Genomic DNA, 72089 nt, shown 5'->3' on the forward strand with positions numbered 1-72089 from the left:
AGCTGAGGCAGTGCATATGTTGGTGGTAAAGAGAGAATGGATGAAATTAAGATGAGATATAGGCACCACACCTACTAGTGCCCAGAAAGGGGCTAAAATTGCAGCCAAGGCACCTGTGGCTATGGCAAAATAATTGGCTATACCTATTGTTCCTACTCTTAAAGGTGATGCTGTGGATGAATTAATCAAAGGCATGGATGATTTGAGGATGAATTTAATAGAAATCTATGCAAATGTCAAAAAGTTGGATGTTTAGGTAGAAGAGAAGGGTTAGGAAACAACCCAAAGACCATACAAAGAAGGATACAAGAGGAGATGCATTTGATGTGATAGGTTACAGCATGAAAAGCAAGATTGTACAACCTACCATGAAGCATAAGCAAAAAGGTTAGTCTTTTAGAAAGATGGAAAAATACATGCAATAGAAAATGGTCTTCCGATAGAGCCAAAATTTGGAAAAAGTGGCATGCAAAAGAGGTTAGAAGAGATGGCAACAAGGATAGCATTTGTTGCCATAGATGCAACCACATATGGGTTGAGAATTGAAAGGACCGAAGAAGCTCGAAAAGGAGGCATGGCTAAAGCAAAATCTCGCATTTGGATGTAGGCATTAGATTGCATGGAAAAAGGCACAAAAACAAAGTTTGAATTGGTTGATACAAGCTAGAGTATACGAGGGAGAACAGTATGGAGTGCACTAGTGGATTCATTTTAAGCCTATACTTATTTGGTTGAGGTTCATAATCAAGAAGCTCTTGTGGAAGAAAAGAGCAGAAGAGATGAGGACACTACTAGTCCTTCCTCTTCAGGCCCATCTAAATGCATAACACGAAGTAAAATGGAGCAGTAGAAAGAGACTGAAAAAGCCATACTTGAGCATGTTATGGAGGATGCATCTCAAGAGAAGAAACAAGAAGGGAAGAAAAGGGGCTAGCATCCCAGATACAAGTTACAATCAGATCTTGAGACTGCTACAAACCTTAAAAAGGTCTTGGAAGATTGCATACTTAGCAGTAGAATGGAATTCACACTTGGCGAAGTTCTTGGAATCACAAAGCATGAATTTCATGATGGAATCATTGATATGTTGAAATGAAAAAGACAATTTGATGATGAAGTTTTGCAAGCATTGATACAGGTTGAAAAAGACGTAGAGAAACAACTTCAGAGGGAATATGATGATGCATGTAATGCTGATGTTGAAAATGGGTTAAATGGGAGTGTAGACAGCAAGATTGTGGCTGAAATTGGTCTTATGGGCTGCAGTAAGCATAGAGAGAAGGCTATGTATAATGGGCATATCCATCAACAAGTACATGAAGAAGAAGATGTGCATTTTATTCGAAGAAGTCATTATTACGAATGCATTGGGCTTGTGCTACAATAGAGACAATAGTTAAAGTGGGAGAAAGAGAGATGGCTTGCATAGCTCTCTTGGATCATGGTTTTGAAATCAATGTTATAACACGCAGCTTGTATGAGAATGGACATTGACTGATTGATATAGATTCGGGATGGCGCATATGGCCATCAAACAATTCATTAGGGGATCTTTATGCGGTTTGTCTGAATGTACCCGTGACTATTGGTGGAGATGTTAGGGATGAATATCATTTTTTTGTGCGAAATTCATGTAGTTATTTGGTGATTTTGGGGCAGCCCTATATTTTAGAATCAAGGCTGGAACAAAAGCCTTGGATGATAGTTCTTCCTATGCTCAGGTTCGGGGTAAAGACAATACAAAGGCAGTACATTTTCTCACTATTTGTGTGAATCATCCATGCAATCGAGACAGGTTACAGGATAATTCCATACCACCTAATGCACGAGAGTTTAACGGTTTTTAGATAGCAGTGCTGTAAGTGGAGGCTATGGTAGTGCCTCTAGGATGATAATTATGCCTCCAAGAAAGGGGGAAATTGTGTTTGTGTCTGGATTGCAAGAATGGACAGCATGTAGTCTTAGTAGTTTTAAGAATATTTCAATCATGTGCAAGGCTAAAAAGAAATATGTAGGATGGGCTAAAAAAGAGCTGAAGACATATGATTTGATGGTTGCAAATGAAGGTATTTCAGGGCTATTTTTAGGGTTGGTTGATGTTGATACAGTGGTTGACATTTCTACAGTAATTAATGCTAAAAACATGGTAGAAAAAGAGGTTATTTATGTTGACATTTTAGAGATGTATGAAGTCATTCAAGTGTTTTTTGAGCATGAATATAAGAAGGTTAAGCTTGTGGCTTTGCCTTTACCACGTGAAAGTGATGGGTTGGCTGAAAAAGTGTCTCAATAGCCTAGTTTGCGGGATGCACATGGAGTAGGATAAATTTACAGTTGAAACTTTACAAAAGCTGAAAATTGGTAATACAAGCTTTCTTTTTCCTGCAAACAGAGCTTGTTTCTTGCAGATTTTGGCAAGGCATGGGAAAGCCTTTGCGTTTCAGCTAGATGAAATTGGATGTGTTGATCCGGCCCTAGTTGCACCTATGGTGATCTTTACAGTACCTCATGTGCCATGGAATTTAAAGCCTATTCCAGTACCTTGGGCATATTTTCCTAAACTGCTAGAGCTTTTGAATGAGAAGATCAAGATGCGGATTTTTGAGCCCTCTTCAACTCCATATTTGAATCGATGGTTTAATGTTTCAAAGAATAATGGTTTTTTGAGGTTTACACATGATTTACAACTAGTTAATAAGGTCACCATAAGGAATGTTGGATCAAGGCCTGAATTTATAGAAGCATTTGTAGGCAAGGCAATTTACTCTATGCGAGATTTATATTCAGGATATGATCAGTTCCATCTTGCATTAGAAAGTCGGGATATCACTACCATGAAGACACCACTTGGATTGGATGTGTATGCTTCCACAGGGAGCAACCAATTTAGTGGCGCATATGATGAATGCTATGCATAAAGTCTTGAGGGAGTATATTCCTTAGTCGACCTTACCCTTTCTTGATGATGTGCCAATCAAAGGATGTGATATCTATGAGAAGAATGGAGAGTTGAATGAGCATGGATGTAGAAGTTTTGTGGTTGATCGTATTGTTGATTGTGATAGGATTTTGAGTCCCGTCTTGAAGAAGTGCATTTGACTCTGTCAGAAGAAATGTCCATTTTTAGAGTGGAGGAAGTATTAGTTATTGGGCACGTGTATGGACCATATGGAAGAAACACCCCATCAATAAATATTGATGGCATAAGTAGTATACACGAGACAGTAAGAAGATTTTTGGGTGCATGTGTCTTTTACTTGATATGGATTTTGTATTTTTCTCATGTGGCTGAAAGTTTATATCATCTCTTGAGAAAAACGGCAAAATTTTTAGTGGGGTAAATATCATACAAAGGCACTTTAAAAGTTAAAGAGCTTATTGATTTCATCCCCAACACTAAAGAGAGCAAATTACGAGAATGGACAGCCCATTATTTGTTAGAAATGCGGATCTAGAGCATGGCAAGAGCTATGGAGGATGGAAGATGAAGACAAGACTCATGTTGACAAAGACAAAGAGAGACCAACTGTTACACAAGTGAATTAGATTCCAAGATGGAAGCTTGGACTCATAAAGACAATCTTATGTAATGGACTGACAATGACAAAGACACTAAGAGAAAGTAAAAAGCATCAATGATAGTCAAGTACAATGCTTTATAGAAGTTGGGTTGTTCCACTCTCCTCACTGTGCATATGGGATTCAAGACATCTCTTCCTGGAGCATACATCATTTGTCTATTTCTCAACATTATTCTCACCGTGGGGAGACAAGCCCAATCGGCATTGGTTGGGCAGTGGGTCAGGATGATGCTAATGGGAATAGGTATGCCATTCTGTTTGGAGCAAAGGTCCCCAATGAACGGCAACAACAATATTCTCAAGTAAAAAGAGAGATTTGGGGTGTAGCGTCAGCCCTTAAGTGTGATAGGGAGTATTTTATGGGATCTTATGTAGTGGTATAGACTGTTTGTCTACCTCTATTGGGCATGATGGTAAATTTCTGAACTCCCGATATTGCCATCTTATGGTGGATTTCATATATGAAGTTACTTAACCCTAATTTTCAGCATATTGCACCAGGTAGAGAAAACCCCGTGGCTGACATGCTTTCACGAGCAAGGTTTGAAGATGAAGAGGAGCTGATGGAAGACTAAGAGGATGGTGTGATAGGTGCTAAAAATGACTTTATGACAGTAGGGAATGAGCATGCAGCTCTGGTGTTACTGCAGATACAACTATTGTAATAGGGATTTTAGTAGTAAGAAAAGAGCGTAGAACCATGGGAAAGAGATGGAAAGTAGAGAGAAAGCATCATCACTATTATGCTTCATTGAGAACACAATTTTTGGAAGTGTTGTATGAGGATGATTGGCTGAAAATAGGCCAATATCTCAGCCTCATGACAAATGCTACCTATGGTTTGTTTTTTACAATGCTACCTATGCATTAAATGAGATGTATGGGATGTTAGAAATGCGGGATCTAGAGCATGGCAAAACCGGAAGCTATGGAGGATGGAAAAAGAAGTGTAGACTCATGATGGAAAGGACACTGTTTGTTACACAAGTGAATTAGGTTCCAAGATTGAGACTTGGACTCATAAACACAATCTTGTGTATGTGGACAATGACATTGACATTTTTACTGAAATGAAAAGAGTACTATCATTGCATTAAGAAAGGAAGCAAGTACAATGCTTTATAGGAAAGTAGGAAACTTCAGTAGGCACCATTGTGCATATGGGATAAGTTAGCCTGCATATCCTTGACCCTGAGACTCCATACAAAGAGGCTGTTTGAGTGTGATTGCTGATTCTCAACACCCCTCCTCAATCACAACTAGAAAAGGCATAAAGAGTAGAGGCTGTAATGAGAACCACCTGCAAAGTGTGGGCATACCACAGACATCGCAAAACACCAGAGGCTGTCGCAGAAAAAGCTAAGTGTGGGTACCATAAACATGGTGGACATCCAGAGGCTGTAACAGGGGCCTCACAAAGTGTACAGGGACTGTAATGCCAAGTTATATAAGGAGTTTACAAAGCTTAGCAGGAAGCATTAGGGCAAGGAAAATACAAGGCTATTAAAACAGTCTATCAGAATTATGAGAGTACAAGGACTGATGAGTCTTGTCCTTCTGATCCTGGTGGTCTTCATCTTCATCTTCTTCCTTTGCTCCATTTTCTTCTTCTTCTTTGACTGTGACTAGATAGGCCTTTTGGGATCTCTTTCTTGCGTGGCAGAACTTCTCGGTGTGTCCGGTCCTTTTGCAGAAGTCACAAAAGAGCTGATCCTTCTTGCCTTTGTACCTGTTGCCAACATATAATGCATGCTCATCTCTAGAGGTACTTGGTTCTTCTTTGGTTTTTAGCTTCTTTTCTTCTTCTAACAGTGATGCCTGGATATCAACAAGTTCAGGATTTGGCATGTTGATTAAAGTTGTTGATACATTATTATATTCAGGAGGCAAGCTCTTAAGTAGAACACCGATGCAAACATCTTCATCCATTTTAATGTTGATTCCTGCAAGTTGAGTTAGGAGTCCTTCCATGTAATTAAGATGTGTGGCAAGTGATGTGCTGGACTTCATTTCAAGCCTGAAGAACTCAATCAGGAGACCATACTTTGATGATTTAGATTGTGCACCGAACAGGGTGTCAAGTCTTTTCCATGTATCCTGTGAGGTCTCACAGTTATCCACATGGTGGATATAACTGTCGTCTAGCTCCAGTTTGATAATGGCCTGAGCTCTGTCATCATTCTTTTGCCAAGTAGTTGCAAGGTCCGCGTCTCGAGGTTTCTTCTCTTTGCCATTTGTGATGGCCCAGAGACCCTTCTTCATCAGGATGAGCTTGATGCGGGTTTGCCAAGTGTGGAACCCGACTCCTTTGAATCGAGCATTTGGAGAGTCTTTTCCCATGTTAGATTTACGGGAACAGTAGCAAATCAACTTCAGACTTATTAGATTTGAGCAACAGAAGAATTGATTGAGAGACACAAGTGTTAAAAAACACTAACTGAGTGTCAATGAATACCAAATCTGCAAAAGTCTTTTACTCCAAGTGATCTTCCCCTTCTTGATTTGATGCTGATGCCTTCAGATTTGAGTGACAGTACTTTAATGAACTTCAAAGAGTATTGCTCAGTGATTAAAATCACTGTTGATAACTTCAGTGAGAGAAACAGTGAAAAATGTCAAGATTTTGAAGCTTTGGCTATGGTGGAATTTAGGGTTTCTGAGACATGGGCCTGGTTTTTTGTTGATTGCAGGAGCTACAGTGGATCATTTTTAAAAATTTTTATATGCCTAGGAAGCTGAATTCATGGGCTACCAAAGCCCTATCATAATCATCAAAATCGTGGACAGTATGCAGCGCGCAGTCACGTCGAACAGCAGCAGGCGCATTTCTAACATGATTCTGCGATTTTCGCAATGCTGAAGCCAGGGCGCAGTAATGTCATCGATTATCGTGCCAGGATGAAGCGCCTTGAGCAGAGGAACAACTTCCTAGAAGAAATCGTGGGCTGAAATGGCCTGGTTGAAGAGTTATGGAAGCTCCAAGCAAGGTAGGTCCTGTCTGGCTATGGCAGACACAGAGCAGAGATTGGGGATTTTCACAATGCTGAGCTCCAGATGGTCCAATGTCCTGGATTGATGTGATACAGGGAAGCTTTGTGAGTTGGGGAATACTTTTCCAGAAGGAAGCTCCAAGAGATTTGACCTGTGGAGTGAGATATAAGCAGCTCAATCTGACAGGGTGCTGCTGGCTATGGCTGCCATGGAAGCTTCAGTGAGACTAGAGTTGGGAGATGAAGTCATGAGCTGACATTGAGCTAGACTGAGGTTGAAAGGAATCAAGAGAGGCTAGACAAGCAATGCCATGCTCTGATACCATGTTAGAAATGCAGGATCTAGAGCATGGCAAAATCGGAAGCTATGGAGGATGGAAAAAGAAGTGTAGACTCATGATGGAAAGGACACTGTTTGTTACACAAGTGAATTAGGTTCCAAGATTGAGACTTGGACTCATAAACACAATCTTGTGTATGTGGACAATGACATTGACACTTTTACTGAAATGAAAAGAGTACTATCATTGCATTAAGAAAGGAAGCAAGTACAATGCTTTATAGGAAAGTAGGAAACTTCAGTAGGCACCATTGTGCATATGGGATAAGTTAGCCTGCATATCCTTGACCCTGAGAATCCATACAAAGAGGCTGTTTGAGTGTGATTGCTGATTCTCAACATGGGATAGCTCTAAGGATTCTAGTGGTTGGCAAACATATCAAGCTCTTTAAATGTAGGGAGTCTTCAGCATATGAGTTGAAGGATTTGGATACTGAGCATGAACATGAGAATATGGAAGAAGAAGAGGTAGAAGATGAAGACATTGACATGGCAGAGGATACTTCTTCTGACACTGCAGATCCATAAGACTTAAGCACATGCTGGAGGATGTGCAAGTTAAGAGGGGTGGATCATCATTCAACTTTCTTATTTATCTAGAGAGTCAATGCCATATTAGTCATTAGTGTCAGTATCCGTAGTATGGATGGTTTAAAAATACTAGATTTTTGAACAAGTTTAGCCTATTTTTTATATTTTAGATATTATTTCTTGTAAATATCCAAAAGCTATAGACAACTTCTAGAACAGGATGACATGTAAAAAAAACAAGTGCCTTTCAGCCATTTTTGGGAGATTTTATGTAAAAAGAAGGATTGGTGATCACAGTTTACAGGCAGCAAACAACACTTTGAACTGGGAAAAGAAGAAGGAGTGATTTGGGAGTATTCTTACTAGGTATCCTGATATTTTACCCCCCTTTTGGAGCCAACGGAAGCATCAGATTGGCAATTTGAGCAACAGAGAGGAAGCTATTGTTTTATTCATGTTTTTGGTCTACAAGAGATTTATCTTCTTAGAAACTAGAAATAAATTGACAAGCTTCACCTCTATGAGTATTCTTCTACATCTTCTATTTCTTTAAACCCCTTCTCTTCTGTCCACTCCTCTCCCTAAATCTCCCTTTACCCTACTATCTTTTACCCCTGTGGTAGACTTTTAACCTCAAACACTTCAGCATTGTTACCCTTCAAAAAATGGAGTATTGATTTTGTTGGACCAATATACCCTTCATTGACTACGTGAAAGTGTTATATTATTGTAGCAATGGAATACTTTATAAAGTGGTATGAAGCTCAAGCAATTATGAAGGATAACGCTAAGGAGATGGCCAGCTTTATTATGGAGCAAATTGTTCATCGTTGTGGTCCATCTAATGAGATAGTGGTTGATCGAGGGACACGCTTCTAAATAAGGTTATCATAGCCTTGACGGAAGCTCTAAAGATTAAACAAAAATAAAACTACCCCATATAATCCACAAGAAAATGGTCAAGTTGAGAGTACAAATAAATAGCTTGTAGGGATCTTATCCAAGATAGTGTTTGAAAGTAAGTGATATTGGGATAAGAAACTATATGTGGTGGTTTGGACTTACAATATGACATTCAAGAGAGCTAGAGGCCACACCCCGTTCAAGCTGGTATATCTGACCATTGGAAATAGAGCTTCCCATTGTGTGATTTTCTCTTAATCATTTGTTGGGTGAGGTAGAAGCATTGCATGAAAGATTTATTTCTCTTGCACATATTGATGAAATTCAATTACATGATTTATTACATCAAGAGGTAGGGAAAAAGAGAACGAAAGCACTTCATAACCTTTGGGCTAAGAAATATTAATTTGTAAAGGGTCAATTGGTGTTATACTATGATGCTCATCATGAGCTATTTCCCTGTAAACTAGAACCCAAATGGGATGGGCCATACAAAATTTTTTGTATAGAAAATAATGGCTCTACATCCCCTTTAGAAGATTTGCAGGGGGTAGAGTTTAAGATAAAGTTAACTTTAATAAGCTAAAGCCTTATTATGTGTACGGCTGACATCAAACTTGGTGCCTATGCAAGTCCTTCATGATTCAGCTTTAACTTGCAGTAGTAGGTATCAAGACAACTGGATATAGGAAGAATCATTCCTTGTCTTGAGCATCCGTGTTTAGAGCAGCATTACCACCAAGGTCGAGTGATTTGGTGAAGTAAAGGTTATCAGGTTGCTAAGTGGCAAGACAAATCTTTCATGTGGGATATTAAGATCTATTGCCACCATTGTCAAATAATTCTGATGAGTATGCCTATCGAGTGTAGCAAGGAAGGAGGGATTGTACCTATTATACATCCTCTCTCTTGGCTTGACTTTGATTATCATAAGTACGAGTGAGCTAATTAGTATGAGGTGGTCTATCACTGAAGACTAGGTCTATACTTTGTATTTTGACAGAGCTTCTAGAGGGCCCGCTAAACATGCGAGTATTGGTGTGGTCATTAAAGTTCCCCAATGTAGGGTTGTTACGAAAATGTGAGTATATTTAGGACACTCTTTTACTAATAATATGGCAAAACACAAGGCCTTCATTATGGGACTGAATGTAGCCCGATGTGGTAGTATCCATCGATTATTGGCGAAAGGTGACTCACAGTTAGTGATCAACCCCGATTGAATGGGACCTATATTGTGTGAGATCCCATCCTACGGATGTACCATCATGCAGCCTTGGATATGTTGCATATTTTTTAGATAGTGACTTGTTAGCTAGTTCCTCAATAGTGGAATCACTTTGCAGATTCATTGGCTAATTATTCTTTTGTTGAATATGTATTTTTCAATTGTGGTCCAAGGGAGCTCTTACAATTACCTTCTAACATTAACCCATGACTACTTTGGGGTCTTCTTGCTAACTAACATGTCCTATTTTGGCCACCAATGGCTAGTTTGGGTTATGAATCAGGTAGCAATTGAGCACCTTTCTATTTAGTCATGGATGCATAGGATCGTTTATCATCATATTCATCGGACACTCCTTGCTATTTATGTAGGGAGGTTAGCCAATAACCATGCATTTAGTGTAGGGCTTGAGGAGCCCTTATCCTTGGTCGATTTTATGCCTCAGTGGAGTTATGTCAGGACCAAATGTTTGTTTCAGCAGTACACTGCTGAATGGTTGTTTTGTGCATTATCGCGTTAGGCCAAAAGGGCCAATCATTCTGTGGTGCATTGTCACATTTTGTTAGGCCAAGAGGGCCATGTGTTTGTTTAGTGCGAGTGCGGTTAATGGTTTTGTTTTAGTGTTGTGCTATATAGATTTAGTAGGACCTGGAGGAGCCTCTTGCTCTGTGGAAGCTTCTTGTGGCCAACATGTCCAGGTGATGTTCTTCCTGTATGTGAGTACTGTTCTTTTATGCTATATGTATTTATGTACTTGGGGAGAATTTTTCTTTTATTGGGGACTAGCAATCAAGGCATGAAGTCCCAGGGTTAGGTTAGGTATATCTGGGGAAGGTTCAAGTAGTTGTTTATTACCTCTTGTCAAGACATTGTCAAGCATTGAAAGACCTATTTTTAGAAGGCAGTCCTAGTGACCGTGACTTGCTAGCCTGTTAGGCAACTGTTCTAGGAGTCCCTGCTAGTGTGAGGCAGTTAGAGAAGCATCCCGAAATTAAAAGAAGAGAAGATTTTGAATATATTTGGAATATAACAATACAGAGGTGTGTAAAAGGGGGTTCTAACCCCTAAAATAGAATAGACAAGAAAGAAAAATCCTGAGAGCAATTGATTATCGCATTTGCAAAGGCTTGGTAGATTATTGGGGACGAGTCAATAGACTTGAGGCTAATGCCTTGTCTTCCTAAGGGTAGCAGCTAGGCAAAATAAAGAAATAAGGAAGGCTAGAGCAAAAATAAAAGTGAGCGGACTTGAGGCAGATGCCCTATTCTCCTTGGGTTGCTACCCCTAGATCCCTTCTTTTTACATGCCCGAGTAGGGAAACTTTGAATAAAAATGTATTTAAAGGAAAATATATGCTAACTAGACTATAAGAGTCCTCGCCTAGTACGAGTTCCTGGTCTAGTTGTCCTAAATTAGGTAGGTAGTTCAGGCCACCACCTAGGATGGCTTCTTTGATGGTTCTTTTTAGCCAGTCTATGTTAGACCAGTTGGTTAATAACTCACTCTGGATTTCTATCAAACTATGCTAGCCTATCCCTTGAGGATTTTCATGCCTTGGTTTTGTTAGGGGGTAGGGTGGGAGTTGTTGTTGTGCTTTGATTGAGTATTTTGTTTTGTGGTAGCTTGATACTTTTTATGGTTGTTGTTTGTGCAGATCAATTCGTGGGATTCGATGGGCTAAGCCACCCTATCCCGTGGTCGCCAATGAGAGCTGGATTTTGTTTTGAAGTGGAAAAGTGCTCGGGAGGCGTAAAAGACCAATTTTTCATGCAAAATGAAACGATTGCAGATCGATGAGCTGGAGTTTTTCTAGATAGAGTTCAATCCCAAGAACAAAATGCAAGTCTCGATTCATTGATCGAGTCCATTTGACCCTCCATTTAATCCCTGTAAGGTTTTGCATTATAAAGTAGCTATGTGATTCGGGAGCTGAGAAGTGTGTGACGATGACAAAGGCTAGGTTTATGGATTTCGACGCTGCTACGAAGCCAGCCGTCCAATCCTTTTGTGAATTAGACTTTGTTAGCAAAAAACCACTTGTTGGCAGTGTGAAAACACAAAACTTGAACTAGACATTTTAAAGTTTTAAGCCTTAAGCTTGATTAAAGAAAGAAAACTCCAAAAAACTGAATCTTGGGTAGGGAGGGGGCGCAATTTTTTTTGTGCCAAAAAATTCATGGATTTTGTGCCTCTTGGATTCTAGCTCCTTCACTGCACAACATCGAGTCGTGCTTGGAAGTCTGTTGATAGTGCCAGTCCTCACCTGTGAACCATGATACTTTTTGTGCCTTTGGCTTGCTATGTACAAAGTGCCCCTTCATGAATTTGATCTTTGCCCTCAAGATGGGCCATTTTGCAAAATTTGGTTCCGTGTCCTATTGAGGTGTGCATGTTGAGAGCGGGACAGGTGTGTGCTGAGTTGGAAAACAGTGTTGAGACACAACACGTCGCGGTATTGTGAGTTGCCTTCAAGGGATTGCAAGCAAGCCTTGCGGCGGGGGATTCCAAGGGCTTTGGACCGTCACACTGTAAGGGATCAACAATGATTTATTGCAAATCTCTTATCTACTTCTCAAGGGATTCAATTTGACTGTCGACATAGATTTTCAACCAAGGAATCAAAATGCTGATTTTTCTTCTTTCTCTCTCCTCTCCTCTACTGAATGTTCCCATGCTTGATTCTATGAGAGAAGGGGGTGGGCTAAGATGAGAGATTTTGATCGTGCGATGATGCTTGAGTGTAAAGGAGCATAGATCAATGTTGGAAGGATCGTCAATAGCTATTGGAAAGTGTCAACGACAGGCGTGGGCCTCCAATCACGAGATATGTACCTCATAAGGCATGGTTTTATGAGTAAGTAGTAGACCTTATTGTTTTATGATAAATTTTAGTTGAAAATGGTTGGAAATTGTTGCATTTGGTTGTCAATGCTTCAATTTATCAAAAATGTTAAAGAAATCAGGAAAATCAATCATCTAATAATTTCTTTATAAATATGCAAAACCCGCAACATTGTGGTTTTAAGGGAAATTATGTGGTTTTAGGGTTTTGTTATGCATATGGTGTTCGTATGGAATGGAATGTGATATAATTCTCAATAAAATCAATTATTCTAAATTATTAAATTATAATATATTTGTATTTATTCATAAATAAATAGTAAAAATTTAGAAAAAATAGAAATTTTAACATCTAAAAATAGAGAAAAATAATATGTGTGTTTGTGAATGTATATAAGGTTGAGGCATGAGGTTTAGCCTTACTCCAGCCCTATCTCTATGTTAAAGTGGGTTTTTATTATTTTTATGAGAAAAAATACATTGAAAAATTCTTTCTAAACTTATCACAGAATGCACAAACTTAAGCAGTAAGGTGAATGAGGGTGTTAAGTGCTTATAATACACTAAATTTTAATATTTTCTCATGCATGGCATATAAGATACGTGTGGTTTAAAAATTAAGAGGGTCTACAGCAGAGCATGCTCAGTGTGCTGGCCCCAAGAAACATAGCAATCTCAATTAGAAGAAAGGCATGAAAAGAAATGCTTTTTCACATTCACAATGTTGGTTGCCAATAAGAAAATTTTTTGAGGACCATAAATCATACATGATTGCATTGCATGCAAAACATGGTATTATCTTGGATGCACAACAATTGTTTTCATGAACAATGACCTATGTTGAGGAGGTGAGATACCCTAAGTGGTAGGGCTAGTGGTTCATTCCTTTAGGGAATATTCAATGAGGACTATCTATTATCTCTTGGATTGATGGATTAAAAGAGAGAAGTATGTATTCGAATGTGCTTTATGTGTTCATTGTGCATCTTGGAGCCAATCCTCGAGGTGTAGGAGAGTTGTAGTGGGGATGTGGCAATCAACCAAGGGGCACTCCCTTTTTTTGTGCTTATGTGGTGTATTACACCAATATGTGTAGGAACTTCCTCTGAAGAGTGTGGGAAGGGTTATTTGATGGATTACAATCCCTCCATATAAATGAAAAGTTCTACGTTAGAAGTTAGGGTAGTATACCCCCCTTAGATGCCCCTAGCCGTGAGGCCGTTAGGGGGGGTGGTTTGGGTGTGTAGTAGAGGCCTTGCTAGTGTCTTAGAGCTAATGCCAGGCCCATTTAGGTCCTGGCACTATTAAATTTGGATCCATAAGGAACCTTGGCCATTTTAGTCTTCTGCTCATCTAACCTAGGGTTATCCTCTTGGGTAAGTTTCAAATATCAAGGAAATGGAACACTAGCTACATTTCCCCTTTCCATATTGAAATACTCCAATACCTTCTACATGCATTCATTTTTAGAAAAATAGAGTATATTTTTCTCCCAATTCTGCACACTACACATGCCAAGAATGTGATCAACATTCCCCAAATCCTTCATATTAGTTTCATGTGACCTTTTCTTCAGTTCTAATGCACCCCTTATTGAGAAACTAAGTCATTCAATACATTTTTTCTCCTGATGGGACCTAAAATGGGCCGGCACTTGCTCATGCACTAGCCGGACCTCTATCATGCGCTCAACAACCCCACGGCCTCGCGGCCAGGAGCGTTGATGACACATACATCATACATTTCCTTTCTAAACATCTTGCGTTTGTATCATGTCTCGTAGTCCAACTCTAACCCAATTAACACTCCTCAGAGGGAGTCCCTAGCACATTGCCTAAAGGCACGAAGCACAGACATGGGAGGTCCTCCCACGGCTGACTACCGCTACCTCACTGCGACTCTCCTACATCTTGGGGATTGGCCCCTCGATGCGTCCCTAAACATATATAACACAATATCGCACATATTTCCACTCAAGGTACCAATTGATCGTATCCAGGAATGTACCATTTTCCTCACTTTTTTTCCCCTAGGACCCACATCTACCTACAGCTTGGGGCAACCTTACTCACTCAACGTTGGTCACGATCTAGAGAATATAGGTGTTATGCATCCAGGAGGTATTGTCTGATACCTTTTATCATTTTATGCTTTATGCAAATTGTGAATGTCCATGTGCTCAAAAAAAGAAAAATCAGCATTGTGCTTAGTGCAAAAGCGTTCTTTCAATGAATCTCTCTGACGCGTAATTGCTACGTTGCACGAACCTAGCACCGAGGAGACCTCGTGCTACTAGATCCTTATTTTAAATTAACGACCGATCTATATGATATGCATAGATGAAAACAATCAGCCTTTTCTTTCTCACAGCACTTAAACACCACTCTCATTCTCTTTACCCCCTTGCCGTTTAGATTGTGCACGGTGCATAGGTTTAGGGTAATCTTTCCATGTTTTTTTGTATAAAAAACAATAAAAACTCACTAAAACATAAAGGTAGGGCTTAACTGAGGCTAAACCTCATACTTCAGACCCCCCATACATACACAAACATGAATCTTATTTTTTAGTATTTTTCGCACACTCAAAACCTATTTTTTCCTTATTTTTACCCATTTTTCTTGTATTTTTTCACAATATTAAATAACTGAAAATGCAAAATGAGTTGTGGGCTGTGGCCCTTAGGTTCATTTGCAGCAAAACCACAATTTTAGTTGGTGTGTCTTATTATATTTCCATTTATATATCAAAAACACCCAATTTTTCCCTATTTCGCGTGTTTTACGGGTTTTACACCATTAATTTCAGTCACAACTCTTATGATTTTCTGATTTTTTGAGCATAAACTGATCAAACTCATAGCAAAAAAACAAGATAATGCATAATCAGCCCATGGGAACAATATTTCATGAAGGAAATTGCATAAAACATCAATTTCCTTTGTAAAAATGAAATTACCGTTCTTTGCGGGTTGCAGGTTTTTATTTGCCATGTCTCGGGACTGATTTCCAGTAGCCATTAATGTCCATGACAGTCCACAATCAGCAATCTTCATTCCTCTTGAAACACGGAGCAATCCGGTCTTCATTAGACAAGCATCCGTCATCCATTCTTCTTCTTCTTCTTCACCACATGAATCTGCCCTTAGAAGAGAGAGAAAGACTGAAATCAGAGTTCTTCATAGAGATCACCATTGTGCGAGCGAAGCACGGTGATATGACTAGCAGGCAGAGGGAAATGAAGCCCCATAGCCATTATGTATGGTTGTTCACAGCCTGCATCTTCCCTCTCCATCTTCTTGGCGCAAATTTCGGTGCCTCCTGTCGCCATCTCTCCTCACGTTTTGATACTCCAAAGAATGCCACGATTTGTTGCGGCATAAAATGCCCCCCAAAGGCCCCAAAGATCACTTACATTTGGCCACTCTAATGTCCATCTTTTCGTATCTTGCCCGGTTTCTTGGCCATTTCCCCGTCTGGACTCCGAATTGAGCTCTGAAAAATCTTGGGCATCCGGCTCGGCATCCTGCATTGGCCAATAACTCGTGTCAACCCGCACGGTAGTCTGAAAAATTATGAAAAATCAACAAGTGTCGCTGGGGCGCCTTTAAAGCACTTTGCCGCTTAAAATTAGTCGTCGCCTTCGACGTTGAATATTTTTCCCTTGATATTTGTAATTTTTAGCTATTTTTAAGCACTTCTCAGCATCAAAATTCCGTCGCTCGGGCGCCTTTAAAGCACTTTGCCTTAAAATCATCCTAGATCGAGCCGCCGCCTTCGACGTTGAATATTTTTCCCTTGATATTCATAATTTTTAGCTATTTTTAAGCACTTCTCGGCATCAAAATTCCGCTCTCATTGGCGACCACGGGATAGGGCGACTCAGCCCGTCGAATCCCACGATAGATCTACACAAAACAACCAAAGGAAGCATCAAGCTGATACAAAATAGATACATATTAAACATAGCACAATGCTCACCCTACCCCCTGACAGAACCAAGTCATGAAATCCACAAGGAGTAGGCCTAGCATAATCTGATAAAAGGTTTGAAGCTAGTCACTAACCAACCGCTCCAACACGAACAAACTAAAAAGAACTATCAAAGAGGTTGCCCTAAGTGGTGGTCTGAACTACCTACCTAACTAAAGACAACACAACTAGGAGGTCCTACTAGGCGAGGACTCCTATAGCCTGATCAAGAAGTATTTTCTTGCAGCACATTTCTTCTTTTAGGGTTTTTATTTTCCCATACTTGGGCATGTAAAAAGGAGGGAGCTGAGCGTAGTGACCCAAGGAGAACAGGGCATCGGCCTCAGGACCTGTCTCAGTACCCAAGAACCTACCAAGCCCTCGCAAGGTGACACTTAATCCTTTTTTGACGCTCACTTTTATTTTCGCTCCAACCTTCCTTAATTTCTTCTTTTCCAGCAAGATGCCACCCCTAGGAAGACAAGGCATCGGCCCCAAGTCTGACTCGTCCCCAGGAACCTACCAGGCCTTCGCTAGGCAATGATCAACTGCTTATAAATTTTTGCCTTTTCTTTTCTGTTTATAGGGGTTAGTACCCCTTTTTACACACCTTTGTATTTATTTATTATCTTTTCAGATATTCAGGGTTTCTTTCCCTTTTTATCATAATCATTTTTCTCCTGGCAGGCTTCTCTAACTGCCTCACAACTAACAAGAAATCCTAGAACGGCTACCTAGTAGGCTAGCAGAACAGGGTCACTAGGAGTCCCTTCTAAAACAGGTCTTTTGATGCTTGACAAGGTCTTTACAGGAGGCAATGACTACTCAGACCTCCCTCACACATACTTACCCTAAACCTCGGGACTTCATGCCTTGGACGCCGGTCCCCAATAAGAAACGAAAAACCCCTTAAAAAGTACACAAACACATATAGCATTAAAAAAACACAGTACTCATAAAGGAGGGATATCACCTGGATAGGGCCACGAGAAGCTTCCACGCAACAAAAGGCTCCTTCCAAGCTCTTCTTCCAACCTGTCTAGCACAAAACTTAAACAAGAAACCATTAACCGTACCTGCACTAAACAGACGACTGGCCCTCTTGGCCTAATGAAATAAAGCATTTCACTACAAAACTTGATCGGTCCTCTTGGCCTAATGAAATAAAACAATAACACCTACACATCCCTCCCTGAAAGAGCACAGATATACAATAATAGGCTCCTTCCCAAGGAGGAAAAACAGGCTCGTAGCCCTAAACTAAATGCATAAGGCTATGACCCATCCCTCCTGCATATATAGCAAGAGGCATACACATAACATGTTGTCTAATTAACCTATGGGTCCAAGATAATAACAGTAGATTGGTCTCGGCTACTCTTTGCATCACCCATATCAACCATCATCTGCCATATATTGCATGCTCTGATAACATTCCCCACAAGCGACCGGGTCCTGTTTCATCATTGATAACAATATCCAGACTAGGACCACAATTAAAGAAGAGGTCTTCCTCATAAGCAAGATTTGCCAATGAATCCGCAAACTGATTCCAGTAACATGCAATCAGCTGAAAAGACACTCTCTCGAACTCCTCAAGTAGGGTCATAGCAGTTCGATGATACATACAAAGAATGGGATTCTGCACTGTATATGTCCCATCTAGCTGATTCAGGATCAACTGGGAATCCCCTTTTACTAACAACCGACGAATACCACCTTGCTTGGCCATATGCAGTCCCATAATCAAGGCTTTATACTCTGCCATATTGTTAGTGAATCCTACCCCGAAATAAGCAGCTGACTTCATCGTAACTCTACGTCGGGGATCTTGGATTACTACTCCAACACTCCCTTTTTTATTAGGGCCCCTGGACGCTCCGTCAAAATATAATGTATACGTCCACAATGGGTTTACACAGCTGGCCATCACGAACTCCTCTACTTGTAATTATGGTAATCAAAGTTTAGCATGTTAAGAGGATGAACTGACAGCTCCATCCCACCTTCTTCATTGAACTCAACAGGGATACTCGTCAACAGTCGTAAGCAGTGATGGCAGAAGACTTTGATCTCCCACACAAAGGTTCCATCTTCTTGCTCAATCACTTTGTATCCTTTGCTCCACCAGATGAGTTTCCCCTGATGCTATCTTTGCTCCAGATATGGGTGCTCCAAATAAGGGATTAACCGACCCATCCACCGACTTTTAAGCTCTTCCGCAGGTCTCAAATCATCCCTAGCATGGACCTGCAATGCATTTTCTTTGTATTAGCAGACTTAGAAATAATAAGGTTTAATCTTATTAAGATTAACCTTATTTTTAAACTCTACTCCCTGTAGATTAGCTAATAGGGCCGTAGACCTATTTTTCCCTAACCTGACAATCTTGTAGGGACCATCCCATTTAGGTTCCAGTTTCCTTGGAAACAGCTCCCTACGCGCATCGTAATATAGGACTAATTGCCCTTTTTTAAAGGTATATTTTTTCGCTCTAAGGTCATGCAACTACTTCCTCCGACGCTTAGCTACCTCCTGGTGTAATAAGCTCTGCAACTTCAGCTCATCGAGGTGGGCTATAGTCGTGAAACGTTCAAAAAGGGAATCCTCATCCCCCAAAGAATGGTTAATTGCAAACCGTATGGTCAGCAATTCAATTTCAAGGGGTAACACACACTCTTTCCCATAAACCAATTTGAATGGCGTATGGCCGGTAGCTCACTTGAACGTTGTATTATACGCCCATACTACCACATACAACTTCTTGTCCCAGTCTCGTTTCTTCTCAGAGACTATCTTAGACAAGATCCCCACAAGCTGCTTATTAGTACTTTCAACTTGCCCATTTGCTTGCGGATTATAAGGAGTCGTTTTATTGTGCTTGATTTGCCAAGCCTCAGTCAAGCTTTTAATCACCTTGTTCAGGAAATGGGTTCCACAGTCCGACACTAATTCTGTCGGTGGACCAAAGCGGCAGATAATCTGCTCTAAAAGGAAACTTGCAGTCTCTTTTGCATTGTCCTTCCTCGTCGCTCGCGCTTCTAACCATTTTGTAAAATAATCAGTGGGGCTACTATAATGTACCTCTTTTGAGTAGTAGACGACGGAGTAATAGGACCCACAAAGTCAATGCCCCACTTCTCAAATGGAAGGATAGCCATGATGGGTGTAAGTGGACGTTTCCTATTCTCTCTACTGTCATGCCTTTGACAGGTATCACATCTCTTTACATACTCAAAGGAATCTTGGAAGATGGACGGCCACCAATATCCAGCTCGTAACACTTTCTATGCCGTCAACTGTCCTGCAAAGTGCCCTCCACATGCAGAGTCATGGCACTCTTCTAAGATAAAAGGAACCTCATCATGCATCACACATCGGCGGTAGATATCATCAACACCCTGCTGATTTAGTGTCCCTGCAATCAAGGAAAACTTCAAAGCCTGCTATTTGATTTTCCTCTTCTCAGACTTTGACAAACCAGCTCCCGTCTCTCCTGTTGATAGATAGTGTGTAATAGCAGCATACCAAGATGGGATAGAAACTGTATCAATTTTAAACATTTCCTCAATATCACTTCCCTCAGCTAAAGCCTCTTTCAGCTCCCCGAAATCCACAAGGCATTCCACAATACCCTGCAACCTCGGTGGCTTACTCTTAATCTCATAATCGAACTCCTGCAAATTGATTAACCACTTTGCCAAACGATCAGGCGGCTGCAGCTTGTTCATAAGCAATCTAAGTCCTTCCGCCTTCATATAGAACACTACATTTTCATAGAGGATGTAGTGCCTAAATTTCTTAGTCCCAAAGACCATCGCAAGACACAACTTCTCCATGTAGGTATAATTGATCTCTGAAATGCCCAATTTCCGACTAGCAAAAGCTATCGGATGGTACCATTTTTCCTCCCAAATTTGGGCTAAACAACAGCTTATGCTATACATAGTGGCTGCTGAAAATATGTAGAACACCTCGCCCCTTCTAGGTGCTTCTAACATGGGTGCTTTAGTGAGCTCCTACTTCACATCCTCAAATGATATTTTGCAAGCATCACTCCATGCAAATAGACAGTTATAGGATAATAAATTCATTAGTGGCAAGGTTCTTTCTGCCAGGGCATTGATAAACCTCCGATAATACCCTACTGATGACAGAAAGCTGTGTACCTCTTTTGGAGTACGTGGTAGACTCATAGCAACTATGACCTTGATCTTTTCAGGGTCAGTTGCTATCCCTACTGAACTAACCACATGGCCTAGCAATAGCCCATAAGGTACTCCAAAAACACACTTCCGTGGGTTAAGAACGATACAAAATTGTCTGCAGCACTCAAAGCACTTTCTCAAAATAATCAACATCCTTTCCCTTACAGTGGTTGCCCCCAGGTCATCAATAAATACTTTCAACTCATCTGGGGAGATGTCACCGAAGGTCTTGTCTGCTGTTCGTTGCCACGATCCAGGTGCATTGCACAAACCAAAGGCCATCACATGGTATGCAAAAGTACCAAAGACAGTAATAAAAGTTGTTTTCAACTTGTCCTCTTCTGCAATTGCCATCTGGTTATATCCTGCAAAGCAATCCATAAACGAATATATCTCCCTACCTGCTAATTGATCCAAAATTTGGTCAATAAATGGCAACGGGTAGTAATCCTTAACTGTCTGCTTATTCAACTCTCTAAATTCTACACATAATCGGATCTGGTTGTTCTTCTTCTTCCTGATAACAACTAGTAAACACCATTGTGTGTGTTGTACAAGGAAGATTAAACTAGCTTTCCTTAACTTCTGTAACTCTTCAAACAACCCGTCCCTCAATTCAAAAGGCATACGCCTTACCTTCTGACGCACAGGACGACTGCCTTCTTTTACAGGAATAGTATGAACAGCTAGGCTGGGAGGAATACCTCTCAACTCGTCATAACTCCAGGCAAAGATATCGCAGAATTCTTGAATTAGGGACACATAGTCCTCCCTTTCTGCTAAACTGAGCATAGAACCTAATTTAATTGGCCGCGAATCATTCGGCATGCCAAGGTCTAACTCAATCACATCCGCGTCTCTTATCCTATCTTGCGGCTCTATCGGCTCATTTAGAGTTATCTGATAGATATCCTCTGTAGTGGACCCCTCTTTGGATTCATCGATGGATGATGTCTCACTACCAGATGGATCGTCTACTGTCTCTAATTTAGTAGAAGATAAAGGAGCTCTCTCACTGTGAGGAGACTCAGGATAAGCATAGACTATTATTCGATTAGCACCTCAACCTAGAACCACTCGACCGTCGGGTATATCGACTTGACAGTTTGTTCGTAAGATCCAAGGTTTACCTAGCAAAACTCGATAGCTAGGGCGTCCTGCAAATCTTATCACCCTAAAGTCCAAGAAGCATTCTACGCTCGCAACTGTAACATGGACCTTAGTAACACAACCTTTTGGTTGTCTTAGACTATCATCAACCATTCTCAGAAGGGTGGAACTGTCTTTCTGGATGCCTAGACCCAACCTCTCCATCAACTCTGAACTCATGATGTTGATGGAGGATCTAGTGTCTACAATGGCATGTTCCACTAATATTCCATCCACATAAGCTAGAACCCTAGGGCAGTTCTTTTCAACATGGTCAAACCAATCTTCCCCTACTCGTGCTATGCCCAGAGGTTCCACAATATACTCGATACGCAGGATCTTCTTAAATTCCTTGCGTACTCCTGGAGATAATTTGATCAATTGCAAGAGGTTCACATCTGGTTTAACTTCACAAAGAGAACTTGCTAGATCAAAGTCATGATAAGTAGCCAAAGCTCTCTTTTCTCGCCAAACCATCCTCTCTTTTGGTCTTTGGACTGGTTTTGGTGCTTCTTTCTTGGCTCTTGCATTCTTTCTGGGCCCTTCCTCATCCTTTTTAGGGTCGCATTTTCTGTCAACAACCGGCTTTAGCGGTCCCCCTTCTATGCTAGGACTCTGGACTTGCGTCCCCTTATCCCCTTTTTTAGGGTTTGCCTCAACCGGTTTTTCCTTATCTTTGTCAACCTCTTTAGCCTTTTGGCATCTTGTCACGACTCTTAAGTTAGAGGTTTCAGCATCATTAACTCGTACAGCCTCAATAAGACTGACTCCGTTGCCTTGTGGCAACTCTTCTATATTTGTTTTTCCCCTCTGTAATATTTGCCTAGGTGCATCATTCTACTGCAAGTTATTTCCTTGCGCTCTATGATTCACTGGGCCCGGTTGTTTACTCCCTTGTTGGAGAGAACTAATCTTACTCCAACATGTAGCAGCTAGATGACCCGACTTCCCACAAATGTCACATTTCACATTTGGACAGTTCCTGGGGAAGTGCTGTCCACCACACCATTTACAACTGAATCTAGAGGGTCCACCCTCTTCAGGGCGTCGACTCCCTATCAAATTTTGTTACTTCTTCAAGAAATTAATATCGAGGGCTATTTGTTGATATTGTTCGGAAATCATATCAGTATAATGCTTCATCATGTCCTTGACTTCACCAAGGACATTAGATGCACTCGACTCATAGTCTCGATCGTCAACTCGCCGTTCCATTGGCCTAACAATCTGATTTGGCATTGGCTATTGACCCACAGGAACAACATTAGAATTTGAAACTTGGCCTCCAACATTTGATGGAGCCAACTGACTTGCCATAGGCATAGTCACACTGGGAGGAGCCGGTACTAAAGGTACATTCTGAACCATACTCCCTCTCCCAATAGGGTTAGTCATAGGCATCCCTTGACTTCCATTCGTCAATGATGGATTGCCACTAGGTACCAAACCCCCATTAACATTCATTCGAGAGGAGTAGGCGGTTTGTAATCATACTTCTACTCCCTCTGCCTGCGTAATAGCGGTGTCTATATCTGCCAAGGCCACACTGCTGAATTGTACTTGGATGTTAAAGTCCAACCCATGCAAAAAGTATTGCAATTGGGTAGTTGGTGGAATGGGAATGTAAGTTTGCAACTTACGGAATACTTCCTTCAACTTCTTGGCATATGCTTTTACATTCTTGTGAGGATCTTGACGTGTTACATTCAAGACCCGCAACCAATATTGGCCACCTCTTTCAGGGGCATATTCCGCTCGGAAAGCTGCATAGAATTGATCAATGGTGGTTATGGTTCCAGACTCTATGCTGTGATACCAAACCGCAGCCCTTCCTTTTAACATCATATTGAAGAACATCATGAGATGTCCCTCGTCTTGGATGCGATAATTGAACATCAATCTCTGAAATTCACAAATATGAAATTCTGCATCCTCTTCCGCTAACCCATTAAAAATGGGCAAGGGAACTCCTAAGGCTGGTAAATCCGGCATCCCTACAGGAATCGTAATAGGCTGTGCCATGGTGACAATCGGATTAGCAATAGGGGCTTGAAGTGACGAATTCACACCCCCACTTAAAGTGGGTAAACTTGGTAGAGAAGAGGAAGAACTTATGCTTCCTCTTGCACCTAATGGAATAGGTGGAGCAGTTAAATGACTAAGACCACCGCTTTGTATACGTACTGGGCTACTCCTTTGAGGAGAATAACGGCTCATGATCTCTAACCATCGTCTAGCCCTCTCAGCACGTTCGGCTTTTTGGATTTCGGCTTGATGGTCCTTGTCAGAGGACATAAACCAACTTCCTTTTGGTCCCTACAAACACTAGATTCGAAAACCACCACTTATAAGTGGCTCTCGGCAAACACACCACTGATGGGACCTAAAATGGGCCGGCATTGGCTCATGCACTAGTTGGACCTCTATCATGCGCTCAACAACCCCACGGCCTCACGGCCAGGAGCGTTGATGACACATACATCATACATTTCCTTCCTAAACATCTTGCGTTTGTATCACGTCTCGTAGTCCAACTCTAACCCAATTAACACTCCTTAGAGGGAGTCCCTAGCACATTGCCTAAAGGCACGAATCACAGACATGGGAGGTCCTCCCACGGCTGACTGCCGCTACCTCACTGCGACTCTCCTACATCTTGGGGATTGGCCCCTCGATGCGTCGCTAAACATATATAACACAATATCGCATATATTTCCACTCAAGGTACCAATTGATCGTATCTAAGAATGTACCATTTTCCTCACTTTCTTTCCCCTAGGACCCACATCTACCTACAGCTTCTTGGGGCAACCTTACTCACTTAACGTTGGTCACGATCTAGAGAATACAGGTGCTATGCATCCAGGAGGTATTGTCTGATACCTTTTATCATTTTATGCTTTATGCAAATTGTGAATGTCCATGTGCTCAAACAAAGAAAAATCAGCATTGTGCTTAGTGCAAAAGCATTCTTTCAATGAATCTCTCTGACGCGTAATTGCTACATTGCACGAACGTAGCACCGAGGAGACCTCGTGCTACTAAATCCTTATTTTAAATTAACGACCGATCTATATGATATGCATAGATGAAAACAATCAGCCTTTTCTTTCTCACAGCACTTAAACACCACTCTCATTCTCTTTACCCCCTTGCTGTTTAGATTGTGCACGGTGCATAGGTTTAGGGTAATCTTTTCCATGTTTTTTTGTATAAAAAGCAATAAAAACTCACTAAAACATAAAGCTAGGGCTAAATAAGGCTAAACCTCATACTTCAGACCCCCCATACATACACAAACATGAATCTTATTTTTTTGTATTTTTCGCATACTCAAAACCTATTTTTCCCTTTTTTTACCCATTTTTCCTATTTTTCTTGTATTTTTTCACAATATTAAATAATTGAAAATGCAAAATGAGTTGTGGGTTGTGGCCCTTAAGTTCATTTGCAGCAAAACCACAATTTTAGTTGGTGTGTCTTATTATATTTTCCATTTATATATCAAAAACACCCAATTTTTTCCTATTTCGCATGTTTTACGGGTTATACACCATTAATTTCAGTCACAACACTTATGATTTTCTGATTTTCTGAGCATAAACTGATCAAACTCATAGCAAACAACAACATAATGCATAATTAGCCCATGGGAACAATATTTCATGAAGGAAATTGCATAAAACATCAATTTCCTTTGTAAAAATGAAATTACCGTTCTTTGCGGGTTGCGGGTTTTTATTTGCCATGTCTCGGGACTGATTTCCAATAGCCATTAATGTCCATGACAGTCCACAATCAGCAATCTTCATTCCTCCTGAACCACGGAGCAATCCGGTCTTCATTGGACAAGTATCCATCATCCATTCTTCTTCTTCTTCTTCACCACATGAATCTGCCCTTAGAGGATAGAGAGGGAGGAGAGAGAAAGAATGAAATCAGAGTTCTTCATAGAGACCACCATTGCGCGAGCGAAGCACAGTGATATGACCAGCAGGCAGAGGGAAATGAAGCCCCATAGCCATTATGTATGGTTGTTCACAGCTTGCATCTTCCCTCTCCATCTTCTTGGCGCAAATTTCGGTGCCTCCTATCGCCATCTCTCCTCACGTTTTGATCCTCCAAAGAATGCCACGATTTGTTGTGGCATAAAATGCCCCCCAAAGGCCCCAAAGGTCACTTACATTTGGCCACTCTAATGTCCATCTTTTCGTATCTTGCCCGGTTTCTTGGCCATTTCCCCGTCCGGACTCCGAATTGAGCTCTGAAAAATCCTAGGCGTCCGGCTCGGCATCCCGCATTGGCCAATAACTCGTGTCAACCCGCACGGTAGTCTGAAAAATTATGAAAAATCAACAAGTGTCGCTGGGGCGCCTTTAAAGCACTTTGCCGCTTAAAATCGTCCTAGATCGAGCTGTCGCCTTCGACGTTGAATATTTTTCCCTTGATATTCGTAATTTTTAGCTATTTTTAAGCACTTCTTGGCATCAAAATTCCCCTCGCTCGGGTGCCTTTAAAGCACTTTGCCTTAAAATCGTCCTAGATCGAGCCGCCGCCTTCGACGTTGAATATTTTTCCCTTGATATTCGTAATTTTTAGCTATTTTTAAGCACTTCTCGGCATCAAAATTCCACTCTCATATCCTTCATTCCTATTTATGGTTTCCATTTATAGCCACAAAAAGAGTTTGTTTGGATCATTAGACTGATTGGGCACCACCTGAGAGAGCTAGGATGCCACCCTAGAGACTTCAGTGTGTGCTAATCTAGAGAGTTGGGGCACTACTAGAGATAGTCTATGCCTATACATATGACATTAACTTCCCTCATGCTTCATCCCACACATTCATTGCTTTTGACACTCCATAACTTTCTTCCACATTCCTCTATTCTCTCTCCATCCTCTCCACTTCCATCTACAACCCATGAGGAGGTCATTTGGTTTGTGGTTTTTACATCCATTTTCACCTGCATTTTGTAGCCCCATCATTTGACATCAACCTCCTCACCTAGCATCATCATTAGACTTGCATTTGTAGTAGTTTTAAGCTATCTACAATAGGTTACACTCTCTTTATTAGCCCTACATTATGTACCTACATTCTTATGTTTTTCTTTACTCTTGAAGGGCTTCCCAACTATCGCCTATCTATAGCCATTTACATGGAGAGAGATTCACAATATATTCTTACATTTTCTTCTATAGTTGGTTGCTCATTAGTTTCTTTGTTTGAAGCCATCATCTTAGAGAGATTTTAGTATATTGCTCATCTCTTATAGCTCTTGAGGACATTGTTTTGCTCCCTCTATAGTTGGCTGCTCTTTCCCTCACCATTTAGTATTACTTCGATACTCTACTTCATGGAGGACTACATTTAGTATTACTTCGATACTCTACTTCGTGAAAACTTGATTTGGCTTAAACATGTTGGAAATATTCCCTAAATTAATAGTTCAAGGTTGCGGTGCCATGGCATGAGAGCTTTAAGATATATTCTAACATCTTTGAGAAGTGTGTTTACCCATGCCTAAGGTTTCTATTTTTGAGGTTTAAAAAACTAATTGCAATTAAAAAATTGTTGTGGAATCATCGATCCTAGAGAAGCAACATAGAGGATGCAATCTATGTTAAAAGCATTGATTCAAAAGCTAATGCTTTTAGCTCTAGGAAAAGCATTTTCGATGAAGTCTTGAAAAATGCAGGAGGGAGCATGGTAAAAAGGGGGAAGACTAATTGCATTTAGGAGGGGCTATATATTCGTAAGGATGCACATTTAAGTTCGGGGAGTGAGTTAATGTGGCTAGCTTGTTGCATATTCAAAGTGGCCAGTGGGTTAGCCATACGATGGCTAATGAGATTTTGTTGTAAGTCTTCATGTTTGACTGGAGGAAAGTAGGTTGTGGGAGGACGCTAGATGAGGAGCATGCAAGACAGAAGGGGGAGTCCTTCATGTGAGAGGAGGGTGTTACTACTGGATTGCTTGCTTGTCCTATGCAATAAAGAGGAGGAGGAAGGGAGCAACTGTCAATGATAGTGGCTACATAATCACATGTGAGTGGTCAAGGAGGGGAGGCCATTGTTTTGGCAAATCCAAAGCTGAAGAAGTAGTCACCCTCTTTAGCATAATTATGGGGCTACCACAATGTGGTGCAGAATTTGATGGAGAAGAAATTGTCAACCTAGAAGAAGTCACCATTAACAACAAAGACAACAATAAGAAATCCATTGTATGGAGTTACGAAAGGGTGGATGGTGGATTGATTTGTTGCAGTGTGTTGATAGGAATGATTAAATTGTTAGTTGGAGGAAGTCAAAGAGAAACTAGGTTGATTAACGTCTCGAGAATTATAGAGAGACAATGTTTCATTGGAGGTCGGCCTACTGTGGGGGGTTTTGTAACTATTCGATGCATCCACCAACAAGCTTTAAGTTCAAAGGAGGTTGACAATCTATTTTTGATGATCTCATAGAAAAAGTCTAAAGCAATTGGTATGATAACCAATATGTATTTCAAAGTGATGGTCTTCAATGGTGGTTTACTTGGTCAGTTTTGTGTGGTCAACATATTCTTGGTACTAATCTCTGTAGATATGTTATTTGGTATGTGTGTTGCAAATCAAGATAGTCGATAGGTAGAAAGGTTTTTATAAAAAAATTTAAAGTGACTATATTGAAGACCTTTATTTTAGTGATAATAGCAATAGTCTCCATCAAAAGGGGTTAGATTCCTTCTCTTCTATGATACTCTTTTCATAGATTGTTTTCTTTTGAGGGAAATTGGCATGAAGTGATTCATTGATATTGGACAATGCTGTTTGCTTCGATGTTTGGTTGGTAGTATTGGATCATTTTCTTGGATTGTTATGTCATCATATTGAAGCTAAATGTCAAGCTATACTGACACTTCTTTTGCTTTCGTGTCTTGGGTTGCATGAGAGGTTTATCCTCAATCACCACTCACAATACATATTTTTTGGTGCCCTGCTAAGGAGCACCATGGCGTTATTTTTTATAGTTATTGGTCATAAGGATGGTGACTTTCCATGGGAGATTGGATGAAGATATGTATGCTTGGGTTGATTATGTCGAGCAACATATGCACATGTTTCATATTGCGGATGATGAAGATATGGTGAATTTTGCTTTGTAGGGATTTGAAGATTATGCCTTGGAAGTTATCAGTCATGTCATGGATGATGTTATTAGCAGTTGGGAAAACCTCTCTTTGTTTATACAGAGTTTCTTTTTTGTTCGTCTTGCAAGTTCTAGCATGAGCAATCAAACATATAGGAAGTTTTAGGGATTGTACCGGCTTGGACTCAATGATATTAGAGAGAGATGGGATGCTACTATGAGGACTACATGGAGGTGTTGGATCAGATTTGGAAAAATGTATAGGATTTTGCATATGGGGTATATCAACAAAGTAGTGATTGGTATATTGAAGCGAAGGCATACATGTATATAGATGAGAGGGAAAGAGGTATATCAATGGATTATTTTGTAGCTTTGGAGAAAACTCATTTTTTTGCAAGTATAACCGTTTTTTACAGTGACAGAGAAGAGGGGGAGGACTTCCACGAGTCTCCTACATCTTGTGGTGATACACGAGCTGTTATGTGTGCTAATATTGGTTTGGACTCCTTGGTTTGCAAGGAGGATCTTGGTGATTCTTCTAGATTTGGAGATGAGATGAGTGATTTTGTTAGTCATCATGATGAAGTGATCCATGATGATTGTGGAGACATATTTGGTGTTGATGGTGATGAATTGATTCTATAGATGGTTGTTGAGGGAAGTGGAATAGAGCACATGTCCTGTATGCTAGAGGATGAGGGAATTCTTGATGAGTACTCCTTGGAGTTGGATGATGCTCCTAGTATTGAGAAGATGTTTTTGGATAGTTTGGGAAGTGTTGATGATGATGAGTTTATTGTATGTCAAGAGTTGATGCAAAGTGATGTGCATGTAGCATAAATTACACTTGTTATCTTTTCCTCTACATTAGATAAAAGTATATTTTATGACCTATATTTGCAAGGTATGCTTTCATATGATTATACTAATAGTATTTTTGGAAAAGAACTTGCTATGGATGTTTCTTTTGGAGGCTCTCATCTATTGGAGTATGCTTGTGCTAGTATGTTCTAAAAGATGCTAGTACTATGTTTTTAATGGCAATGGAAGCGCATGATGTGTCTATAAAATAGGACCAAGGTTTGCTATGATAGAGGAGACTATTCCTAGTATTTGGCAAGGTATCAATTGGATGCATATAACAATGTGTGGTGTCTAGGGTATCAAGGAAGACTGCTTGGTGAAGCCATTGAAATTACTTCTTGATGAGGAAGAAGTATGGGATTTGAGGTGTGATAAAGTTTGTTGCTTTGTGGAGTCCAAATCAAAGGAAGGGATTGTGTTGATTGGTATATACATGCCTACAACGATGCAAGAGCTCATCCAAAATTTCTTGAATTTCTTATTTGGATGCATATAGATGTTTGCAAAGCATGCAAGTTTAAAGGAAGTGGTTATGGAGTTTGGAGGCAAGCATTGGAGTCAATGAGATGATGAGGCTATTTTTGTGGATATGTGTTATATGAAGCATATTGTTTGGGGTAATAGTATAGAGTATTCATATGCATATGAGTTATATGATTTTTTGAGGTATATAATCTTTGTGTTCAATTTTGGTACTCAGAAAATATTTCTTATTGGTCATCACAATGAAAGCCAAGTTATTTTTGCCTTTGATCCATGTGGATTTCTATGCATAAATGCTTGCAGACTAGGGGGATGGCTAACTATATAAAGTGTTTTTGTGAAAACTTGATTTGGCTAAAACATGTTGGAAATATTCCCTAGATGAATAGTTCAAGGTTGTAGTGGCATGGCCTAAGAGCTTTAAGATATATTCTGACATCTTTGAGAAGGTATGTTTACCCATGCCCGAGGTTTCTATTTTTTATATTTAAAAAATAAATTGTAATTAAAAAATTGTTGTGTAATCACCGAGCGTAGAGGAGCAACATAGAGGATGTGATCTATGTTAAAAGCATTGATTCAAAAGCTAATGCTTTTAGCTTTAGGAAAAGTGTTTTTGATGAAGTCTTGAAAAATGCAGGAGGAAGGATGGTAAAAAGGGGGAAGGCCAATTGCATGTAGGAGAGGCTATATATTTGTAAGGCTACACATTTAAGTTGGGGAGGGAGTGAGTGTGGCTAGCATGTTCCATGTTTAGAGTGGCCAGTGGGTTAGCCATATGATGGATGATGAGATTTTGTTGTAAATCTTCACATTTGACTGAGAACACTATATCAGGGAATTTGGGAATTCTCATATAATTTGGGAATTCCTAATATGGTTAATATTTGGCCACATGATCAAATCTTGTCCCCTTGAAAGTGGAGACCACCCTAATTACTATATGGATTGTCTTCCCAAGTCCCACTTTGAAGCATGGGTTAAGATTTAACTATGTGGCCAAATCTTTACCACTTATTTGAAAGTGGGACTTGGGAGATTCCCAAATTCTCTAATATGGTATTTGAGGGAAAGTAGGCCGTGGGAGGATGCTAGATGGGGAGTGTGCAAGAGGGAAGGGGAATTCCTTCATGTGAGAGGAGGGTGTTATTACCAACTTACTTAACTGGTTTCATGCAATAGAGAGGAGGAGGAAGGGAGTGATTGTTAATGATAGTAGTTGCATCATTGCATGTGGGTGACCAAGGAGGGGATGCCATTGTTTTGGCAAATTTGAAGATAAAGAAGCAGTCACCCTCCTTAGCATAATTATGGGGTTGCCACACTGTGGTGTTACGAAAGGATGGATGATGGATTGATTTGCTTCAATGTGTTGATAGGAAGGATCAAATTGTTAGTTGGAGGAAGTCAAAGGGAAGTAGGTTGATTAATCTCTAGAGAATTATAGAGAGAGAATGTTTTATTGGAGGGTGCGATGCATCCAGCAACAAGCTTTAAGTCAAAGGAGGTTGGAAATCTATTTTTAATGATGTCGTGAAGCTATTGATAATCGGTATGTATTTCACAGTGATGGTCTTCAATGGTGGTTTACCCGATCAGTTTTGTGCAATCAACATATTCCTAGTACTAATCCTATAAAATGTTATTTGGTATGTGTGTTGCAAATCAAGATGGTCAATTAGTAGAAAGGTTTTTATAAATCTATTTAAAGTGACTATATTGAAGACCTCTATTCTAGTGGTAATAGAAATAGTCTCCATCAAAGGGGTCAGATTCCTTCTCTTATGTGATGCTCTTTTCATAGGTTGTTTTCTTTTGAGGGAAATTGGCATGAAGTGATTCACGGATATTGGACAATGTTTTTTTCTTTGATGTTTGGTCGGTAGTGTTGGATCATCTTTTTGGATTGTATATATTGAAGCTAAATATCAAGCCAAAAATTATAGCCAACGCTCCTTTTGCTTTCATGTATTGGGTTGTGTGAGAGGTTTATCCTCAATCATTTCTCACAATACATCTTTTTTTGGCACTAAATATGTCAAGTGTTATCGTGAAAACTCAATTTAGATTAAACATGTTAGAAATCTTCCCTAGATGAATAGTTCAAGGTTGTGGTGGCAGGGCCTAAGAGCTTTAAGTTATATTTTGACATCTTCGAGAACGTGTGTTTACCCATGCTTGAGGTTTCTATTTTTGAGGTTTAAGAAACTATTTGCAATTAAAAGGTTTTTGTGAAATCATTGAGCCTAGAGGAGCAACATAGAGGATGTGATCTATGTTAAAAGCATTGATTCAAAAGCTAATGCTTTTAGCTTTAGGAAAAGTGTTTTTGATGAAGTCTTGAAAAATGCAAGAGGAAGGATGGTAAAAAGGGGGGAAGGACAATTGCATTTAGGACACGCTATATATTTATGGCTTAAGTTGGGGGAGCTAGTGAACATGGCTAGCCTGTTGCATATTCAGAGTGGCCAGAACGTTAGCCATACAATGACCGATGAGATTATGTTGTAAGTCTTCATGTTTGACTAGGGGAAAGCAGGCCGTGGGAGGATGCTAGATGAGGAGGGTGCAAGATGGAAGGAGGAGTCCTTCATGTCAAAGGAAGATGCAAGATGGAAAGGGGAGTCCTTCATGTGAGAGGAGTGTGCAAGATGGAAGGGGGAAGGAGATCGAAGCTTCTTCTCATGCTGACCTATAACAACCTTTGGGATGTACTCAATAAGACCTTCTTCATCAATAGGTGGCAGCTCATCAACTATATCCACTGGAGCACCATAAAAAGGCTTGAGTTGACTAACATGGAAGACATTATGAATCTTTGTGAAAGAGGAAAGCTCTAATCTATACGCCAAGTCTTCAATTCGCTTAAGGATCCGGTAAGGGCCATAAAACCTGTGGGCTAGCTTATTACTAGATCCATCTTTTAATGTAAAGTACCTGGACTTGGGCACCTTCAATAAGACCAACTCTCCTTCTTGGAACTCTAAAGGCCGCCTCTTCTCATCAGCATACATCTTCATTTGGTCTTGAGCTTTCCTAAGATTCATCTTGCATTACTGAAGAAGGATTTGCATTCTTTCTAACTCTTCCTTCCCATGAGGATTGATCCTTTCATTAAAGATGACAATGGGTAAGGGCACATTGTAACCATACAAAGCCTCAAAGGGTGAAACTCCAATACTAGCGTGGGTAGAATTTTTATAAGCAAACTCAGCCAAGTGTAACGAAGAATCCCATGAGGTTTGGACATCATAAGAGAAATGGCGAAGATAAGTCTCCAACCATTTATTAACTCTTTCTGTCTATCCATCAGTTTGTGGATGATAGGCCGTAGATGGAGCCAATTTAGTGCCCATAGATGTAAATACCGCTTGCCAAAAGTTACTCTTAAACTTTGAGTCTCTATCATAAACAATCACATGTGGTAATCCATGTAGTCTAAAAATCTGCTCCATAAACTGACTGGCCACTTGAGAGGTAGTAAACTGAATCTTGGTTGGAATAAAATGGGCTACCTTGGTGAGTCTATTTACCACCACATATATACTATTCCATCCCTTCTTGGTAGTAGGCAAGCCAGTAATGAAATCCATAGTAATATGAGTCCATTTACCTGTAGGAATAGGTAATGGCTGTAACAAACCTCTTGGCTTATGGTGGGTGCTATCCTTATTCTGCTGACAAGGCATACAATTCATGACAAAATCCTTGACATCTTTCCACAGTCCTTTCCAATAGAAACTTTTATTGATCTTGCCATAGGTCTTGAAAACTCCTAAATGTCCAGCTAAAGGCGAAGAATGTGGTTCCTCCATAATTTTCCTTGTAAAAGAAGAGGTAGAAGGAATAACAATCTTGCCTTTCAACCAAATAAGGCCATTTTTGAGCTGATAGTGCGAGTTTTCTTCCATAAGACCTTGCTATAATTTTTGAAAAATATGGTTGAATTCTTCATCCAAAAGATAAGCCTCATGTAATTCTTCAATCCAATCATTATGCAATTCTATCATAGCTGAAACTTTGCAAGCCCACATACAAGAAAGAGAATCAGCCACTATATTGTCTTTGCCCCTCGTATGAGTGATGCCAAAATCATAATTCTATAGTGTAGCAATCTAGCAACGCTGCTTAGGAGTAAGATTGGACTGAGTAAGAAAATACTTAAGAACCCTGTGATCATTGTGTACTCTGAATCGGCTGCCATACAAGTAATGGTGCCACTTCTTAATTGCATGTAAGATAGCCAACATCTCTTGGTCATAAACATTCATGGCCATTTCTTTATTTGTAAGCTTACGGCTCTCAAAGGAAATCATTCTATGCTCTTGTAGCAAAATAGTCCCAATGCCACGGCCACTAGCATCACACTGTATGGTAAATTCTTTGGAAAAGTCCGGGCATACTAAAATAGGAGCAAAGGTAAGGAGCCCCTTTAACTAGTTGAAGCTACTATCTGCAAGAGCATCCCAAAAGAAAGACTCCTTCTTCAACCTATCAATTAAAGGAGCTGCAATGGCTGATAATGCTTGATGAATCGGCGATAGAATGAAGATAAACTAAGGAATCCTCTAAGAGAAGTAGTAGTAGTGGGTGTTGGCCAATCTTTTACACATTGCACCTTCTTGGGATCAGCCTATATTCCTTTTTCACTAACAATATGTCCCAATTATTCCACTTCAGTCTACATGAAAGAAAACTTCTTCTCCTTAGCAAAAAGCATGTGATGTCTCAATACATAAAAAACCCTCCTCATATGTGCCAAGTGATCTTGTAAAGTCTTACTGTAGATCAGAATGTCATCAAAGAACACCAAGACAAACTGAAAGAGGAAAGATTGTAAAATCTTATTCATCAGGCTCTGGAAGGTAGCTGGAGCATTTGTAAGCCCAAATGGCATCAGTAAAAAATGATGGAGCCCTCGATCAGTCCTGAAAGCAGTCTTGACTTCATCACCCTCTTGCATGCAAATCTGATGATACCCTAACCTCAAATCAATCTTCGTAAAGAATGGAGTCCCCCTTGAGCTCATCAAGCAAATCATCAATCCAGGGTATCGAATACCTGTTCTTCACTGTGATCTTATTAAGATCCCTGTAGTCAATGCACATTTTGAAAGATCCATCTTTCTTCTTGACTAACAGAACTTGAGATGCATAAGGTGAAGAACTTGGTTCAATGAATCCCATCTCAAGAAGTTCCTTGATTTGCTTGGCTACTTCCTCTCGTTCACACCTTGATAATCTCTAAGATGGCTTATTGATTGTCTTTGAGTTGGGCTCCAAATCAATGGGGTGATCTACTGCTCTCTTGGGAGGTAATCAAGGAGGCACCTCAAATAAATCCCTATACTCCTCAAGAAGAGCTGTTAAGGCTGGATGGTTTGCTGAATTATTGGGCTGATCTTGCATCTCTTTATTCAAATGCAAAACAAATATTTGTGAGCGCCTCTTGTACTCCCTTTTGAGTTGTTGAATGGTAATAAGCTAAAAATCTGATCTACTAGGAATTCCCTGTAAATGGATAAGCTGTCCATTGAAGATAAACTCCATATACATATGTGAGAAATCCATAGTGATCCTGCCTAATGTCATCAACCAATCACAACCGAGTACAATGTCTATAGGCCCCATTTCCAAAGTGATCAGGTTTACTTTTGCTTCAAAATTTTTAGCAAGCTATAAAGAAACCTGTGGGCACATATGTGTTGAGAGCAGAGTTTTGAACACAGGATGTGCTTACAATTTGCCAAAAAACTAGAATTTAGGGAAAAAATATTTAACATCGAAGGCGGCAGTTTCAACTAGGACGATTTTAAGCACCAAGTGAAAGACGGCTTTTAAAAGGCACCCGAGCAACACTTGTGGATTTCTGATAATTTTTTCCGACTTCCATGTGGGATGTCAGGAGTTGCCAATCAATGCGGGATGTTAAGTCGGATGCCCAAGATTTTTCAGAGCTCGAATCGGAGTCCGGACGGGGAGGTGGGCACAAAAGGGTCAAGATACGAAGAGGTGGACATTAAGAGCACCAAAGGAGGGGTGCCCTTTGGGACCTTGGAACCCCCCCCCCCCCCCTAAAATTTTCATGCAATTAGGATGAAAAAACATGATGTAGGCGTGAAGAAGACATGGCGACAGCACGCAGCGAAAAATGCGCCTCCTCTCTCCACATGATGAATGTCAGGCTGTGGAGACTCCATAGAACCGACAATGGGGCTTGACTTCTCTCTCTTTGATGGTCTTATTGCCGCCCTTCGCACGTGGAATGATGGACTGAATGAAGAGAACAGAATCTAGTCTTTCTCTCTCCTCCCTCTCTCTCTCTTCTCTATGGACTATTCATGTGTGCTCTCTTGAAGGAGGAATCCAGGTGGAAGAATGAAGGAAATGGTGATGGAGATTGATGGAGATGTTGAAGATTGAAGTGCAGCATTGGATTGAGAGCAATGGAGGCTCCATTTTCTGGTTATGCAATCATTTAAGGCATCTCGGGTTATGTAAAAACACGGTATGACCCTTTTTATGAAGAAAATGAAGGATTTTTTATAGTTTATGATGATAATTATGTTCTTATTGGATGAAAATTTGTGTGTGTGCTATTTGCATTATGATTAATTACTTTGTATCAGAAAATGTTGGTTTTGCAATGATTTACATGCTTTATTTAATTCCCGTAAGCCCGAGATGAGGTTTTTAAGTGGTAAAATGGTGGTTTTTCCGTTTCGGGTGGGCAAAATATGTTCCCATGGGGGAAACATGGAAGATAAATTGAATGTTAGTATGCTGAAGTGATTGGAATAAGAAAAACTAGAAAATTGTATATTTTATTGCTAAGTAAATCAAGAAAATGGAGAAAATAAGGGAAAAAATAAAAATACGTCTTGGAAAAATAAGGAAAAATATAATGATTGTTTATGGATGTATGGTAGTGGCAAAGCATGAGGTTTACCCTTAGTTTGCCCTATCTCCTTATCAAAGTTGGTGATTTATTACATTTTCTACATCAAAACATGGCAAAATGAACCTCTACACCTATGCAACGAAAGCAATATCTAAACGTAGGGGGTTGGGATGTTTGAATGGTGTGATTTGCGTGCTGATTGTTGCTGATTTTCTGATGCACATCATGTCATAGAGTTCGTGATATGTTAATTAAGAGGATATAGCACGAGTGGTATCTCGGTGCTATCCTTACATCGCCGCAATGGGTTAGTAAATGCATCGGAAAGCTTGGTTGTGCACCATGTGTTTTTGATTTGAAATGATGTTTGAGAACTTTAGAACCATTCACTTTGCATGTGCATGATAATCATGGTATCGAAATAAAAACCCTGGATGCATAACACATGTTTTCAATGACAATGACCCACACTGAGTGTGGAAAGGCATCCTTAGCCATAGGATAGACGTTCGTTTCTTGTAGGATTATTTGGTTAGGAAACATGGTATATCTCCTGGATTTGAAATGAAAGAGTCGAGTTTGTTCGTTTGTTTTATATGTTGAGCAGCGCATCAAGGGGCTCATCCCTGCGATGTAGGAGAGCTACAGTGGGGTCGCGGTGTTTCTACCGAGAGGTTGCCTCCTATGTATGTGATTATCGTGGTATTTATTGCCAATGTGTATGGGTTCTCCCTTTGTGGAGTTTATAGAAAGAAAAACATTGGACTACAAAACTATAAAACTATAAACACATAGATTAGGCTTTAGGGCAGTTTGTCCTTTAGTAGATAGATGCTCCTGGTCTGCGAGGCCATGAGGGTGTGTTTGTCTGTCATGAGCATGAGGTCCGGCTAGTGCCATAGCCAGTGCTGGCCCATTTCAGGTCCCATCAATGGTGCATTTGCCGTTAGCTACCAATAAGTGGTGGTTCTCGAATCTAGGGTTTTTAGGGACCAAAAAGTTGGTTTATGTCCTCTAACAAGGACCATCAAGATGAAATACAAAAATCAGAACATGCTGAGAGGGCTAGACGGCAGTTGGAGATTGTAAGTCGCTATTCTCCTCAAAGGAGTAGCCCGATACGCATAAGAGGCAGTGGTCTTAGTAACCCAACTGCTGCACATTGTCCTTTAGGTGCAGGGGGAAGTGTAAGTTCTTCCTCTCTTCCACCAAGTCAACCCACTTCAAGTGGGGGTGTGATTCCATTAGTTCAAACTCCTATTGTCAATCTGATTGTCATCATGACACAACCCATTGCAATCCTTGCAGGGACGCTAGATCTGCCAGCTTTAGGAGTTCCTTTGCCCATTTTTAATGGGTTAGCTAAAGAAGATGTGGAGTTTCACATTTGTGAATTTCAAAGATTAATGTTTAATTACCGTATCCAAGATGAGGGACATCTTATGATGTTCTTTAACATGACATTAGAAGGAAGGGCTGCGGTATGGTATCATAGCATAGATATTGGAACCATAACCACAATCGACCAATTTTATGCAGCTTTCTGAGGAGAATCTGCCCCTGAAAGAGGTAGCCAATACTGGTTGCGTGTTTTGAATGTAACGTGCCAAGATCCCCATGAGAATGTGAAAGCCTATGCTAAGAAGCTTAAGGAAGTGTTTCATAAGTTACAAACTTACATTCCTATTCTGCCGGCTGCCCAATTGCAATACTTCTTGCATGGATTGGATTTCAATATTCAGGTATAATTGAGCAGTGTGGCTTTGGCTTATATAGACACCGCCATCACGCGGGTAGAAGGAGTAGAGTCACATTTACAAACGGCCTACTCCTCTCGAATAAATCTTAATGCGGGTTTGGTACCTGGAAGCAATTTACCATTGGTAAATGGAAGTCAAGGGATGCCTATGAATAACCCTAATGGGAGAGGAAGCATGGTTCAAAATGTACCTTTGTAGCCACCTCCTCCCAGTGTGACTATGCCTATGGCTAGTCAGTTGGCTCCACCAAATGTTGGAGGCCAAGTTTCGAACCCTAATTTTGTTCATGTGAGTTAACAACCAATGCCCAATCAAATTGTTAGGCCAATGGAACGACGGATAGATGATCAAGCCTATGAGTCGAGTGCCTCTAATATCCTTGGCAAAGTTAAGGATATGATGAAGCATTATACCGACATGATTTCTGAACAATATCGGCAAATAGCTATTGACGTCAATTTCCTAAAGAAGCAACAGAATCTGATAGGGAGTCGACACCCTAAAGAGGGTGGTCCCTCAAAATTAAGCTATAAGTGGTGTGGCGGACAACATTTCCCTAGAAACTGTCCCAATGTTAAATGTGACATTTGTGGGAAGTTGGGCTACTTAGCCGCTACCTGTTGGAGTAAGATTAGTTTCCTCCAATAAGGGAATAAACAGCCAGGTCCAGTTAATCATAGAGTGCAAGGTAATAACCTCCAGCAAAATGATGGACCAAGACAAATATTGCAAAGGGGAAATACCACTATAGAAGAGTTGCCACAAGGCAATGGAGTCAGCCTTATTGAGGCTGTACACGTTAGTGGCGCTGAAACCTCTAAGCTATGAGCCATGACAAGAGGCCAAAAGGCTAAAGAGGTTGATAAAGATAATGCAAAACCAGTCGAGGGAAACCCTAAGCAAGGGGATAAGGGGACAAAGTCCTGAATCCTGGCATGAAAAGTGGACCTCTAAGGCCTGTTGACAAGAAAGTCAATTCTAAGAAGGATGAGGAAGTGCCAAGAAAGAAGGCAAGAGCTAAAAAAGAAGCACCAAAACCAGTCCCGAGACCAAAAGAAAGGATGGTTTGGCGAGAAAAGAGAGCTTTGGCTACCTATCATGATTTTGATTTAGCAAGTTCTCTTTGCAAAGTCAAACCAGATGTAAACCTCTTACAGTTGATTAAATTATCTCCAGGAGTATGCAAGGAATTCAAGAAGATCCTGCGTATTGGGTATATTGTAGAACCTTTGGGCATAGCACGAGTAGGGGAAGATTGGTTTGATCATGCTGAAAAGAATTGCCCTAGGGTTCCAACATATGTGGATGGAATATTAGTAGAGCATGCTATCGTAGACACTAGGTCCTCCGTCAATATCATGAGTTCAGAGTTGATGGAGAGGTTGGGTCTAGGCATCCAGAAAGATAGCTCCACCCTTCTTAGAATGGCTTATAATAGTTTAAGGCAACTAGAAGGTTGCGTTACTAAATTCCATGTTACAGTTGCAAGTGTAGAATGCTTCTTGGACTTTAGGGTGATAAGATTTACAGGACGTCCTAGCTATCGAGTCTTGCTAGGCAGGCCTTAGATCTTACGAACAGATTGTCAAGTCGATATACCCGCCGGTCGAGTGGTTCTAGATAGAGGTGCTAATCGAGTAATAGTCAATGCTTACCCTGAGTCTTATCAGAGTGAGAGAGCTCCTTTATCCTCTACTGAATTAGAGACACTAGATGATCCATCTGGTAGTGAGACATCATCCACAACAGCCATTGAATGCATTTGATAATGAGTACCTTGATCATGGTTATAATGACTGGCACATGTCCGATGATGGTATAATACATGATTTGGGCATACATGAATATGAAGATGGCATTGTGCTTCCCTATGATCCGGGAGATTATGGATGTGATCATGGACTTGATTATGGGGATACTTCATCGTATCCATTTGATCCAGGTGGATTGGAGTATGTGGTTGATGGGCATTCTCTTCTCTTGGAAAATCATTATGACGGAATACCTTTTGATCCAGGAGGTTAATGGATTGCTTGGGATCTCATTTAGATTAGCATCCATCTTTTTTGTAGACTCTTTTGGCTGAAATCTAGCTAACTATGGCACTATTTTCTCTTAGATTGACTGTAGACAGCTCTCTATTTCAAAGCAGATTTTACCCTGCACTATGGACAACAATGGACACCATACATGGGCTTAAAGTACTCTTCAAGAGCTTCGTTTTGATATATGGTACATTTCATTTGGACACTTCTACTAGAAGTTATGGCAGATTTGGTCCAGCAGGGTCTGTTTACACAGCAAACTGTCTACTTTGTTTTGAGATTATTTGTTGAAGACTTTATGGCTCCATATACTTTTGAACTACTCTAGACCATGTATATAGCTGAGGCTTACTTCCGTTCTTCAATTTCAGTCCATATAGTTGGTCATAATTCATTCAATTCCCATTTATAAATCTATAAAAACAGAGTAGTACTCTGTTCTAACCATTTTTTTCTAGTTTTCCAGGTTTGTTTTTGAGGAAAAAACTTTTAGGAAGGGATGGATTGTAAGAAGTTCGGAATAAGGATTTTGTAATATTCCGATTTACTAAAAGAAACACATGCGTGAACTGCATCAAATGAAAATGAAAATTGGATAAATGATTTTTTTTTAAAATTCCCCCTTATCCCCCCAGCCGACTGACGAGCTGGAGGGGGAGGGAAATAGAAGGAGCAATTAAGCTCCTTGGTGGAGCTTGGAGTGAGGGGGAAAGCATGCGTGATGACACGCAGGGGAGGGAAGATCCCCTTCCCCTCCCCTATTTAAATCAGGGTCGACATGCTGTGAAGGGGCCGTCGGAAGATCAAGAGGACAAAGCTGCCGTGAATGCGTGAGGGAGGTCGTGTTGGAGAAGCTGCCGGCCATAGAAGCCAAACGCTGATCAACAGAGAGGGAAGGAGAGGCTACCACACTGAGAGGCAAGAGCTGCTTGCTGTCGTGCAAGCCGCCATTAGCCGTCGCCATTCCGCCTTCAGCCCGCCAACTACCAGGTTGCTACCATTGACGCTGCGTGCTGACGCTGAGCCCACGTGCCACCATCAAGCCACTCCCATTCGTCGTCATCCATTCCATTCATTATTACCCCCTCCCTCTTCCAGGTCATTTCATTATTACTCCTCCCTCTTCCACGTGGCTGCTGCCCGTACCTAGAAGCTTACTAGAAGCTTCTAAGGGGCCTCTTAAGCCCCCTTTCCCCCTTAAGCCCCTTCCTTGGCCTTGGGAACCAACCCCCCTCCCCCCCCCCCCTCGTGTTTTATTCCCCTAAGCCCCTTTTCACCCCCTTATAACCCTTTTTACCCTTTTCACCCCCTCATAACTCTTTTATTTCCACAAACCCCTAAGCTTTTTTCTTAATCCCCCATATCCCCATGATGATCAAAATCCAAATCATCATCATTGCCTCGGATGATATCCCGTAAGGAGAAAGGTAGCCCGTGAGATAAAAGATAGGGAGGGAAAGTAAAGGGAGTGAAAAGAAGGAGTGAAGGAGGAAGAGTGGGAAAAAGATAAAAGATAGGGAAGGAAAGTAGAGGATAAGGAAGTGAAGTAAAATATAAGGAAGGGAAGTAGGGAGGAGTGAAGGAAAAAAAGGGAGTAGTGTGAAAGAAGTAGAGGGTGAGGAAAAGATAAAGAAGAGTAAGAAAGGAGTAAAAGAGTTAGAAAAGAGAAGGAATAGAGGAAGGGCAAGGAAGGAGAATAATTGCCTTCTATTCCTTTACCCCAAGTCAAAGTCCTCCAAGGGTTCCTGTGGTTGCAAAACCACACTCACCCATAAACTTTTTTTTTCCAAAGAGACGGTGGAATTCCAGAAGAAAGAGAAAAAGGCTATCTCACATTCGAACTACGATGCCGCCTAAGAAAGTCCCAGGTGTAGCTGCGGGAGGGTCATCTCCCGGTATCCATGTGGATATCTCACCCCAAAACCATGTTTTTCTTCTTGGCTTTAATTCTGTTTTAAGTCAATCATGCAAAAGGGAAATTGTTAGGGATAGGATATATCTGTCCGAGTTATTTGTAATGAAGGAGTTTAGCTTATTTGAATGAATGATAATGTATAGAACTTAGTTTCCTTCAAATTGCATCAAGCATTATAAAATTACGAGCAAGATTATCCATTTACTATAGTATTTTATTTTAGTTAAATCCTAAAGGTATAGAAATTATATCTTGCACCATTAGTCTTATACCTTTCGCAACAAATCATTGTAAATGATTAAATTCATGAAAGGTTTCTTTCGTTGCTCAAATTACTAGGAAGTTGTCATTGCTAATTGCACATCTTAGCAAGGGAAATGTTTGTTATTTGGCATGAGTTCATCTGCAAGGAAAAAGAAAGTTTAAATTGAACTGTATTCACTGAAAAGTAAATTGTCACAAGGATAGCAAAACCGTGACAAGACGATTAATATTACCTTCCAAAAGATAACTAAACCAATCTAAACATAGAAATATTCATACCCTAAGCACTTGACTACTTTCCTTACTATAGGGTCAATAAATTCGTAAAGATAAAGAACTAGGGTTTGTCCCTAAGGTTCTTAAAAAAGAAACCCTCGGCCCGACATACGTCAGCTTAAAGGATCTAAAACAGATTATTCCATCGCAGGACTTGCGCAGCAAGTACGTGTCAAGATTGTGGGAGAGAAGGAAGGAGTCTCGCTTGAAGCTTTCTTGCTTGCACAATGGGGGAAGACACACAAGGGTGGAGGCTGAAAACAGTTTTTCTCTTCTTAGTTGTGTAAGCCAAAAGAACTCAAGTACAAAGAAATAGAAGAACCCTATATATGGGTTTCAAACCAAACTCAACTAACTAAGGTGGCATACTAACTGAGCCACGAACTAGAGTAGATAAGGATAGCTATCATGTAGCTATTATTCATGGGCGGTGTACCAACCGCGTCTGCAACTGACAAGTCGGTGACATAAATATACAACGGTCACCCTAGCGTATCACGAGTGGAGCTCGATATCTCAACACTCCCCCTTGAGCTCAATCCCAATTCCTGCACACCAAGCAGGTCTCTGAACTTGCGCAGCTTCTCTGCGCCCAATGCCTTCGTGAATATGTCAGCTACCTGATCCTCTGTGCTGACATAAACTAGATCAATAAGACCTAGTAAAACCCTCTCTCGCACATAGTGATAATGCACCTCAATGTGCTTTGTTCTACATGATAGACTGGGTTATTTGCCAAGTGTATACTACTCATGTTGTCACAATAAATGACAACTGGCCCATCTGTAGACTGATGCATATCATAAAGTAGCTTATGCAACCAAGCTACCTCACATGCAGCCATTGCTGCACCCCTGTACTCAGCCTCTGTGCTCGACAAGGCAACTGTAGGCTGTTTCTTGCTGCTCCAAGTGACTGCAGCACTCCCAAAAGAGAATACATATCCACTGGTAGATCGTCTATCAGAAATACTACCAGCCCAATCAGCATCAGTGTATCCATGCAACTGTATCTGAACCCCAGTCTCATAAAATAGTCCATACTGCAATGTGGACTTCACATACCTAAGTATGCGTCTAGCCGCATCCAAATGTGGTTTCCTTGGAGCCTGCATAAACTGACTTACCAATCCAACAGCATAGCTCAAATTTGGCCTGGTAATAGTCATATAAATCAAACTTCCTACTATGCGTCTGTACATAGTAGGGTCTTCTAGAAGCTCACCTGCATCTGTGCTCAGCTTCACATTTTGCTCCAAAGGAACTGAAATAGGCTTACAGCCTGTCATCCCATATTTGGACAGCATGTCCAATCCATACTGCCTCTGCAAGAGCTGTATCCCACTTGGTGATCTAATCACCTCAATGCCCAAGAAATAACGCAGCTCTCCCAAATCCTTCATCTCAAACTTCTGCTTCAATAGCATTTTCACATGAAGGATATCTTCATCACTGTCACCTGTCATAATCAAATCATCAACATAAATGACAAGCAGCATAATACCTTTCTCTGTTTTTCTCACATAAAGTGAGAAATCTGCCTTGGAAATCTGAAAGCCAATAGTGACAAGATACTGTCCTATCTTGTCAAACCATGCTCTAGGTGCTTGCTTCAAGCCATACAAGGCTTTCTTCAACCTGCAAACAAACTCAGGATGAACAGCATGCACATAACCTGGTGGCTGCTCCATATAGACCTCTTCTTGCAAATCACCATGCAAGAAGGCATTCTTTACATCCATCTGATGTAAAGACCATCCCTTTGATGCAGCCATAGCAATGACTACTCTTACGGTTGCCATCCTTGCAACCGGACTAAATGTTTCTTCATAGTCAATGCCATATGTTTGTGCATACCCCTTGACTACTAATCTTGCCTTGTATCTGCTCACAGAACCATCAGCATTGTGCTTCACCTTATAAACCCACTTACAGCCAATTGCATTCTTACCTTTAGGCAAAGGTACTAACTCCCATGTAGCATTTGCTTCCAAGGCATCCATTTCTTCATCCATGGCTTTCTCCCATTTTTCTTTTCCCATGGCTTGCTCAAAAGATGTGGGTTCTGGTTCCTATATCACTTTGACCATATATGCATAGTGAATGGCTGTAAATCCATCATATTTCAGCCTATCCACAGGATACCTAGCTCTTGTAGACCTGCGCAAAGTAGGTTCACTCCCAGGTGCTCTCAAAACATCCCTGGTCTTCCTTACTCCAGGTGTAACAATAGAAGGAATACCCAACTCATCATCAATGCTCTGTTCTGAGCCACTGGATTCACCATCCACATAAGAGTGACCTGCATTCACATCAAACATGGGCTGATCAACCTTCTCTTTTCCTTTTCGTGATACCTGCATACCACTATCTGTATTGCTTTGAGAAGATTCTCCTGATCTCAATCTGCCTGTCCATGGCGAAGAATGTGAACCACTGCTAGAGGACGCTCCAGGTCCACTAATATTTTGTGACTGCTGCTGTGAATTCTGTGTAGCATTACCATTTTGTGCATCTTCATCATCAATCACATTTACTGGTTTATACCAGCTACTCATCTCATCAAAAACAACATCTCTGCTCACTGTAAACTTACGAGTAGAAGGGTTATAGCATCTATACCCTTTTTGCTGCAGAGAGTAACCAATAAAGATGCACTTCTCAGCTTTTGGATCCAACTTGGATCTCAGCTCATCTGGCACATGTACATAGGCAATGCAACCAAAAATTTTCAAATGTGAAATATCTGGTTTCCTACCAGTATACCTCTCCTCTGGAGTCATTCCATGTATTGCTGCAGTGGGAGTCCTGTTCATTATGTAGACTGCTGTAGCAACTGCTTCAGCCCAATAAAAATCTGGCAAGTCTTTTTCATTGAGCATGGCACGAGATACCTCTCCAATATGCCTGTTTTTCCTTTCTGCAATTCCATTTTGTTGTGGGGTATAACTGCATGAATATTGCTGCTTTATGCCATGCTCCTGCAAGAACTTTGCAAACTCATTTGAGAGGCACTCTCCCCCTCCATCTGACCTTAGGCATTTTATCTGCAAGCCTGTTTCTTTTTCAACCATAGCTTTAAGAGTTTTGAAATGCCCAAAAACTTCACTTTTCTTTTTCATAAAATACACCCAAACTTTTCTGCTATAGTCATCAATAAAACTGACAAAATAATGACAGCCTCCGAGAGATGCAGCTTTAGTTGTCCACACATCAGAGTGAATTAATTCCAATGGCTTCTCACTCTCTTGAACATGTCTAGGAAATGGTTTCCTTGCCTGTTTTCCAAACTGACAGGATTCACATACCTTATGCATTTCTGCAACCTTGAATTTGGGCAATCCTGCAACAATATTTTGGGCCTGCATTGATTTAAGTCGCTGTACATTAACATGACCAATGCGTTTATGCCAGATATCAATATCTGCAACTACACCGGTCCCATGTGCAAACATTGCTGCACTCAATTCAGACATGTCTGCATCCAATGTAAACATTCTGCCCTTCTTCTTTCCTTTTGCTATCAAGCGACCTTTATTTTTCATATCCTCAACAAAGCATCCATGAGGATTAAATCTGACCTGCAAGCCCTGTTCAACCATTTGACCAACTGAAACCAGATTCTTGGTGATATTCGGGACATGAAATACATCGGACAGGTATTTCTTTTTCCCACCCTGCATAGACAAGGGAATTTTTCCAATCTGCACAATAGGATGTGCAGTATCATCACCAGTCTCCACAAATCCTGGTTTTTCCATTTTCCTTGCATCCTCCATCCATTCTGCATGACCTGTCATGTGGTTTGATGCACCTGAGTCAACATACCATACATCATTGCTTTCTTCTGCACTTGTCATAGAATTGTTCATGTGCTGCACCATGAACAAATGCTCACTTCTGTCATCACCCTGTCTACTAGAAGATGCATAATTCCCTTGTTGCAGTTTTCCATTCATGATGTCATTCTGCTTTTTATAGCAGTCTTTAGCCATATGACCCATTTTACCACAGTAGTAGCATTCAACATTACTGTTTGCATTTTGGCCTCTTTGCCATCCACCACGACCTCTTTGGCTCCCCCTGCCTCTAAAGTTACCACGTCCTCCTCCATAGGACTGGTTTTCTTGAGTTTGCTGCATATTCTGATTTCTGCCACGGCCTCCAAATCGGCCTCCTCTACCTCTGCCTCTACCTCTTCCAGCATTTGAGTAGAAGACAGCTTCTTTTGAAGTTCCTCCTGAAGAAGATGCACCACCATTTCTCTGTTCCTCAGAAATTAGAAGAGCAATCAACTCCTCAAAATCAGGAAATCTTTCACGAACTGAAATGGATGTCCGAAACTGTGCATAATCCTTTCCTAGACCATTCAAGGTCACGGAAACTAAATCATCATCTTCCACTGGCGACCCAATGGAAGCAAGTGCATCTGCAATCTTCTTCACCTTCATGTGGTAGTCGTTGATGCTCATACTTTCTCTTTGCACATTATGCAACTCTTGCTTGAGCTGCATTTTCCTGGCTTGCGTATTTGTGCTATACATTTTTGACAAAGTATCCCATGCCTCCTTTGGCGTACTTGCATCCTGAATATGCACAATCATAGAGTCTGAAATACTGATAGACAGCCAATACATAACTTTCCTGGCTCTCTCATGCCATGTTTTAAATGCCTGCATTTGTTGTTGATTGGGAACATCAGGAAGAACTGGTTCTTCTTCATTTCCTGCAACAAATTCCCAATATCCTTTTCCCATAAGGAAATTCGTCATTCTAAACTTCCATGCCTGGAAGTTGTTCTTGTCAAGCTTTTCAGTGACAATCTGTGAAAGAGAATCAGACACCATTACAGAATACTGCAAGAAATTCTGTCACTGCAAAAAACACAGCTTCACCCTCACAAGGGCAAATCTGCAAAACTGGCGAAAGTGGTATTTGACCACACAGTCACTTCCTAGTGACGATTTTGCATAAACAGGAACCAAGGATGATTCTGAAACTCCCAATGTCTCTACGCACAAGCATACGATGCAATTTCTACAGTAACTTTTCACCGACCTGTAGAACAGTGGTCGCACAGCATAAAACTGAGCCTTTTCTTGAGTGCGTGCAGAAAACTTCCGTCTGCAAAACAGGCCCCGAAATGGCCTCAAATCAAAAAAACAAGGTCGCCAAGGGCTAAAGCCCTTTCCCGCAGCATATACTGCCCTCTTGCTTCACCGTGAAGGGCGTCTCAACCTGAGACAATGCACTCCTGCAATTTCCGGCTGTGCTACCTGCAGAGATCTACTCCCAAAACAGGAAATGAAAGCAACACTGCTCCTCTTACCAGACCACCGCGAGCTTGGCTTGCTTTCTTGAGTTCCTTACCACGAACAAGGCTCTGATACCATGTCAAGATTGTGGGAGAGAAGGAAGGAGTCTCGCTTGAAGCTTTCTTGCTTGCACAATGGGGGAAGACACACAAGGGTGGAGGCTGAAAACAGTTTTTCTCTTCTTAGTTGTGTAAGCCAAAAGAACTCAAGTACAAAGAAATAGAAGAACCCTATATATGGGTTTCAAACCAAACTCAACTAACTAAGGTGGCATACTAACTGAGCCACGAACTAGAGTAGATAAGGATAGCTATCATGTAGCTATTATTCATGGGCGGTGTACCAACCACGTCTGCAACTGACAAGTCGGTGACATAAATATACAACGGTCACCCTGGCGTATCACGAGTGGAGCTCGATATCTCAACAGTACGAAATCATTTAGTCTTGTGATTGATTCACAAGGAGAAAGGGTAATAACCCTCAATAAGGATGGCAGATCCCTATGCAAGTTATCTTGCAAAAAGACATATTTTTGGATATCCTTCTAAATAAGGAAAGTTGTAAACCGGAAACTAGCATATCTAAGGAACTTTAGGGCTGACCAAGTTGGGTTAATAAGGTACGCCCTACACCGGAATGTAAAGGATCTTGCCAATTTACAAGACACCTTGGGAACGAGTGTTGATATGCTCAAAAGGAAAGAACACTTCCTTAGCAATTTGCCAAACAACATAGTTGATTAATGGAAATTTTTTTGCTTGCTAGAGATTTTAGGTCTCTCTTTGAATTATGAATTACAAATTAAATGAGTACCTATACTTCAGGTTAAAGGCCTGAAGGAAGAGGCAGTTTCAGTTACCCCAGACTACCTTCCTAACCCTAACCAAGGGGGTTGTTCACCACGTCGGGAACGTGGACCGAACCCGTCGCGAGAGGTCTCTCCGTTGAGCTCTACTTGGAGTAGGAGGATGCTTGGGTGCCAGGGGGGGCTCTGGCCGTAAATCCCTCGCCTTCCGGGTCCTGTACAAGAGGCTAACGTGACTCGGGATTGGATCTCGAGGCCCGCATACTAGTTTGCGGGCGGAAGCTTGAAATAGTGATCCCTGGGGATTACTGGATAGCCTTCCGGTGGATTATGGACAAGCCTACAGGCGGAACTCCTTGTATTTCAATGATAAAATGATGAAATGTTAAAAAAAGAACTTGCTTGATATTGTTTTTCTATGTCACGTGATAAGATTACGTGAAGGAACCAGTGCTTAACAGGGTTAATTAAAGAAGCTGATTGTTATATGTCAAATTAATGTGTTAGATAATTACATAACTAAAACAAACCGAGGAAAGTGCGGAGGATGGGCCATGGGTCCGTCCTACGGTTGGGTGGTCCCGGTTAGCCGGAAACTTTTCTCAAAAATCTCGAAGAACAGTGGAATGATCATCATCATCAAAACGAATAACGAGAACGATGACCTAGAGTTACGTCTTACCCGATTTATGCTATTTTAGGGGAACGGAATGGGACTATGCCTTATGGTAGAGAGGTTGAGCTTTGCATCCCTCTCGTTTCCCATTCTCCTTGAACCAAGTGCAGCGTGAATCCGCTTCGGACCTGGCGTTTCTGCGTAAAGTAGTTCGCTTGGGTCTGACGCTAGTTGCTGTTAGCTAATGACCCATCAGGAAAACCCTAATTCCGATCGATCCTAAGTGGGAACGGCCAGGATACTTCCGCTACGTGGCAGATGCGGAAAGACCTAGATTGCAAAACCCGTAACATTCCATGGGAGTGCCGGGCGGAGTTTTCTAGACATCCTTTCCGATGGACTGCTAAGACATGTCCTGGATGATACTAACGGACACGTTACAGTTGGTATCATAGCCGACCAACAACGGAATTGTTTTTATGAGATCTCAATAAAATGAAGTAAAGAAATTGTTACTGTCCAAACATTTTCTCACCTTCAATGCTGTCTTGCAGAGTTATGAAGCGTGGAACAAGTTTTTGGTATTTCGGGTCATGTTTATGACTGCAATGCATTCTCCCCTTTATAGACAAAGAATTGGGATGATGAACATCCTGGAGCAGTTTTATAATCCATCACCTTTATACATAGAACAAACATGGACGGGGACTTCAGAAATCTACTATATAGCCGCCCACCGGTTTGCTTATCTACAGACCAACCTAAAGAGGATCAAGTGGTTGGAAGACTTGAAAGTCGTGAAGCTGTTCATTTTTGTGGAAGCTCACGTAAATTTGACTTTACATATTCAAGGTCGGAGGGTTGAAATGAACTCATATGTATATGAGGAAGTAACCCGTGTAATCCCAGCCGACAGGATTAAAGTGTTGGGCCGCCATGAGAAGTATGGATTCCAATGGAAAGGGTATCCTGAACTTCCAATGAACTATCGATTCCTAAAGATCCATGACCCAAAACCCTACTATTACACAGTTCCTGTAGACAAATGCAATACAACGTTGTTCTCCCTAAACTGAATGTAATGATTAGATTATCATCACACGAAACGTTGTATAAGGCTATGCCCATGTAAATACAAATAAAGACTTCTTTTTATCAATATCTAGCTGTGCATAAGAGTTGTTAAAAAGTTAAGTAGCTACATTGTTTACGAGATAGCTAAACTAAAAATGAAAGATAAGCTAACGTCGATTATCATATAATAACGTTAAGAAAACTTTTATCTAGGCACAACCCCACGTACAGGTTCCAAATTCGCCTCCTACATCAAGTACTACTGTGACCCAGGAGAAGAAGTTCCTCCTCAAGCAGACAAAGCCACCCGAGTTTGACGGGAGAGGTAGATTCGTCCAGGCTGATGCTGAAATTTGGATTGAATCCATGGAGGATTACTTTGAAGCAGTTGGTACTGCACCTACCAATCAGGCCATGCTCGCCAAGTTAAAGCTCACCGGCGAAGCTAGACTTTGGTGGAAGCAATGGTGCAGGGATCAAGGGACTTCAGAGGGGTCCGTTACCTGGGAGAAGTTGAAGAAAGCCGTGCAGGGAAGATATTTACCACCTGCATATCGTACGCAGAAAATGAATGAGTTCTACAAGCTAAAACAGCTAGGACTCACTCTTGACCCATACTACTCTAAATTCGTCTCACTTTTAAAGTATGCGCCACAGATGGACATGACGCAGTAGGTGTCCAAATTTTGTGCGGGCTTAAATCCACCCGTAAATACCCGTCTCGAATCTATGCGTCCATCAGATCTTCAGGATGCACTCATTCGAGTGGCGCCTATAATTCAGGGGGTGCAAGCTAGACCAAGGGGTAACAAAACTTGGTCCTATAGTGACCCGAACAAAGGAGCATTCAGACCTCAAATGAAGAGAGTGCAAGGTCATAATCAGGGACAAAGGAAGAAAGCAAGGACAAATAACGTCAACAACTTTGTTCCTACTCAAAGTAACGGCCGAAACCTCCGTTGTTTCCACTGCAATGAACCCGGTCACTTCAAGAGGCAATGTCCCTCAGCGGAGGACATCGTCAAACGCCTTTCCAAGGTGCAGGCCGCGGTCAAGGAGCCGTTACCCGTGGAAGAGGAAGAACCGCTTGCATTGCCAATAGGCAAAGATGTGAAGAAGAAGAAGAGGAAGATCCGACTATGGAAGCAGAATTTGAAAGAGCGACAGTCCATGCCGTGGAGAGCTATCTTTGAAGCTATTGGGACTCAACTCTATTTTAGCACCGCTTACCATCCCCAAACGGATGGCCAAACAGAGCAAGTAAATCAAATCATCGAGGATATGCTTAGGGCATACTGTTGTCGAGAGCCGAAGAGGTGGATTCAATACTTGCCTTTGGTTGAATTTGCCTACAATGCTTCTTACCAGCAGAGCATTCAAATGACCCCTTTTCAAGCATTATATGGTCATGATTGCAGAAGTCCCCTAAACTTTTCTGATCCAACCCTAAGAGTTGAAGCGTCAAGACAGATGTTGGAAGACATGGATGATCAAATAAAGTCAATAAGACAAGACATACAAGCGGCCAAGGATAGACAAAAGGCATACGCAGATTTGAAACGTCAAGAAAGAGTCTTCGAAGAAGGAGACATGGTCTTCATTCGTGTACGCCCTAAAAAGAGTCCTCTATCCCTAGGAGAATGCAAGAAGCTAAGTCCAAGGTATTGTGGGCCGTAAAAAATCCTCAAATGCCTAGGACCCAATGCTTATAGATTGCAACTCCCAGAGAACCTAAAGGTTCACAATGTATTCCATATCAGCCTATTGAAAAAGTATGTACCCAACCCTAATCATGTACTTGATGACCAACAAATTGTGATGCCTAGTCAAGGAGTCCTTGAACTAAGGCCGGATAGGATCTTAGATGTTAGGGAGAGACAGTTAAGATCTAGAACCTTGAGAGAATGCCTCGTCCAGTGGAAAGATTATCCCGAAGAGGATGCCACTTGGATAGATGAAAGCTCTCTCAACCATCAATATCCCCAGTTTATCTCGAGATGAGGACATCTCGATTCCTCCAAGGGGGAGAGAATGTAATATTCCGATTTGCTAAAAGAAACACACGCGTGAACTGCCTCAAATGAAAATGAAAATTGGATAAATGATTTTTTTAAAAATTCCCCCTTATCCCCCCAGCCGACTGACGAGCTGGAGGGGGAGGGAAATAGAAGGAGCAATTAAGCTCCTTGGTGGAGCTTGGAGTGAGGGGGAAAGCATGCGTGATGACACACAGGGGAGGGAAGATCCCCCTCCCCTCCCCTATTTAAATCAGGGTCGACACGCTGTGAAGGGGCCGCCGGAAGATCAAGAGGACGAATCTGTCGTGAATGCGTGAGGGAGGTCGTGTTGGAGAAGCCGCCGCCATAGAAGCCAAACGCTGATCGACAGAGAGGAAAGGAGAGGCTACCACACTGAGAGGCAAGAGCTGCTTGCTGTCGTGCAAGCCGCCATTGGCCGTCGCCATTCCGCCTTCAGCCCGCCAACTACCAGGTTGCTACCATCGACGCTGCATGCTGACGTTGAGCCCACGTGCCACCATCAAGCCACTCCCATTCGTCGTCATCCATTCCATTCATTATTACCCCCTCCCTCTTCCAGGTCATTTCATTATTACTCCTCCCTCTTCCACGTGGCTGCTGCCCGTACCTAGAAGCTTACTAGAAGCTTCTAAGGGGCCTCTTAAGCCCCCTTTCCCCCTTAAGCCCCTTCCTTGGCCTTGGGAACCAACCCCCCTCCCCCCCCCCCTCGTGTTTTATTCCCCTAAGCCCCTTTTCACCCCCTTATAACCCTTTTTACCCTTTTCACCCCCTCATAACTCTTTTATTTCCACAAACCCCTAAGCTTTTTTCTTAATCCCCCATATCCCCATGATGATCAAAATCCAAATCATCATCATTGCCTCGGATGATATCCCGTAAGGAGAAAGGTAGCCCGTGAGATAAAAGATAGGGAGGGAAAGTAAAGGGAGTGAAAAGAAGGAGTGAAGGAGGAAGAGTGGGAAAAAGATAAAAGATAGGGAAGGAAAGTAGAGGATAAGGAAGTGAAGTAAAATATAAGGAAGGGAAGTAGGGAGGAGTGAAGGAAAAAAAGGGAGTAGTGTGAAAGAAGTAGAGGGTGAGGAAAAGATAAAGAAGAGTAAGAAAGGAGTAAAAGAGTTAGAAAAGAGAAGGAATAGAGGAAGGGCAAGGAAGGAGAATAATTGCCTTCTATTCCTTTACCCCAAGTCAAAGTCCTCCAAGGGTTCCTGTGGTTGCAAAACCACACTCACCCATAAACTTTTTTTTTCCAAAGAGACGGTGGAATTCCAGAAGAAAGAGAAAAAGGCTATCTCACATTCGAACTACGATGCCGCCTAAGAAAGTCCCAGGTGTAGCTGCGGGAGGGTCATCTCCCGGTATCCATGTGGATATCTCACCCCAAAACCAGGTTTTTCTTCTTGGCTTTAATTCTGTTTTAAGTCAATCATGCAAAAGGGAAATTGTTAGGGATAGGATATATCTGTCCGAGTTATTTGTAATGAAGGAGTTTAGCTTATTTGAATGAATGATAATGTATAGAACTTAGTTTCCTTCAAATTGCATCAAGCATTATAAAATTACGAGCAAGATTATCCATTTACTATAGTATTTTATTTTAGTTAAATCCTAAAGGTATAGAAATTATATCTTGCACCATTAGTCTTATACCTTTCGCAACAAATCATTGTAAATGATTAAATTCATGAAAGGTTTCTTTCGTTGCTCAAATTACTAGGAAGTTGTCATTGCTAATTGCACATCTTAGCAAGGGAAATGTTTGTTATTTGGCATGAGTTCATCTGCAAGGAAAAAGATAGTTTAAATTGAACTGTATTCACTGAAAAGTAAATTGTCACAAGGATAGCAAAACCGTGACAAGACGATTAATATTACCTTCCAAAAGATAACTAAACCAATCTAAACATAGAAATATTCATACCCTAAGCACTTGACTACTTTCCTTACTATAGGGTCAATAAATTCGTAAAGATAAAGAACTAGGGTTTGTCCCTAAGGTTCTTAAAAAAGAAACCCTAGGCCCGAAATACGTCAGCTTACAGGATCTAAAACAGATTATTCCATCGCAGGACTTGCGCAGCAAGTACGAAATCATTTAGTCTTGTGATTGATTCACAAGGAGAAAGGGTAATAATCCTCAATAAGGATGGCAGATCCCTACGCAAGTTATCTTGCAAAAAGACGTATTTTTGGATATTCTTCTAAATAAGGAAAGTTGTAAACCGGAAACTAGCATATCTAAGGAACTTTAGGGTTGACCAAGTTGGGTTAATAAGGTACGCCCTACACCGGAATGTAAAGGATCTTGCCAATTTACAAGACACCTTGGGAACGAGTGCTGATACGCTCAAAAGGAAAGAACACTTCCTTAGCAGTTTGCCAAACAACACAGTTGATTAATGGAAATTTTTTTGCTTGCTAGAGATTTTAGGTCTCTATTTGAATTATGAATTACAAATTAAATGAGTACCTATACTTCAGGTTAAAGGCCTGAAGGAAGAGGCAGTTTCAGTTACCCCCGACTACCTGCCTAACCCTAACCAAGGGGGTTGTTCACCACGCCGGGAACGTGGACCGAACCCGTCGCGAGAGGTCTCTCTGTTGAGCTCTACTTGGAGTAGGAGGACGCTTGGGTGCCAGGGGGCTCTGGCCGTAAATCCCTCACCTTCTGGGTCCTGTACAAGAGGCTAACGTGACTCGGGATTGGATCTCGAGGCCCGCATACTAGTTTACGGGCGGAAGCTTGGAATAGTGATCCCTGGGGATTACTGGATAGCCTTTCGGTGGATTATGGACAAGCCTACAGGCGGAACTCCTTGTATTTCAATGATAAAATGATGAAATGTTAAAAAAGAACTTGCTTGATATTGTTTTTCTATGTCACGTGATAAGATTACGTGAAGGAACCAGTGCTTAACAGGGTTAATTAAAGAAGCTGATTGTTATATGTCAAATTAATGTGTTAGATAATTACATAACTAAAACAAACCGAGGAAAGTGCGGAGGATGGGCCATGGGTCTGTCCTACGATTGGGTGGTCCCGGTTAGCCGGGAACTTTTCTCAAAAATCTCGAAGAACAGTGGAATGATCATCATCATCAAAACGAATAACGAGAACGATGACCTAGAGTTACGTCTTACCCGATTTACGTTGTTTTAGGGGAACGGAATGGGACTATGCCTTATGGCAGAGAGGTTGAGCTTTGCATCCCTCTTGTTTCCCATTCTCCTTGAACCATGTGCAGCGTGAATCCGCTTCGGACCTGGCGTTTCTACGTAAAGTAGTTCGCTCGGGTCTGACGCTAGTTGCTGTTAGCTAATGACCCATCAGGAAAACCCTAATTCCGATCGATCCTAAGTGGGAACGGCCAGGATACTTCTGCTACGTGGCAGACGCGGAAAGACCTAGATCGCAAAACCCGTAACATTCCATGGGAGTGCCGGGCGGAGTTTTCTAGACATCCTTTCCAATGGACTGCTAAGACGTGTCCTGGATGATACTAACAGACATGTTACAAATTTAGTGTAAATAATATTGATATTATGCCATGTCACACTGACATTGGTATAAAAGGAGAGGACATGTAATTTTTCATATCTTTTGGGACACATTAATACAATTACAGTCTTTCTCTCCCATCTTGCTCACACCTTCTATGGCTTCTCCCTCTTTCCTATCTTTCTCTCTCCAAATCTAGTCTTTCTCTCTCCTTGTCACTCTTTTTCTCTCTCTTCTACAGTCTTCTCTCTCCCTAGTTCTCTCTCTGACAAGCTCCTAGGCATTTGAGAACCTTGTATGGTCCACAATACCTTGGACTCAACTTTTTGAACTTTCCTAATGATAGAGAACTCTTCTTTGGGCATACACATATGAAACCCATGTCTCCTTCTTGGAAGATATGCTTTGTTGTCCTAGATCAACACAAGATTTCTGGCAGTCTTTGGCAGCTTGGATGTATTGTCTGATAGTTTTGACTTGATCATCCATGTCTTCTACCATTTTCTTAGAAGCCTCAACCTTTAGGGTTGGATCAGAGAAATTTAGTGGCGTCAAACAATCTTACCCATACAATTCTTGAAATGGAGTCATTTGAATACTCTAGTGATATGACACATTGTAGGAAAAGTATTGTAGGAAAATTCTACTAAGGGAAAATACTGTATCCACCTTGTTGGTTCTTTGGAACAATAAGCTCTCTGTATATCTTCAATGACCTGATTAACCCACTCTATTTGACCATCAGTTTTTGGGGATGGTAAGCTGTGCTTTCAATTGCTTCAAATAGGCTTCTCCAGATATGTGGCGTAAACAGAGAATCGTTGTCACTAAACGATCCGTTTAGGCAATCCATGAAGCCTAAATATTTCTTTCACAAATAGTGAAGCAATATCTAAAGCTTTGTAGTTGGTCTTGACTAGGATAAGATGAGTAACCTTTGTTAGCATATCCACAATCACCATGATTGAATTATACCCTCCTTAAATAGAAGGTAAGCCAACTATGAAATCCATACTGATGAACTCCCATTTTATCAGTGGAATGCCAAGTGGTTTGGCATTTTGACATGCTCAATTGTCACCCACTAGCAACTTAGGCATTCAGTAACATATCTATGTACATCATGCTTCATTCTTTCCCAGTAGTAACTTTTCTTGATTACATTAAGAGTTTTTGCATAGCCAATGTGTCTTGAGAATGGGGAGTCATGGGCTTCCCATAATATCTTCTTTTTCATCACTTTGACTTAGGGGAATGCAGTGCCTTGTCCTGAAATAGACAAGTCCATCATCCACAGCAGTGAAATTTCGACATTTGACTCTGAGTTTAGGATCAGTGTCCTTAACTTGGATTTCTCTAAGCATTAGCTAATATTTAGGATCCTTGTCCTCTTCTTTGGCTAGCTCAATGACTGGATTGCTAGGCATCGATATTATGGTAGCTAAAGTCTCTTCTTTAGATTGCTCTTCCATGATAAGTGCATTCAAAAAAGCTTTACAACTTAATGCATCAACAATCACATTCTCTTTTCCAAGTATGAACTTGATTTCAAAGTTAAATTCTTGCAAGACTTCAATCCACTAATGCTACCTCATATTGAGGTCTGGTTGAGTAAAGATCCATTTGAGACTTTTGTGGTTAGTGACCAAAGTAAACTTGCTTCCAAGAAGATACTGGCACCAAAACGGCTCGAGATCATGGGTGGTATAATTCCTCTCATGGGTTTTCAACTTCCTTAAGGAATAGGCTATTGGATGACCTTATTGCTTAAGCACACAACCTAGTGCAAGAGAACTTGCATCTATTACGAACTCAAACTCTTGACTTAGGTCATCTAGCTTTAAAATGGGTGTCGTTACCAAAATTTTCTTGAGCTACTCAAAACTGGCTTGCTCAATGGGCATCCATACAAGAAGAGTTTGATTTTTCAGCAAATTAGTAAGATGTGTAGCTATTAGGTCATAATTTTTTATGAAAATTCTATACTATCCAATCAGCCCTTAAAAACTTCTCACTTCCTTAATTGTTGTTGGAGGGTGCCACTCTTGAACATCTCTAACTTTGGCTGGGTCTATAGAGATTCCTTTAGCAGATACTATGAATTCGAGATATTCCATCTGTATCTTAAAAAAGGCACACTTCTTTTTCTTCACATATAGAGCTTGTGTGCCCTCATTGTGTCCAACACAATGCACAATTGCAGCCCATGGTCATCTTCTCTCTTGGAGTATGTTAGGATGTCATTAAAGAAGACTAGGAAAAACTCATCAAGATAAGGTTGACATATGTCTTGCATTAATTTGTTAATGTAGCAGGGGCATTAGTTAGACTGAAAGACATTACAATAAATTCAAAATGACCATATTTGGTATTGAAGGTAGTTTTAGGGATATCTTTTTCCTTGATCCTTATTTGGTAATAACCAAATTGGAGATCAATCTTGGAAAAGATTTTTGCCCCTTGCAACCTATCAAGTAGCTCATCTATTCTTGGAATAAGATACTTATTATTGATTGTTATGTGATTTAGACCACGGTAATCAATGCAAAGGCGAAGAGTTTCATCTTGTTTCTTTTGAAACAATATTGGGGCTCCCCATGGTGAATTACTGGGTTTGATGTATCCTTGATCCAATAACTACTTGAGTTACTCTTTCAACTCAATTGCTTTAGGAATAGATAATTTATATGGACTCTTAGAGATTGGAGCAGCTCTTGGTTCAAGTATAATCTCGTAATCAACTTCTCTTCGAGGTGGTAATTCAGTTAGCTCTTCTGGGAAGATGTCATCATATTCCTTCAACCAATATTGCTCTCCCTCGTTGAAGCTAGAATGCATATTCCACAGTGGATTCCATGAGACCACAGTGGATTCCATGAGGTTTTAGGGTGGATTCCATAAAACTATATTTATTTGTTGGGGCTTGTACACAAGGTGGATTCCTTGTGCGAGAAGTTGACGGGGACATCTGTCCTTTTTGGGCATCAGATTAATTTAATGTGCATGTGGGTGATTCCCTAAAATACATATTTAAATTAATGGATGTTTATGAGTTTAGAGTGCACTCGTTTTAAATTAAGATTAGGACAGAGTTCCAACCTATTTATTTTATTTGTAGTTGAAGGCTGCTAGGTGTTTACTTTTTTTGGTTTAATTTTATTATTTTCTAACAATTGTGAATGCTTCAATTGATATGTAGAGCAGACAGTAGTGGCATTGGGAAGCACTGAGCGATGGCGTGTATTCAGGTTACCTAGAAGAAATTATATGTGCATAGGCACTCGATTTAAATATTTCACTATTGGACATTGTATTTGGGCATAGACCGACTTTTGGGATGCCCAATTGCTTTATTCTTTATTTGAGCAAAAGCATACACAAAAGCTAAAGCATGCTAATTGTAAATTGGGCTATTTTTGAGCTTGGAGATTAATAAATTTATAAATACATGCCTTGTGAAGCACTCACACAAGGCATGGGGGGAGATTGTACCCAATTTGTCTTTTTGTCTCATGTCATGAAAACTCTCTTCTTGCTTTTATAAATTTTATGTAGAGTTTTTTGTTCTTAGGGACTTTCCGACGCTCACTACGCACGCATCCAATATTCGATTTGTGCACCAGTGGCATCAGAGAAAAACTGAGATTAAGAGCTTCCAATTGCTTGCCATGTCATGCAAATGCGAAGCTCCTAGAATGAATGGAGCTCTATAGATAGTCTCACGATGATCCGTCAATACCAGTGTGTTCCTAGCGGTGAAGAACTCCTTGCTGTGCTGTCTGATTGCAAAGGACCACTCTTTGGAGGTGGAGGACCACTCGGGAAGCTCCTTCATAAAGACTTTTTTTTTTCAAAGAAACAAAGAAGAAAAAGATTAAGTGTGGAGTTTTTAAAAAAACTTTATAAGATTAAAAACACTTTAGAGCTCCCAATTTCCATCGTCCACGGCGGAAGGATGTACTCATTAGCGACAATCATGGCTAGTACATGCCGTTGTCCTGATCTATTGGCTAAGGAATATTAAGCTTTTTTAAAGCTTAAGATTAGTAACCTTATTAAAACTCAATCTTAAATCTCCTGCATAGTGGAAGTTCACATAGAACCAACCCGAACATGCTCTGTAACTTCAACAAGCCTATGTTCACACCTGTGTTGTAACAAAGTCAATTTTCAGCAAGTAGATTGTTATATGCAGACTATACGGAAGATGTATGCCATTGGAAGAAGACCGTCATCAACTACCATTCCCGCAAAAGAAGCAAGATCGCAAAAAGTCATATTTAAAAAAAAAAGCAAGCCTTGTAAACCCAAATTTGAGCTACGCTCATCCCTCTAACAAGATTTCGAGTGTGTGAGATTGTTTGAGATTTTGTAGGATGTCCAATCAAACCATGGACGATTTTATGGCCGAAGGTGATTTGCCAGAACCAATCGTGGAGCAAAAATTGGACCTAATTATGCTGCAACTTCAAGAAGAATGAAGAGCATGTTAAGCTTTGCAAGCTCAACTAGATACTCTTCAATGATCTACTGTCGATCAAGATGGACCGCAACCCGAAGATGTTATTCAACATATGATCGATACGACACTCGAAGCACAATCTCTCAGGAAAGAAGCCAAGATAAGTAAAAGAATTTCAAATTTCGTACTTTTAATGGGCAACATGACAGAAAAACCATTCTCGCTTTTATCAATCAATTTGATGATTACTTCCATGAAGAGTAGTATGCTGAAAAATGTAAACTCAAATGTGTCACTAACCGTCTAGTAGACAGAGCATCATTATGATGGACTATTGTCTGCCAGAGTATTGATTGGCCTACTACTTGGGAGGCCTTTCAAAAGAATTTTTTGCGAAATTTTCTTCCACCTCAATTCTATGAAAAAGCAATCAAACAGTGGGATCTTTTGCAATAAAGAGATCTCAAACCTATTCCGCAATACACTGAGCATTTCTGGAGTACCTTACTGCAACTTGGAATGCTTGAAGATGTTCGTGAGGCGATCCACAAGTGCAAGTATATGTCTGGTTTTCTTGATCACTTCTATGCGGAAGTGAACATATTCAAGCCAAAGACTTTGGAAGATGTGATTTCTTTGGCCCATGATGCTGAAGATAAAATTCATGGACGAGAAAAGCGATCGCAACAATTTTCAACTAACGATAACTTTGGTACGAAGCAATTCAATTCTAACTTTAGAAGATTCAATCAAAATCACTTTGTTCCTTCTTCTTTCCATAAACCCTAGACACGACCCCCTACTTTACCATCAAACAAAAATTCAAATCCTAAGCCATCTCTCCAGCCAAATCCCAACATACCCAAATTTCCAGTCATTACAAATAATGTTTCCAAAGCCAAGTCTATAGTTTGCTACAAGTGTCAATGACCTGGACACTTAGTAGTGAACTGTCAATCCAAGAAGCCAACTATTCAAATCAACTACTTGGGAGCAACGAAAAATGAAGACCATGAAGATATGACAGATTTCACGAAAGATGATGATGATATTGATGAAGCTTCAGATACTTTACCAGGTATGTCAAATCCACATTCATTATTAACGATGAAATGTCTTGTGCATGGTCATGAAAAGATTATTTTGCATGATGATGGGAGCACACATGATTTTATTTCTACAAAGTTGGTAAAAGAATTGAATTTACATACTGTTTCAACTCATTATCGCATAAAGACTACATTCTTAGGCACTAGATACAATGGTAGACAAGAAGTTCACAACTTAGAGATTAAAATTGGAGATTATGTTGAGTGCAGAAATTTATTAGTTGTGCCTTTGTAACCTAGTGATATTATTTTAGGAATGCCTTGGCGTCAAAAATATAATCCCGACATAGGTTATTCCACACATTCCATGAAAATTCATTCTAACGGAAAACAAATCACATTACATGGAATGCACACCTTTGATAATTTTCCATTGCTTAGTCACACACATGCTAACCATGCATTGAGAAAATGTAGCAAATCATACTTAGTATGGGTGAATGAAATTGAAGCTAAGAAAAATCAAAATCATCGCACACATAATTTCTTTCACAATTTAAAGATTGTTTTGCTGCTGATTTACCCCTTGGTTTACCACCTACCCGTTTTGACGACCATAAAATAGACTTAATCCCAGGTTCTCAACTACCATGTATAGCACCTTATAGACACAATGAGATTGAGCAAAAATAAATCCAAGCACAAGTTGAAGAACTGAGGACTCATTAGGCCCAGTAGTTCTCCTTTTGGTGCACTTGTCCTATTAATTAAGAAGAAAAATAATACCTATAGGATGTGCATTAACTATCATGCCCTAAACAAGATCAATGTTAAGAATAGAAATCCGATCCCTAGGGTAGACAACCTCATGGATAAACTATAAGGAGCCACTATTTTTAGCAAATAGATCTCAAATCTGAATATCATCAAGTACGATTGGATACATGTGACATTTTCAAAACTGCATTTAAAACTCAATTTGATCATTATGAATTCCTTGTTATGTCTTTTGGTTTGACTAATGCACCAACTACATTCAGTCGTATGATGAATCATATGTTTTTGAAGTATTAGCATTGTGTAATTGTTTTCTTTGATGACATATTGGTTTTTAGTAAGAATGAGAACGAGCACTATGAACATTTGTTGAAAGAGAATCAATTATATGCTAACCCTGACAAGAGTGAATTTTTCCAAACCCACATTGAATACTTAGGCCATATTATTTCTTCTAATGGTATTCAAGTTGATCTTAAAAAGATAGAAGAAAATTTGAATTGGCCAATCCCTAAAAATGTGCATGAGTTACATTATTTCTTAGATCTTGCTAGCTTTTATAGAAAATTTGTGAGAAACTTTTCATTGATTGCATTGCCTTTGACAAAATTATTAAAGAAAGGTGTTGTATATCATTGATCTGACAATCAGCAAAAGTCTTTTGATTTTCTGAAACATGCTTTAACACATGCACCTATTTTGCAATTACCTGACTTTAATCGACCATTCTTTTTATAGTCATTGATGCTAGCAGATCAGGAATAGGAGTTGTCCTTATGCAAGATTCACAACCCATAGTCTATTCTAGTTGCAAACTTAAACCTTCTGAACTGAAGTATTCCATATATGATAAAGATTTATTAGCTGTAGTACAAGCCTTACGCCAATGGAAACACTATCCAATGGGATCTGAATTTATGATCAAAATTGACCAAAAAAGTATCAAACATCTCCTTAGTCAACCACAAATTTTTGACCATCATATTAAATGGGCTGCTTTCATTCAAGGTTTCCATCCACTTATCCAATATCAACTGGAAAAGAGAACATTGTCACCGATGTATTGAGTAGAAGACCAAGTATCCATAATATTTCCATTCTATCTTTTGATTCTCTTATTTCTACGAAGGATACCTATGATAATGACCCCAATTTTTAAGCTGATTGGAATAAATTAGTTGCTAATAACTTGATTTCCATTGATTCTTTGTCTTATTCTGATGGATTTATGTTTTATGAGAAAAGATTGTGTGTCACTATTCCATTTAGATCATTTGTATTCATGGAATTTATTATCCCCCATATCAAGGCCATAGAGGTATTTTTTTCTACTTTAAGAATATTGGTTGAAGATTTTTACTGGCCATAAATGGAATCTGATGTTTCTAACTTTGTTTTTGAGTGTTTAATTTGACAACAAGTCAAGCGACACCATGGTAAGCAATATGGTTTGTTAATGCCTTTATCAATTCTTGAACGACCATGGGAACATATTTCAATGGATTTTATAATTGGTTTGCCTAACACACAAGCTAATCATGATATGATTTGGACTATAGTAGATCGATTTAGCAAACAATCATATTTTCTACCATGTAAGAAAACATTAACTGTATCTCAAGCTGCATAATTGTTTTTGAAGATTGTTTTCACTAACCATGGTTTGCCAAAAGTTATTATTTCTAATCATGATTCTAGATTTTGTAACAATTTTTGGACTATGTTTGCTAATTTAGGTACTAAGATTGATTTCTCATCAACATTTCATCCTGAAACTAATGGGCAAACAGAAGCTACTAACAGTACAATTCTAGATCTCTTACGTGCATGCACAATTTCAAAACCACAAACATGGGATACACACTTGTATTTACTTCAATGCATTAAATAATACACCACATACATCTACACAAAAAGCACTTTTTGAAATCATTCATGGACATAGATTGCCTACATCTATTACATCATTGTTAAACAAAGTTAAAGCTGTTGATGATATTGCCAATACACATGCTACTATTTTTGCTAAAGTTAAAGTTATGATTGCGAAAGCCCAGCAATCATACACTAAACAAGCTAACAAGAAAAGAAAAGCCATGAGTTTCAATGTTGATGATTATACTTGGTTACACAATGAAAAGAGAAGATTGCAAAGTGTTGAGAAACACCCTGTTGTTAAATTAGTACCTAGATTTTATGGACCTTTCAAAATCATTCACAAAATCAATGACAATGCATTTAAATTAGAACTACCTTAACACTGGAAAATTCATAATGCTTTTCATATTAGTTTACTACGACCTTTTAGAGGCCAATTACCTGTACACCCTGTCTTTGAAAACCCTCCTTTGTTAGAAGAAAAAACTGAAATTCTTGAACCTAAAACTATTTTAGATACTGACTTTATGACCACTAGAACTGGCCATAGATACTCTAGATATTTGGTTAAATTTAAAAAACATAATGTTGAAGAGGCCCAATGGATGCACGCCCTCGACGTAAGTGCTTACCCCTCACTGCTCGCTCCACATTGAGCTAATAGCAATTAAGGACAATTGCTATCTCACCCCGAGGGTATGATGCCAGGAGGCATATTTCACACTGGATTCCGTGAGGTTTTTATTCCACGGTCGATTCCATGAGGTTTTACGGTGGATTCCGTAAAACTATATTTATTTGTCGGGACTCGTACACAAGGTGGATTTCTTGTGCAAAAAGTTGATGGGGAAGCCTGTCGTTTTCAGGCATCGTATTAATTTAATATGCACGTGGATGATTCCATAGCAGATGATTCCGCAAAATATATATTTACATTAATGGACGTTTATGATTTTAGAGTACACTCGTATTAAATTAAGGTTAGGACAGAGTTCCAACCTATTTATTTATTTTGTGGTTGAAGATTGCTAGGTATTCACTTTTGTCTGTTTAATTTTTTTATTTTCTAACAATTGTGAATGCTTGATGTGTAGAGCAAGCAACGATGGCGTTGGGAAGCACCGGGTAATGGCATGTATTCAGATTACCTAGAAAAAATTGTTATTTTTTATGGGTGCGCGTCTTATCATTAAAGGCGTGGCACTAATATTTATTTAGGTGTGCTTATTTATTGAAGCGCTTGCCAAACATTTATTATTTTGTATGCCCATAGGCGCTCGGTTTACATATTTCATTATTGAACATTGTATTTGGGCACAACCCAACTTTTAGGGTATCCAACTACTTTATTCTTTATTTGGGAAAAAGCATACACAAAAGCTAAAGCATGCTAATTGTAAATTGGGTTATTTTTTATCTTGGAGATTAATAAATTTATAAATACATGCCTTGTTACCCAATTTGTCTTTTTGTCTCATGTCATGCAAACTCTCTTCTTGCTTTTATGAAGTTTATGTATAGTTCTTTGTTCTTGGGGACCTTCAGGTGCTTACTATGCACGCATCCAGCATCCAATTTGCGCACAACTCATCTTGTTTATTTTGTTCAACCTTATTTGATTTTATGAGATACATAGGTAATCCTTTTCTTAACCCTTTTATTATGTGAGATGATTTGGCTAGTTGAACCTGGGTTTTCCTTCCTCACCTTGGATAATCACTTTTTTCCCCTTTAGGATTTGAAAAGTCACCTAGCCTTTTCTGCTAAAATATATGCATCATTGGGGATTAGCAAGTCCATACCCAATAGACATTCGTAGGCCCCTAAATTCATGATTCTAAATCCCATTTCAGAGAGATTACTTCCCAGGCTAAATGTCACTTTGCCAGTTTGCTGAGTAGACACAATTTCTTTTCCATTGGCAAGTTCCACAAGCAACCTAGATGTAGGTATTGTGTGTATACCTAATTTCTTGGCACACTTTGGTGACATGAACAAGTGTGTGCTTCCACAGTCAATCAGAATTTTAAAGGACTTACCCTAATATTCTGCTAGCATTTGAATCACCAAAAACTAGCAATTTGGGCATTTCTTATGGAGGGTGGTGTGAGCTAATGCCCTCTCCATATTAGCTTCCATAGTTGGGTTTTCCTCTTCTTCAAGCTCTTTAAGAATTACAGCAAATTCTTTTCCTTTTGTAATTGAAGCTTGGTTCTGACCTCTATATTATCCTTGGCGAGGAATTTGGCCAAGCTTTGGGCATTGCCTTTTAAAGTGGCCTGGCTCATTACAGTGGAGACACTTAGGTACTCCAGAATTAATTTCCATATGTATGAAGTTTATGACTGCATTTATTTTGGCCCTCTTTTCTTGACCAGGCAGACATTGACCTTGGGCTCGCTTAATATAGCCCTGTGAAGGCCCTTTGTTTTGATTCCAAAGCCTATTTTTCCTTGGCTTTGACTGAATCTCCTGAACAAGAGGTGTTGTGTGAACCAAAGAATCTTGTAGATTAGTTGGGTGCATAGATTCAAGGTGTGTGTTCAGAGGAGCATTCAATCCGTGACAAAACTTAGACACTTTTGCTGATGAGCAATAGTCATGGAAGGCGTATATTTAAGCAGTGAGATAAACTTTGAGTAATATGCCTCTAGGCTCATTCCTAGCTATCTTAAGTTAAAGAACTCATTCATTTTTAGTGTGTGATAAGCTAGTGGCAAATATATGCACAACTTCTTTTAGCTTTTCCCAAGTAATAGTTGCCTTAGTAAGTCCCTAGTCTTTACACCACAGTTTCCAACACAGGTGTGCCTCACCGATTAATTTCAACTTGGCAATCATAGCCTAATTAGTAGGGGTAGTTCCTGTAGTAGTAAACTAGTCCTCCATGGTCTCAATCCAAATCTCTGCCTCGGCTTCAACGTCTTTGCCCTTGCCATCAAATTCCGATGGCTTAACCTACTTAAGGAGGTACTTCTTCTCCTGAATTTTAGTCAAACTAGTGATAGCTATATTACCCTAGGTTATCATAAGTTTTACAAATTAGTTTAGCTCTTAAACTTTTTAGCTTCATTTGCACATTAACATATCTTCCTAGTTTTGTAAAACAATGATGGGCCAAAGAGCATAATATTTTTACAAAATCTAGCTGCCCCTGTTATCTTTTATTATAAGTAGCCATACACTATGATTTTTACAAGTAAGGGATATTTACCAATGGCAGATTTTTACAAGTAGATATAAATCAACATTGATAAGATAGGATGAATGCTATGTACAATTTCCAAAACATGATATCATTATATCTTTCTTTTTCAAGGATGGATATCAGTTACATTCATGTAGAAGAAAGTAGACCAATTGTTGTCTATGTTTAGAAACATGTACTGTGGAAATGACAGATTTGGAAAACCATGGATATAATAATCTTGATACTTATGACATCCTTGGATTATAGTCATATCGGCTGGGATTACCTTCAGTACCTTATCATAGACATAACGGTCTAGATGTATTTTTCGACCACTGGTAATCATAAATGGATTTCTTCTGGATGGACAAAAGATAAAGGTCTCAACTACTTTTAAATTTTCCATTGATTCAAGGCGTTTCAAATTAGTCTGCATGTTGAAGAATTGATCGGCCTTCGATGTAACAATAACTCTCATTCTAGAATCATCTTCTTTCGCAATTCACTGGGGATGGATCATATAGGTGATTGAGTATCCTCATCATTTCTCTTCTCCACTCGTCATCCGTGGAGTTCAGTGCAAAAGTGTACATAGCTCAAAAAACAAGAAATTGGTTCCAAGCTTCATTATTCTGTCAAAGTTTATGGCCTAACAATTAGCAAGCTGATTATTACTTATAACAATTGGTCTTAAAAACCATAGATATTTTTAATTTTAATTATGCTCTGACACCACGTGTCATGTGCTTGCTTAACAATTCCATGGCAGCACGTTTTAATGGTCCATTAGAGAACTATTCTAGACGGCTTCACCCAATACTCGCAATAATGCACAAGGTCTATTACCTAGGTTTCCTAGAGCTCATCCCATAACGAAAGATACTGGTCATCCCCACGAGAATCAACTTGCAAGCTCGGGGTCCTAATTAGACAACTAGCTAGCCCCATCGAAAGTGTCCTGCAAGGGCTTCTTGTCTGACTAGAGCGATCGCAGTTACCCTTTGATTCATGGAGTGCAACACTTTTGTCCAATAACTAGTTAGGATTCAAAAAACCTTAACGGAGTCTGGCACAGCCACTGCACCTTTTCCCTAAGTTAATTATTGATCAAGGTTTTAAGACCTGACCCTAGGTAAGTCAATGCTGGGCTCTACCTAATTTTTCCTAATTAATGTTTCGTTCAATCTCTTGAGAGAAACTCCCAGCTTATTGGGACCACCCATCCGTAGGACGGATCTGTTAGGGATCTTACCCACATGTCTTCCACAAATGTTTTTTATGGTTTTCTAATTACCCATCACATTAAGTTATGGCATATAAAAGCAGCTTTGCACATGTTCCTTCGCATAATTTTTAGGGCACAACACAAATACATAGAAAATAATCTTTTGGAAAAATATATTTATTTATTATTTTATAAAAAAAATTACAATGATTTTTTCCTTCTGCCTATGCAGAAGATAAACCTCCATTCACCGAAAATCCCTTCTGTCTACGCAAAAGAAAAATAACCCTCCAATATTTCCGTCCCTTCACTAGTACAGGATTCCAGGATCCCATCCTGATTCGTGTTAGGGTCAAACATTTCCTAGAAGCGATCGATAGATTTACCGCCTAGAGCCCCCTGGCACTCCCACCTCCTACTGCCTAACAGATTCCTCATCGAGTGACCTCATTTTGCCCTATTTTTTCAAAAACATCTTTTTTCTTCAAAACGACCATCTGCTGGTTTTTGGCCAGGTTACCTCACGACTTATCTAGTTTATAAAGTCATGCCATACTCTTTGATACTGAACTTACTCAATATCATGCTTGTTCTTACATGTTCTTCATCTACTGATTAAGGCTTTTGCGATTTGTCTTGCAGTTACAAAATCAATGTGATCTTTGATGCATTAAATGGAATCGAGAATGCTAAATCAAATATAATGTGGAAAAAATTATGATCAAGCTATTGTAATATTATTTATGAGGCATCTTTGCTTTTTGTTGGCTGGAAACATTGAGGCATCTTCTCGTATCGAGTTGTAGAGGTGATTTAATGCATAACTTGATATTAACAAAATTATGTGTGGTCATGTATGTGATAGCTCGACGAATAAATTTTAAAATGCCTTAAGACCAAATTCGTTTCTTGATATGAATTGCTGTGACGAGAATATTACATATGGCTGTATGTAAAATCAATTCTTGAGACCCGAAACCCAAAACATGACAATAAGCCTCTTTTTAGAAAAAAATTAGATTCTTTTTGGCATTTTATGGTACAAATCTTGTTTATATGAGATGAAAATTTGTTTGAAGCTTAGTTGTGATGCATTTGAGAGCATGAAGTATAAAATGTATAATTTATGTTCATGCATGTGAGTTACTAAATTTTAAAACCTCGAAAGGCGTGATTTAAGAGAAAAAATGATATTTTTCTTGGTTTCAAGTGATCGATTCATGTTCATCTTTGGGATAAAATCATATGTGATGATGTATTAGAGAGCGAATTATTTTTTTGAATCAAAAAATTAGAAAAATATAGCATTTTATATTTAAAAATAAGAAAAAAGATCCAAAATATAATTTTAGAAAAAAATAGGATAAAAATAGTTTGTATCCAAAAATTTATTGAAAATTAAAATTATGTTTGTGCAAGTATAATGAAGATAAAGCATGAGGATCAACCTCCATTTACCCTTTTTTTTATATTTTAGTACGTGTTTATCATTTCTACATAAAGAAACATACATGAAATACCCTTTTAATCTACCCATCAAATGCAAAATCTTAAACGGTAGGGGAAAGGGGATTGTAGACGTTAAGTATCACTTGAAATCTCATTTTTTTGCATATTCTAACATATAGGATTCATTTTATTTGGTCTTAAAATGGCAATAGCATGGGTTATTCCGATGCTACCTTAGCAACGAAACAATATGCTAAAGTGAAATCATGAAAGGGATGTTTGTTCACATCCACACTGATTGATTTATAAGTTTACTTGTTTGAGCACATATGTGATTCACCTTGCATCTACAATTTTATACATGGTATCAATAGAACTACCTCCTTGCTTCCTTTGGGGACTAATGTGGTAAGGATTATATTATCTCCTAGAATGTTTTTGGATCTCCTAGAATGATTTTTCTTGTTTTTGGATATTCCCCATTGTGGGGAATATCTAAAAACAGTGGGCTAAAATCCTTAGGAGATATTCCCCTCAATACACCAGTCAAATACCCACGAGGGAGCAGTCTTAGTGACGCTAGTGTCACAAACAGTCCATTAGGAGAAGGAGGAACCATGACCTGTCATAGATAGTTGATTGTTCTACATGTATGCTTTGAGCGATGTTGTGAGTATTGCATAGTGTTGAATCCTCCAAAGTGTGTATTCAGGGTGTCTTATGGTTTGCTATCGGGTCATATTGTGAGTGCATCTAGTATTGCCACCAACCCTGAAAAGGTAGTTGTTATTGTGGCCATAAGCTCACCCACTTTCCCTAGGAAAGTTCACAATTTTTTTTCATCTATGGGGTACTATTGTCGATTCATTAATGCACTGACTGAACATTCATTACCCTTGATAAATATTTTATCTCACGACCATGTTTTTGAATGGACAAAAGCGTGCAAAGTGGCATTTGAAGATGTTAAAAGGAATTATACAAAATGCCAGTTTTAAAAGCTCCAAAAAGAGGTGAGATTTTCTATATATTCATGACGGTGACAAGGCACGGTATTTGTTGTTGCCTATCCCAAATTTGGGAGGCACAACTTTATGATCCTATTGCATTCACAAGCTGAGAGTTGGAAAATTTAAAGCTTCATTATAGCTATTTGGAGAAGGTTTTCTTGGCTATGGTGTTTGCCACTAAGAAGTTTAGACACTATATTCTTTATGAAAAGGTGGTGTTCTTCATGAGGGCAAAGGGATTGTGCTTATTAGTAAACAAGCTTCAACCCCTTGATCACTTAACCAAGTGGTTGACTTCTTTTCAAGAATTTGACTA

This window comes from Lygodium microphyllum, chromosome 8 (assembly GCF_053477565.2).
Source record: "Lygodium microphyllum isolate KBCC chromosome 8, Lygodium_microphyllum_v1.1.10, whole genome shotgun sequence".
NCBI lineage: Eukaryota > Viridiplantae > Streptophyta > Polypodiopsida > Schizaeales > Lygodiaceae > Lygodium > Lygodium microphyllum.